Source organism: Triplophysa dalaica, chromosome 11 (genome assembly GCF_015846415.1).
Source record: "Triplophysa dalaica isolate WHDGS20190420 chromosome 11, ASM1584641v1, whole genome shotgun sequence".
Classification (NCBI taxonomy): domain Eukaryota; kingdom Metazoa; phylum Chordata; class Actinopteri; order Cypriniformes; family Nemacheilidae; genus Triplophysa; species Triplophysa dalaica.
Window position 1 is genome coordinate 7,564,857 of NC_079552.1, and position 72,089 is coordinate 7,636,945.

The 72,089-nt window shown below is 38.4% G+C and overlaps 3 protein-coding genes and 1 long non-coding RNA gene across 7 annotated transcripts; all 4 read right to left on the minus strand.

The window, feature by feature from the left end:
- Positions 1–10,665: 10,665 nt before the first annotated feature.
- LOC130432071 (uncharacterized) lies at positions 10,666–12,549 on the minus strand. The gene is made up of 3 exons (XR_008908403.1): positions 12,406–12,549; positions 11,571–11,657; positions 10,666–11,449 (listed from the first exon to the last, which is right to left on the minus strand). It is a non-coding gene; the product is annotated as an uncharacterized LOC130432071 (long non-coding RNA).
- A 15,831-nt stretch (positions 12,550–28,380) lies between these two features.
- Positions 28,381–30,696, minus strand: rdh14a (retinol dehydrogenase 14a). The gene is made up of 2 exons (XM_056760283.1): positions 30,340–30,696; positions 28,381–29,472 (listed from the first exon to the last, which is right to left on the minus strand). The coding sequence occupies exons 1-2, from the start codon at positions 30,580–30,582 to the stop codon at positions 28,855–28,857; spliced, it is 861 nt and encodes a 286-aa protein (XP_056616261.1). The 5' UTR covers positions 30,583–30,696; the 3' UTR covers positions 28,381–28,854.
- Positions 30,697–30,919: 223 nt separating this feature from the next.
- On the minus strand, positions 30,920–36,126 carry nt5c1ba (5'-nucleotidase, cytosolic IB a). Of its 2 annotated transcripts, none has more exons than XM_056760282.1 (6): positions 33,692–36,126; positions 33,386–33,553; positions 32,849–32,978; positions 32,522–32,644; positions 32,244–32,428; positions 30,920–32,123 (listed from the first exon to the last, which is right to left on the minus strand). In XM_056760282.1, exons 1-6 carry the CDS (start codon positions 33,812–33,814, stop codon positions 31,758–31,760), a joined length of 1,095 nt encoding a protein of 364 aa, XP_056616260.1. In that variant the 5' UTR covers positions 33,815–36,126; the 3' UTR covers positions 30,920–31,757. The 2 variants fall into 2 exon arrangements, with proteins under 2 accessions (XP_056616260.1, XP_056616259.1); XM_056760281.1 differs by having other exon boundaries at positions 32,828–32,978.
- Positions 36,127–36,249: 123 nt separating this feature from the next.
- On the minus strand, positions 36,250–46,199 carry LOC130431323 (cytosolic 5'-nucleotidase 1A-like). 3 transcript variants are annotated; one of them, XM_056760286.1, is made up of 6 exons: positions 41,221–46,199; positions 38,648–38,737; positions 37,903–38,002; positions 37,594–37,719; positions 37,083–37,264; positions 36,250–36,991 (listed from the first exon to the last, which is right to left on the minus strand). In XM_056760286.1, the coding sequence occupies exons 2-6, from the start codon at positions 38,735–38,737 to the stop codon at positions 36,683–36,685; spliced, it is 807 nt and encodes a 268-aa protein (XP_056616264.1). In that variant the 5' UTR covers positions 41,221–46,199; the 3' UTR covers positions 36,250–36,682. The 3 variants fall into 3 exon arrangements, with proteins under 3 accessions (XP_056616264.1, XP_056616263.1, XP_056616262.1); XM_056760285.1 differs by having other exon boundaries at positions 41,234–46,196; XM_056760284.1 differs by lacking the exon at positions 41,221–46,199 and adding an exon at positions 39,210–41,212.
- Between the last annotated feature and the right edge of the window lie 25,890 nt (positions 46,200–72,089).

Sequence of the window (72,089 nt, forward strand, 5' to 3'; positions counted from 1 at the left end):
GCATCTTTGCAAAGAGATGTTATAATGCAAATAGGGTGGAATCTGCAAAGATTTAGAAACATTTGAAATCGCAACTTTATTCCCTTCGCTCTTTAATTTAGCCAAATCAAAGCCGCATAATAAATCATTATTTTCTTATATCGCAGTTGTTTCATCCAGCTAGCCAACACTTTTCAAATTATTTTGCCCTTGGTTGAATTGAATGTTTAATGAGTTGAGAATGGGAGCATATGGCCAACTTTAATGTGTAGATGAAATAATTTCTGCTGATGTAGAAACAATGACCTCAAATTGCACTTATGCACAGGTTATGTTAGGGCTTTCTTTGGTAACACATGTCCTTTATTACTAGGACACCTTACTTAAGCTGATACAAATTTTGACTAGCTGCTGTTCACACACGGAAGGGTTCAGAACACAAGCATTTAATTACAAAACTTTAGAAATAGAAATAAGTATGAGTAAATGAGTAAAATATTCAATTACAAACTTATTAGATAGGCCTCACTTTTGCTCTTTTGTTATGTGTTTTAGTGTGTAAGGACACGTTACTGTAAAATGTACAGTATACAAAACATTTACATGTGATTACATGATGTTTGAAACACGATTTTCAGTTCTTCTGATTTTCTCCTGTAAAGCTGCTTTGAAACATTGAAAAAAGCGCTATATAAATAAATTGATAAGTGACTTTTTAAGCATACATAAAGTTCTAACTCTTCTTTTTATCTTCACAACATTTTGATAAAATATTTCACGTTCTAAAATTGTTCAGATTGAAAAAAAAAAATTAGTTTAAGACTTTTGGAACTTGTGGTATCCTGCATGCACAGTAAAAGCAACATGCCTCTTTAAAGAAATTGGCCTTTAAAGTGTTTGTGTTAAACATTAAAGGCTGAGGTGTGTCTTGAAAGCAATTATTTTCCTGATGCATTTACAACAGTATATTGAGATCCTTTAAAGAAATGAAAGCCCGAGGCTGTGGCTTTGGACAAATGGGGAGTGGATTAGAGTGGATGCAGAGGTCCATAATACTAGTACAAAGCATTGTACTGTAAATTGACCTAGAATAAAAGCACTTTGCACGGAGTGCACTGTCTGCAAACATCATTTTGATAACATGTTTAAATTTAGAGTTACTCTTAAATTATAAGAGACAGTGAATTGTTTCACATTGAAATGCAAAGGTCTGTTAAAGTGCCATCACAGCTTGAATGTAAATTGGGATTAAAATAATTTTTTCTTTATCAGAGATGATAATAAAGGTCTGTTTAATCAATGTCACGGATGTGATTTATCAGATTTATTATCACCAAAACAAACACTAATTAGTTAGATTAATTCACCATTGCTAAGGTTCTGTCTGTCACATAGGCACTGAGGGGACCAGATTTGTGTTTCAGTTGGATTCGCTCCATACATTCTCATTATTTTCTAAATATATGTTTATAGCATTTGAAAGATAATGCAGGAAATTGGCTGCTGTAGCATATGAAAGGGTATCCCAAACAAATATTCCTGATATTAATACAAAGAGACTCAATAAATTGAATTGTTATTTCTTAGAGTGAAATTTGCAAAAATGGTTCAATCAATTAATACTGTGTAAGTTATTAGCAGTTATGTAAAATCTGTATTGGCATTGGCCTATTTTGAGATGATAGTATTTACATTTAGTCATTTAGCAGACGCTTTTATCCAAAGCGACTTACAAAGAGTTTAGGGAGCAATAAGCAATATTCAATACAGGAGCGATAATACAATAGGTGCCAATACAAAGTTACTGGTTTCAACAAAAGCTAGACCACTACCTGTTGAGAGAAAGAGAGAGGGTTAGTGTTTTTTTATTTTATAGCAGAACGTGTTTTTGGAAGGTCCATTGTGACAACTTGTGAGACTGTTGCTCTTTTGCATACAATATTTTTGATTAATGTATGTTATATATGAGAGTGATGCTCCGATGGATATTTAATAATCTGAGTTAAAGTATTTCCCTTCCTGATACATAGGATCATTACTCTGACTTAATATGTTAATTCAGGAGCAGCAGATTGGATAGTCATTCTTTTCCTTCAGGAAATATGAATCACAAATTTAGATAGTGAGTGATACAGCACCAAATCATGTCCTAGAATTTTCCTGCTGCATTCATAACTCAAAGTAAACAGCACCAAAATTGAAAAAGTACAGCGTCTTATTCATTATTCAGTAGAAGCCTCTCTTCTGCAAATGATGATGAATATGATGACGGAATCAGAGTAATTCACACGCACATCCTGTATTGAGTTACTTAAACTCTTACTTGATTTTACAGTGGAATGATCATTTTAAAAATAGAAATATGCTTGATTCAGGTCTTTTACTGTGTGTTCATGAGCGAGCATTTGTAAGTGACACTGCTGTTTCTGTAACAAAACTTTATATTGTAATTAGTTTTTATAGGCATTTGCGCGAAAGCAGCAGAAATATAAAAACCCTTTTCTGCCTCACTGACCGCAGCCAATTAGCAAGAGATTGAAATGGATTAGAAATTAATTGTACTGATTAATCTTACACAGATGTGAATGCGGACTACAGTGAAAGATTGTTTGCAATTAAGATGAAGGTTCTTATTAGTGTCATAAAAAAGTCTGCATGTGTGTGCAAGAGAAGTTTTTCGCAGTCACTGCTAAATGAGGTAATAAACCTAAGAGTAATGCGGTCTTGGCTTTTGTGTCATGTTCTAACTTTCTAAAGACTTTGTAATGCAGGTAATGTTGTTTAGAGAATGGCTGGAACTGCCTGTGTGTTTTCAGACTACAGATGCAATAAGCACACATTTGATCATCAGTCAGTGGAGCTTATTCTGGCCAACACATTTAAAAAATCTGAAATCAATGATAATTAAATATAATGCCGACATGCAACAAAGCGGTACTGTAGCTTATTCAAATAATAGTGCAGTGATCTCAGCGAATCTGAATGTTTTACTACTAACAACATTGTAGATAATAATGAATGTGTGTGGACTTAGTGGTCAGATGATTTTTCGTCTCTCAAAACGTATTAAATACAATCAATGCAAAAGGACCACAATTACTTTTGTTTTTGTCAAATTAAATAGTTGTGGTTGAGAGTTTTTCATAGAAGTCAGTGAACATGTACATATTTATGTACTTGGCAGTGCACATACTGTTTGAAAGAAGAAAGCTTTATCAGCATTTTATAAAGAGAAATTGACCTTATTTGATTGCTTTAGATAATACCTTAAGTCCAGCAATCAAGTAGCTGACTGAAATATCAACCTTCTGGCTGTAAACCTGAGAACTGTAAGCTGAGTGGGATGTCAGGATGAGACTGCATCTTTACTGGAAATCATGTTGAGCAAAGGAGAACGAGGCATTCATACACATTTACATTGGCTTTGATGGAAACGGGAAGCCTCTGGCTTGCTGCCTCACTAGTTAGTCAAGGACTCAGCAGACATGCATGAAGACTGCTAAGGAAAGACTGCATTCTTTCTTTCTTTGTTTCCTCTTTTCAATTTAAGAATATATATATATATACATATTTTATAATATTAGCTCTCTTAATCCTCCTCTTTCTTGCTCTCTCTCTACTTAAAGTCAGTTGTTGGGCTGCTCTGTTCTTCAGTGCATTCCAGGTCAGGTCCCTAGTGTACAAGGTATCGACCAGTCAAAAGCCTGTCAAAGCTTCCATGGATTTTTAAAGATAACCTCATCTGACACCTGATGGCTAAATATCATGATTCCAGTCTAAAAGTGTTCCAACTTTTCTCTCTGTGGATGTAGTCTTTTTATCTTCAATTTTCTGATCTATAGAATAGCAGCTGCGCCGGGCGGCTGGCTGGCTGAATAGCAAAACTTCATAGACACAAAATGGTTAAATGTGCTGGGCATTGTATTAATGGATGGGCTGGTTAAACGATGTCCAGTACGGTGAGCGGAGGGTCTCATCCTCCAAAAGTTTCATACAGGCTATTTAAACAGCCGTTTATGAGCACTGCTTAGTCATATCCCACATTTTTCCACATTCTCCAGGCTCAATTTTCTACAACAGTGTTTTCGTGATTCATAGAAATAATTCACTGACAGACAACCTGGGATGTTGTCTAAACTAAGTTAATTTTACAGCACACCAAAAGTGTTTTTGCTTATTAGCATTTTTGTTGTTTGTGTTTGGCATCTAATAGAGCGGTTGGACAGAGAAGTGATGGTGTGTGACATCAGACTTAACAAGCACATAATGGAATAGTTTTGCTCTTTGATCGGTTGATTGTTTTAGGAATTTATAGCTTTAATCTTGCTCCTGTTTTTTCCCAGGGAGAGTTTAATCTATTAAAACAAATAAGTCTTGGGAAAATGAAAGGCATCACTACAAATAGGTATTTCTTTATACAAATATATGCAAATGATTTATATATGTCTCTTTGACTTTCTGTCTTTGACTTACTGTTGTTTAAAATCACCATGACATTCATTTTACTTTCAGTGTGTAAATGAAATACTTTTCCTCCTTGTTTTATCTAAAGACCTGAATGAAGTGCTTTGACAGGATATAATTTTTTTCTAATAAACTAACAGCTGTGTAGGTCACATTGTTTTAGGGTGCATGCTCTTGCCCAGAGCATAGTGACGTTCTAACAGTGTTGTACAGTGACAAAGTTTTACAAGAAAAGTGCTGAGTTCTTGTAATCGATGACAGATCAGTTCTCCCGACTAAAATGTCAGGCTTAATTGGTCATTTGTCTTTGTGGACATGTTCTTTTGTTCTATTATATGCCTCATTAGTTAAACACTCTTTTCAATATCTGCTGTGGGACAACCAAAATTTTAAATCGGAGAAGGAAACGTCTTACCTTTGATACAACAGCAAAAGAATAAACTTGATTCATCTGAATGTTATATAGAAATCAGTTAAACATAAATCACTAAATCCGTCGTGTTTATTATATTAGTTTGTTATTGTATTCTCTATATCTGATTTGTATCATGTGAAATCTATTATTTATCCACTAGCATTGTGGCTTTTCTCTATAATCTTTCCAATTTCATGCCTTTCGGTTCTCATTCTTTAGAATATTATATGATATTCTAATCATATAACCCTCTCTCCCTTTTTTCGGTATACCTTCCTCCTCTTTCTCTCTCGGTGCTCATCTGTCTCTCTTTCTATTTGTCTCTCTCTATCTGTGTGTGTGATGAAGTGTGAGCAGTAAGACTTATGAGGTGGATTTAATGGCAGGTGAATTAGATGAGTGAAGGTCGTTGCTTTGAAAGAGGTTTCAGCCCTTGCATATTGATACAAGTCAAGCTCCATCTTCAGGCCCTTACACACACACACTAACATTTTGCCCTAACTGCTCTTTTGCGCAGTGCCAACGCAGCCTCTTCTGCATTCACTCGCACACATGATAGACCATCTTTGCAATGACAGAAGCCATAAACAGAATGTAATGGACCCAATGGACCAGAATGAGACAGAAAATTCTTGTTTTACTGCGCCGCTTTGACTCCGGGACCATTTCGGATGCGAAATCAAAGCTTGAATAATATGTGCTATTCCTGTGGGGGGTAAAGGGGCATTAATATGCCATCTACAACTTTTCCATCCTGTCATTATTGGAAAGGGTGGTCTTGGAAATTCCCTCTTAGCCTATTAAACTTTACGTCTGTATCAAAGTATATTGCAGCTAGTGCAGTACACAATGCCTCCACCTCTCCATCTGCACACATTAGAATTTAAAAATAGAGTACAATCACCTGCAACAGACTCTAAATTCAATTACGCTCACTTGCACAGTCATAATGTCTCTTTGTGTTTCAGAAATATTCGTCAGTGATGAAAAGGAGCTGTTGTGTGCTTTGAATTCACTACATCATAAAAATCTCCCCGGTGATTTCTAAAATGCACTTTGCGAATGTCAGCACGTTTGTTTTTATGCGATTCGGGTGTTTGGGTAGAAGTTTCTTTTTTGAGTAATGAGTTTCTTTTTTAACTAAAGTTCCCTTTCTGTCGGTCTCTCGACGTTGTGTCGAGAACGACAGATGGGGTTCGCCCTTGAGAACCAATCAACTCTGACTACTATAGAAAAGGCAAATGAAATTTTGCGAATGAAATTTGCAGCATTCCTTTACCTTTTGTTCTTCAGAGCCTTCGCTCATGACTACGAACAAAACGAATTCAACAAATTCTTCTTCTACATTGCCGGATCTACGACGTAGAGACCTTCCCCTGGGCGTCTCGGCGGTTCCGGAGGTAGTGGTCCAGGAGAGACACCCCCGGCTGAACCTTGCGCAGATGTCCGCTTTCTTGATACACCCATCTCGCAGGGTGGGTTGTTGGTAACACCGTCGACCCCTTTGACATCGGTTCCGGTTCCGGTTCCTGTGCCCCATATTAAAAGCCGACCATGATGAGGACAACAACACAGAGCCCTTCTCCAGTCCTTACAGGTTCATCTCATTTCTCTGAGCCTCGCATCCAGAGTCAGTGCACTGTATCGCAAGAACGGGAGAGAAGTCTCTTAAAGAGGCCACACATGTTTGTAACATACTGCAGCCCTTGGCAACATTAGTATTTTTATAAAGTTACATGTACTTTATTTTGATGCAGTTAGGCTTCCTAAAAATAACCAGTTGAGCTGCAGAATCACTACCTGTGTCACTACGAACACAGTTATTTTCAAAACAAAAAAAAAGCTGTTCGTCCACACCCGGTCAATGAAATTGAACTTCTTTGTGAACTCCCTGCTAGGATGAAGATTTTTAGAAACTCCAGTTTCAGTGTTATCATGAAGATTGTGAATCGGAGATTTGTCGTATGACTTTATCCTTTGGTTGACGTCAGATTCTAAGCTTCTGATTGGCTAACAAAGCTTTATGGTTAGAGTTGTATCACCACCTGTTGGTTTGGCATGCTCTTTACAGTGCTTCGTAGCGTTTTTGCGTTTTCGTGTGGACGCAATTTTTTTAAGCGAAGATGGAAAAACACTCAGTTTATAATTGGCCTTACATCTTAAAACCCTCTGCAGGTGTGGCCACGCTCTGCCTTTGTTTGTTCTATTACCTCAGAGGGAAAACTAAACTTGCACCTCATTTTGTATTTATTCCCAACCAAGCATTATAGCTCTGCATTTATCTTCAGGGGAAATTGTCTATGCAGTGCGCAAACAGCCGTGGGTTATTTGGATTGCCTTTTTATCAGGTTTGGAGGGTAATTTGGGTCAGAAAGAAAATTTAAAGATGCAATTACAGAACAAACCCTTTAGGTTTTTGTTTGGTTGTGGCCATAATTAACACAGATTTTTATGTAGTTCTGTCTGAATAGAGAAGCATTTTCTACCAACTCAACAACGAGACATTAAGGATCAGGTACAGTCTGTGGCTTTGTAACTTTTTTGTAGAATTCTGGCTAAATGGCTTTAAGTGATGAATGTGCTCGACAGCATAAAAATACATTTTCTTCACAAAATCTTTCTGTACTGTACACTATGAAGATACGAGGCTGTCAGTCACATTGCATTTGGGAATAAGTCTCTGTCAGCATTAAGCAAAATGTTTATCTCCATTCAAGCTGAACAACCTCTCATTTGTACAAAAAGGCCAGATGTAGACGAAGAACTGATGGTAATTGCCCGATAGTCTGATATAAAAACTACTAACATTGGGATTTGAACACTTTCAGCTGGTTGTTTACAAAAAGAAAAAAGAAATATCTTAAAAAAACCTCTAGCTGTGACATTTATTCAAACATGATGCCTTCTTTTAGTGACAGGGCATAGCATATGACAGTAATTGATATGCTTGTAGTTTGCAAGCATTTAAAGCACAAGTTGAGTCCATTTTTGAGAATATAATTTCTTTAGGTCTAATTGTTGTCTAGACTCTATATACTGTTTTATAGATTATGCCCATTTTGGTTTAGACTCGTCCATGATTCCTTATGCAGTATGATCTAACACACATCTTTAATTTTACTCACATACTTCTTTTTTATTATTAATTCATAATATTTATTCTTATCAATTAATTAGTCATTAGTATTTTTTGAAGTTAAAAAGTTGAAAGTCCAATTCATTTAACTATTTTTCAGGATTTAGGACATGCCAGGCAGAGACGAAAGGGCTCTATTAAACAAGATCTGATTTAAACAGAGGCCATTTTTCTCACAGAACTTCTTTGATTTTAACAAACCTCTTTTAATGATCCTCTTTTAAAGCTTTTCCCTATAGTGATTTAAATCAAGTCCAAAAACAAAACTGTAGCGTCACCTTTGAATGGCCATTGACTAACAAAGCAAGTTCATTAAAAGACTTTCATTCATTACACAAATGTGGTCCACCATAGATAAAGTACAAAGAGCTTCACATAAATAACATTAAGCCATTCATATTGTGATATGGTAAGCTACATTTTTGAGGATCAAACAATAAATTTTGTTATAAGTTGTTCAATGTCATTGCAAAGCAGCATACAGAGTTTGCCACGGATAGAGTTCTGATTTGAGATTTAACGTCACTGAGAAGCTTGGACATTTCGCACTGCTAAACTGCCTGCAAAGTACAGTATATTAAACCTGATTAAGTCATTAACCCAAGTACAGATGCGTTCTGAGACCCTCTTCGTCTCTAAAATCCCATAACCAGAAAAGTTTTATAAATCCATTGACCCTACAAAGTGTAGCATGTGATGGGTTTTAGATCAGATTTAACAGATTTCATTTCTAAGCTCTGCAATGTCAATTAGAGTGGCTTTTAGTGGCATAAGTGAACATTAGAAATAGTAAATGTGACACAAATGGCGCCTCTGTGCTACACAATGTGTGTGAGAGTGAGAGAAGGAGTGAGAAAGAAGGTTCAGTATTTTTTAACCTTATTAAGATTAGAGAGGTAATACGTGGCCAGAGGAGATAAATGGATTTAAACATAAAGTCAAAGTCCCCGTATTTCAAAAGTTCATTAAACCATCCATTAATAGTCCTAATTAACTTTGTAAAGACTGTGAGTTTTAGTAAGACATCACTTAACACTGTTATGTATTGGAGGTTTGATAATATTTAAAAAACATACATAATGTTCTCATATGTGACCCTGGATCACAAAACCAGTCTTAAGCACCGAAACATTTTTAGTAAAAGACAAAAATACAGTTTATTGGTCAGAATTATAGATTTTTCTTTTATGCCAAAAAGCATAAGGATATTAAGTAAAGATCATCTTCCATGAAGATATTTTTTAATTTCCTACATTAAATATATAAAACTTTATTTTTGTGAATGGATGGACTGCAGCAGTGGCCCTGATTAACAACTTCAAACGCATTTGTCTCAATATTTTGATATCTTTGCATTCTCAGATTCTTGAGTTTTAAACGGTTGTATTTCTGCCAGATATTGTCCTATTTTAACAACTCATAAATCAATAGAAACCTTATTTTTTCAGGTTTCAGATTATGTAATGATCTCAATCTCGAAAAATTGACCCAAGATTGGTTTTGTTGTCCAGGGTCACATATCTAATTTGTTTTCTCCAACAAAGTTGTTCTTACTAGAAAATCTACTTGAAACTGTTGTTTATAATGATCCATTCTTTATCGCTGTTGTCCTTCTGAAAAATTGTATTCTAAATATTTCGTGATTTTAATTTTTTCTCATAATTTATTATTATTAGGCACCCTTTATGTTTGTCACTGGGGTTTGCTAATATTTGACCCTTTAAAAGTTTCAAAAAGGGCTTGTCAACCCAATTAAAAAGTATGGTGTGTTTTCCATTTCCTGATAAAAATATTTGGAGATTCAAAGTTTTGGAATGACAGCAACATTATGAATGCCTTCATTGAATTAAGATATTTATGTCCCTTTTATAAAATTATATTACTGGTGTGCATCTCAAGATAAAAGACAGATCACACATTCATTTTTGTCTGGGACTACACTAAAACCTTGTCTGTGAAACAGGGCGTTAGTGTAGTAACTTCCCTTTTGCATTAAGAATTCATTTGAAAACTTTGTTGTTAACATTTGAATTAATGTGTAACCTTTCTTTGGAGCAACATTTTGATCTGTTTGTGCATCAAGCTTACACAAGGATCTGCTGAATAAGCTGTGACAGCCTGTGTGTGGAGTATCTGATGCAGGGCCTCTACAGTTACAGATTTGCTCAAGAGAAGCTTGAGTTGAGAACAGCGGGACGGATTGATTAGCCCTGCACTGCTTCTAATGAAACATTATAGATTTTCAATAGTTGGCTTGAAAAGTGTTTCAAGAACAATGGTTAAAATTAAGAGCCTGTCTTATTCTGTGGCTAAGTATCCATCATGTCTAAAGCACTGATGGATATATACACTTTATTGTGATGTCAGGTGACAACTCTTTTATATTTTGTATCTTCTGTTGCATGTTGAATTGCATGACTGAGTGTATGTAGACACCTGAACACCATGTTGGAACAAGACTGCAGGGATTGATTTTGGTTCAAGTTCTGGCTTTGAGGCAAGTCGAGGCCATTCAAGTTGCTTTACACTAGAATCACTAAACCATTTCATGATGGAGCGGAAAATGTATGCAGAGTTCTATTCAAGTATAGATATTACTCTCAATTTCGGAGATTACAGTCATATACACTCTAAAAAAAGGCTGGGTTAAAACAACCCAATTTGGGTTATTTTGGTAACCCAACATTGGGTCAAATATGGACAAACCCAGCGTTGGGTTATTTTAACCCAGCCAGTTGGGTTAAATCTTTGACCCAACATGCTGGGTTGTTTTATTTAAATCAACTTTTGCTTAAAAATTACATTGATGGTTTAAAACAAACCCGAAATGTTTAAAAATAATAATAACAAAATCACAGAGAAATACTCGAGGCATCAGTAAGAATCAATAGTTTTATTAAGGATCAAAATGCAAGACAAAAGGAATTCATAAAAACATGCAATATGTTATGCTCAATGAACAATAAAATGGCATATAAAACACTTTGATGAAATGTATGTTTATACATATTTAAAGAAAATTAATTTCAATAAATTACATTAGTTTAGATTTTAACATATACATTTAACAAGGTTATTAAAGTGGCACAAGTAAATATAAATAGTTAGACAACTTAACACTTCAAAACACTATAAAAAGTATTTTACTAAACCCTTGTTAATAGAACCGCATTTATATGTTAAAATATAAGTCTATGCACAAGTTTTCTATAAAAAAAGAAATAAACAAGCGTTATGGATGTGAAAAAGGGACACCGTAACTTTCCTCTTCATATAAACTCACAAAACATATTAAATAGTGTTAGTTCTTTCGGTTTCAGCACTGCTTAACCTAAAATATCCACGGAGCAGTCTTACTGAAGAGGATTCTTTTCCTGGGAGTTGTAGACAACAGTGTGGTGTGCACTTTTGGAAGTGGATGTCCAGCAGGAGGGTTTCTTTATCAATTTTTTCATCTATAAAGAGACAAGAAAAGAGACAAGAGAAGAATGTAAGGAAACTGGCCAACCCAGAGCACAATGGATTATAATAAGCATATAAAGAAGTACATTAACATTTTACCTAAATAATGTTTACCTTTAAGTCTGTTATGAAAACATCCAAGTTCCAGTTGACATTCTCTTGAATAGAATGATCCATTAATATTAGCTGTTATTCTGCAACCTGTCAGTGGGGGAAAAAAGAAGAGTGGGATATAGTACAGAAAGCGAAATACAGTCTGAAAAAATAATATTATAAACGTTAAAACAACCCTTCACTAATTCGACACACTCGGGAATAAGTATAAGTCTAAAAAGAGCAACAAATGTTCGTCTCATATACCCAAAATTAACTATATCGCATTGTTAACCACTAACGTTATAAGAGCCAGCGGCTATTCCCGAAGCAATGGCCGAGATAGAGCTGCTCTCCACGGAGACACGACCGCTGACAGCCTGAAGCTCACACCTCCGACAGCGTCTTAACAAAATCTCAAAGAGGCGTTATGTTTATATATAATTCACGTATTTGATTTCTTAACAACAAAATTCTCGTCTAAAAGACTCTTAAATCTAAGTTCCGTCACCGAACATTAGCGGTATTTATAAAAAAAAATGAGCTGGATGTTTGCTTTTGCCACGACGCTCTCGTGTCGACCTTAAACTAATATCAAGTTGCGTAAATTACTGAACTAAATTCCTCACACAAGTCACACATTTCAGAGGAAATGTTCACCAAAAAGGAAGTTTAAATGATTAAAAAGCTGTAAATTAGAACAACGTGGGCATAACGTTACAGACTAGCTATCCAAAGCTAACGAAGCTAGATTGTAACGTTACTTTCAAACCTAATGCGAACAGCCGAATTTTGCATACTTTTGCATTTTTTTGTACAGTTATAGTTTTATACATTAAAAACTCGTAAAACATACCTTTTATTCTCCGAATAACAACTTTCCGAGATGAAGTGGATCAAAATGCCCGCGAAGGTAAAGTTTGTCTGATGCGTAGAGGAGTGGGAGGGGTTTACTCTCTCAACTGTCACTCAATTGGACCAGACTGGTAACCCAGCGTTTGGGTTACTTAAAAAATGACCCAACACTAAGAAAATAACCCAACAAAATGACCCAACAGGCTCAACCCAGCTGTTGGGTTAAACAAATAACCCAGCATTTTTTAGAGTGTACGAATGAATTTGTATTTTGGTCATGAAATGCTCATTATGGATGATTCATTTTGGACACAATTCTTTAATGAAATTTGAAAAATATATATTTATTCATTTGTTCATTTATTGTGGTTTGTTATACGGTTTATAGATCCATTGAGGTTGGAACACTTAAGCCTATAGTCTGCACATCTGCCAAAATCAGCTGCTTCTTTCTTAACATCATTTGGTCACCAGGGTAACAAAACATGTGCAAATGGCCCCAATTTTTTATTTAAAAGGGCTGCCAGAACTTCAAGTACTCGAACAAGTACACATTCAACTCTTCTTCCTGTAAACAGCATCCTTTTACCACAGCGTATGATTTGGCCTTTTTAAAGAAATTTTATTATGAGTGAAGTTTCTAGTTTCATTAATCTCATGCAAAAAAGACTGTATGTTCAGACTGTTAAATCAAAACTTTGTCCTTCTGATGTCCCCTTTCTCCTGTTCCACTCTCTGTGTTTAAGAAAAGCAAAACCGTGTACAGTCTTGGTACAAGCCATCAACTCTGGCTTGGTCGATTTTGTTGTGAACGAGGAAGGAAGGACAGTTGGGTTGACCTGCTAATGAACCGAATTGACAGAGTGCTTTTACAAAAATGTTTTATAGGAAATTATTCTAAAAAACCCAAAAAGTTTTGCAGTCTTGCACATATTCTCAAGTGATAAATAGAAGAATAGGGTTTAAATCAAAGCTTAAATCCACGTTGAAGTTTATCAGATGCAAAGAGGTACTAAAACACGAAATATTTGACAACAATTTACCATTTGTTCAGCATTTTTTGAAAACGGTCACGATTAAACCTAATCCTTAAGATTTAGTTGGGTGTTCAGGTTATATCTGCGACTTGGAAAGTCTTATTGGGCCAGAATGAAACATGATTGTATTGATCTACTCCATGTCAAAGAATTCACCTTTGGTCAGGCTGCGTTACCGTCCCTCAGAGGTGTTCACCTCATGAGAATTGTCTGTTATCTCTGTGGAATGGCTGAGAATTATAGTTTGTTAGAAACACACTAAACAGCATCTGTTTTACTTTTTGCACAAGTCTGAATTCTTATTGAATTCTTAAGTGCCTGAGGAGATGACATTAAGATTTTCCTTGAAGATTTTTGTATGGCTGGATGATATTCTTGTGGACTGGCCAATTATCTTATCACCTGTAGGGCACTCACCTGTTAATCGTGTAATGAGTAATGATTTTAGTGGTGTAAAGAAATTTAAACTGTTATAATATGGAACCCTTAGGTAGGAGAGGAGTTTTAAATCATGATTTACGCCCAAATGCGATTTGATAAATCAATGATGAATTGAAGAAAGGGTCTGTCTTTTATAAACATATGTCGTCCTAAAACTGTCTAATCCATCCACATCCATCACTTCAATCCATCAGAATGCCAGTTTTTAAGCTTTAGTATTCTGTGATAGCACCAGCCTCCTGTCTGAGCCATGCCCACACTAAATCAGTTCTCAACCAGAGGATGTGGCACATAGGGGACCTCAAACAACTTTTAAGGTTTTAAACTTTTTAAAAAAAAATGTACTCAGCCTTGAGGTTAATAAAATGATTATTTACAATTGGTCGAATCTCTATTTCTTCCCTTTTTTTGATATTTGTCACCTTGAGATTGCAGTTACAGTAATGACCAGAGGGAGACAGATGTGATGAGTTGATACATCCTTGCAGATCTCAGCAAAAAGTCGCTGAGATTGTCGATATCTCAAAATAATGGCGGTGCATTATTCATGTGGAAACCTGCACGGTCATCAAAACACACGCGCGCTGTTTATTTTGCCTCCAATAAAAAAGACATTCACTGTCCCCTGCTCTTTTATCTCCTCCATCCCATCCTCGCTCTCCACTCCTTTGCCAAATTGAGAAGATGTAAAGATGATCGACTGCTGTTAATTTCATCGCGCGCAGGTCACGCGCAACTGCGCGCAGTAAATCTACTCGCGGACGTCCGGGAAATACAGCGCGCGATGTGCTCAGAAGTCGCTCAGATCGTTCCGGCTCGTGCTCAATCGGCAATGACGATCGGTGTCATGACTCAATCGACCTCTCCGCTGAAACGGGGCCCCGCCTGTCGCATGCGTTTAACGCACTTGACAGCAGTTACAACGCAGTTTGTCTAAAGTGTCGCTGCGTATTTCATCATCTTAATAACAGAAAGGACCTCTACCTTAAATTTATATCTAAATCAAGGCAGTTATGTTATGTCAGTTGGAAGAGATTACATTTTAATCATAAATTCGGAGGGACACATTTTTTAATGGTGTTCATGTTATGTCTACATCATACCAGTGTGTTTATTCTGATTATAATAATGCCCCACTTATTCTGGTGCAATAGATGACTAATTGAGATTAGAAAGGTGTCCTCTGTGTGATTATGCCATGACAGTATATTAAAATTGAAATGTAATATCACGATGGTGGGCGTCATGGACAATGACACACAAAGACATTGTAATACAGAAAATGGGTGACATTAAAGGTGTATGTGGGATGGTTTTCTTTGATTGATCTGTGAGTGTGTGTGTGTGTCACTGACCTTCACATCCAGAAGAGACTATAAGTATGTGTTTGTGTTTGCAGGACACGGTATAATGCACATTACTGCTGCACTCTAAAGATAAAAATTGCCCTTCTGCCCTGTTTGCATCACACTCTATGATTATCTGTCAGGTACGGGTGTGTTTTACATTGATCGAGGCTGACAGACCTTCCTTAATGGCCATTAGCTGTCATTACAGTGTACCCGGAACAGAGACTGGACTAGATTATGCTTTAATTCTGTGCTAAATGTAATATAAAAAACAACTAGTACCTTTAGCTATCCTGTTGCTTTGTGGTTAGAGCATGGTGATAGCTACACCAAGGTCATGGGTTCGATCCCAGGGATTGCACAGATACAAATGTATAACCAAATGCAATGTAAGTCGCTTTAGATAAAACGTCTGCCAAATGTAAATGTAATGTCAATGGATATTGTAGTTATTGGGACCTCTATAAAAGGTTAAAAGTAGTGATGAAATGTTCGGTGTGACTTTTAATGGATGCATAATTAAAGGAGAGGAATGAAGAAAAATTTTAGGGGAAAAAATGGAATAAAGAGAGTTAAATGAGGGAAATTGAGAAGAAGAGAGGTGAAGGACAGAAATGGAGGAGGTGAAAGGTGAATGGATCAGCTAAAGAGAAAGAATAGATAAAGGAGAGAACTGTTCATATGATGACTCTTTGAAGAAACAAAAAATCCAGATACTATATTTCTTTCTCCATTACTTAAAAAAAGAAAACCGCAAGGGATGAACATACACACTCAGCATTTGGAAAGACTATTGTGTCTCAGTGTATCTGTAATGTAATCATTAAATTGCATTTGATTATCCTGAACAGCATTGTTAGTCTCCTGCGAGTACACCATTTGAGTGTAATATATTCATGCTGTAGCATGAGCCCCAGAGCTACTTTAGGATGAGTTGATCTCTGTGGTGTGTTTTAGTTCTGAAAGGATTAACAGACATGCTGAGTCTACACTTTATGATATAGTGCAGGTGAATTACTCTGGCAGGCCGAATAGAGGCGTTTAACTTACTAAATCACAGAAAAAAACAAGAGAAAAGACTAGGGAAGGATGAACCACAATGGAAACCGATATTGGTGAATAATTCAGTGGAAGAAAGAAGGAAAAGTGGAGAGATGAAAAAGAGTAAAGTTAAAGAACAAAACTGCTTGGTAAGCCTTTTAAGGGAAAGTAAAAAACAGAAAAAAAAGTGTGTCATGGTCAACTTTTTTGTAATTTAAAAATGTAGGTATTGTAATGTAGTTTGCAATAATAAAACAACACAAAGCGTGCACGCGTGTGTGTGTGGAGAGAGGAACACACTGCAGTTATCAAGTTGCAAGATCAAATTGCAAGATGTGTTTTTGCTGATAGTGATAAATCAATTCTGTAGGGGACAAAAAACTGCACAGCGGAGTTCAGATTTATGTTCACAATTGTTCATTTTTCCTGCTTTATTAACAGGAAAGCTCATGTGGCAGCAGATCTGAATTCTGATAACCAGTAAATGTCAAATGTGATAATCCTTTAATATAGTTTAACTGAATCATCAATCTCACATGTATTCTCTTTGCCCTTCTGCCTTATGAGTGCACAGAAGAGTTTACGGGCTGGTTGTTGGTTTTGTATTAATGAATAACATGCATATTTATTTTTCCCACTGGGGTTGATTTCTGTATAGAAATTGACTAAAACTTTTAATTCAGTACAAAATGTTTAATATCAACGACACACTAAAAACACTATAGTTAATTCTGTTGGTTTTAAACAAGGATCACATTTTATATACTTTAAATGTCCCATACAGCTGCAGCAGGTCTCTTCGGTATCAGTGTCTGTGAGGGGTGATGGAATGATAGAATGAACTCATGAGCCCTTCTAGAAAATGCTGATTTGATAGAAATGGCTTCATCCATCTTGCATTAGGGATCACCATTTCTGGATTAAGAATGAGTGGGCAATGTGCCATGCTGAACTTAATAACTCTTGAGTGCTTGGCAAGGCAGAAGAAAGCATTGTTTTTGCTCCAATAAGAGTGTGGTGTGATCTGAGAACCATGGGGGGAAACATTGATAGTTGCAAATGAGGAAAAGCAAGATTAGGCATGTTTGTGGTCATCGAAAACATGAGAAGCGTAAATTCAGTCAAGTGTAATGAAAAGAGTGTCGTGTTTAACAAAAAATTAGGATAGATTTACGTCTTTTTGAAAATGTTTGTGTCAGAAGCTGTTCTTAATTATAAATTATAGGCCACATGCAAGCATATGCAGAATGTTCCTTCGAACATGGATATGAATAAAGTTGACATACTGTATGACCAAAGTATCATAAATGTCCACTAGATGACAGTAAAGTGCTTTTAAACAGGACAGAGGAGACACATCAGAAGTCTGCATCACTCAGAAAGCAACATTATCGATGTTCTCATCATTGTACTGTTATCCTGCAGTGAGGAACAAAATGTATTAGACCTATACCATTTGGCTCATAATGAGATTATATAAAGAAAATTGCTAAAATGTGTTACAAAACTCTTTTCTGACTTTGTCTGATAATGCAGACTTTCCATCGAATCCTACAAAGATTGTGCTAAAATACACCACTCTGTCTGATAATGGATTTCTCAGACAGGCTCAGAACATCTCCAGTTTTAAAATGACAGAAATATAGAAAAATATTTAAATATATCATAGTGGCAAAAACTACGCAAAGTGGTTATTCCACATGCATAGCAAGGATTCATGAAATAAAGTAAATATAGTGATATTTAGGCTATATAATGCGGTCAGCCGTTTTTATATGGGGGTATTTTATAAAGGCTTAGAACTCTGCTCAACCAAACAGATCATAGGAACAGAACTGACCTTTTTTTAATTACTATTATATTATATATTACTATATTTATACAGTAGGCCTGTGAGTGTGTTTGTGTGTGTATGTGTATTGTACAGTAATGGGAAGAGTTCTATTTAGCTCCATGTGTTGTGAATTTAAATGTTTGGCAGTGAAAAAGTGTAGCAAACGATTGTCCAAATTTTCAAGCTTAGAAATGGAAAATAAATCAGACACGAAAAGGGAGGAAGAAAGATGGAGACTGATAGACAATCAGCTGGTGTGAACTTATTTTTTTAAACTGATAATAACAAAATAAACACAGCATTTGGCCAACAGGGAACATACTGAAAATGTATTAGTGATGTATTTGCATGAATGGGAGCGCTTACTTAAAAAATAACACTTTGGCTGAACTTGATTCAATCATTGAGAATGGTTCCACACGTTTAAATCAAATTCTTTACGTAAAATGTACATGTAAATTCTTCTGAAATGAATCTAAATTAATTGACCAATCTAAAAAAATGTCTAAACTGATTTGATCTGTGGTTAACTATCTAGCAACTTTACACACAAACCAAGCATACTATACATAACTTTTATGAAACAGCTGATAGAACCATTTGAATGTACAGTAATGCCTTCTGACCAAAATAACGTATAAGATTTTGATGAGCCTGTTCTCACAGAGAAATGCTTTAGAGTCCTTTACTCTCATTATCCAGTCCTGAAGTATGCAATGCATTCTAGAATCACTTAGCCCAAACTCCATCATAACTTGACTGAACATGTTGAGTCAAAGTTGAAAATTAAATTTGACGTCTGTTGGGTATACACTACAGTAATTGTATGTGTATGTACATAGACATACATATAGCATGTGTTTTCAACTTGTTGTGCGTGTTCTTTCCTATTGCAAGACAGAACCAGACAACACCATTAAACCAAGTTTGTCAAAGAAGTGTCAGAATGTGTTTAGATTCGGTGTGTTTACATTAATTAAATGTAAGTGTGTGTATTTTTCAGTTCACTTTTGCAGGTGCACTGGTCCAAATCCAGGTCATTAGACTAGTCTGTTCTTTTACAGCCACTTTAATGCTAATACTCTTGGCTCTGTGCCCATTTCGACTTGTTTAGATAGACAGGAATCATGTTTATACTGGTGCAGGAACACATCCTCTTGATGTAATGTGAATATTTACCATGACATCAGAGACTGTTAAACTGATGTCAAACCATTAGACATGGCATTACGGCCAAGTCCAAATTCAGACTCATTCTGTTCTTTATTAGACCACATATTTACTCGACAACACGCCAAGACCCTTTTTTTGGTCTTGTTCTTGTCATAAACAAATAATCAGAATTCTCTGGCACGTCTTTGAGTGATGATTACATGGAAAAAATGAGCTGTTTCTTTCCATCTGCACGATCTGATTTTCATTCCTCGGGCAGAAACAAGTTTTTTCCCTATAATCCCCCAGGCTTCACTTAAGAGGTGTTCTGTGTTTTTACTGTCAGCTGTGTGTGCATGAATTGTGTTATCTGTTTTAATAGGTCTTGGTTATAAACAGGCCCAGACATCTTTTTTTTACTTTGAATTTTTATGTGTCGATTTTCGGTGTTGATAAAATGTGTTAGCTATAATTTCACTTCAGTTGGTGTCCAAAACATTGTCATAATAAATGCATGTCCCATAAATGTTTATTGTTTTAAGACATTAAGGATCCTTCTTGATGTTCTTTTTCATAATTGTTTCTCATCATCTGATTTTGATTCTGATGCACAACATATTATCAAAGCATATTTATTTTATTTTCTCCACCTGTTCTTCCCACATTCATTATCTTATCTTATTTATTTCAAACCTAAATCATAAATGCCACACCCTCCCCTATACCCTTTTCCTCTCATATTCGTTTTACCATTCAGCTGTAATTTTTTTCTTACCTTTAGAGGGCGCCCCATGCCTAGCTATAATGAGAGTCAAAGCATGTATGTGCTATACATTTGCTCTCAAGAAATCAAATAGGCCTCAGCTGCTCCCTTCTGCTTCTACCGTAATCACAACGCCACAGTCTGTCACGCTGCTTGCACAGAGGTCAGGTCATCAGGTGTCCCGGCTCTCTCCGAGAGCTGCGAGGGGCAAAGGTCAGAGTCGCAGGTGGGAGGTCAGCCTGCTGCCCGACACTGTGCCCACCCTCTGCTATGTAAACTGGAAACATCTGCAGGAGACAACAGAGGAGCGTTACAGGGAGAGAAGGAAAAAGAACATGACATAAATCTTTAAAGATAAGCAAACCAGAGGAGAGGTACCTCTAGTCTCTCCACTCGTTTTCTAAGTGGTTTGTGACCTCATTGACTTCGGCTGCAGTGGGATCCATTGTGTTTTTATAGGAAAGGTGCTTGCCTTGAACTCAGGTGTCTGTGATTTAGGATACACAGTTGTCAATAAGAATGATTTTGAGGATTAAACACAGTGATTGCAGGTAAAAAATAACTTAAGACCGATAACAGTGTATTTATTCAGATGTTGACGGATTGTATCAATAAATTACTTTTGGTCTGTAGTATCTTGTAGCTTTACAGGATAATTAAGGTTATGTTCAGCGTAGATTTATTCAAGATTTCAGGTGGTTCGCATTTGAGTTTGGATTCATTGTTCAGTGCCATGACTCTTCTATGTTTACTTTGTTATTTCAAGATTTGTGTGTATATTTATATGCATGGAATGAATAGAAAGTGAGTCCCCAGGAACTTTAAACCTGTTTTAAACGCATCATATAAACTTAATTCCAATACTATTACAACACATGCTTTTTAGTTATAATACTTTGTTACGCGCTATACTGTTAAAAGAAGTAATATGAAGAATGAGAAAGTGTGTTCTGACTTACATAAACCACAAGGACAAAGAAAAAACTATTAGTTAAACGTTTAAAGCGATCACCCCTCCCACCCTACATGTCTGGCTCCTGTGATGTATGGAGTCCTGGCTCCTTTGTGGAGTGTTCTGGGGACAGAGACACTAAGCAGGCTGCTCTGGTTTAGTGAAGTCAGGCCCCCTGACAGACTCAATCTGACTGCGAATAACAATAAATAGCATTTCGATGATGCTCAGTGTGACAGAGAGGATGAAACTATTATTGATAAATAAGCAGCGAGTGCATCTCTGTTTGAAACAGCGAGACCTGCAGCTAACAGCTGTGTCCTGCTCCCTGAGAGGCAGCAGAACCTAATTATCCTGTGGTTTTAGTGTACAGCAGATACAGACAGACAGTATTCCAGCGCTTGTTTCTGCTGATGTCAGGGATCAAAGACATCCCCCCCAAACACACACACACATTCCCCCATCCTGCTGTTCTCAGAACCTCTGCGTCCCATCATAAGTGACTCTGATGGCATCTGGTCTGTTGTTCTGTTCCCAGAGGGCTCTTGTGTGTTTTCTGCTTTCTGTTTGCTTCAGCTGATTAATTCCAGTGATCATTGAAGGAGACTCGTTCTCTCTTCTGGGGTTCCTTAGAACATTAGACTATCAGAACACATCAGAACGGTGAGAGGACCCTACAGCAGGCAGATGAAGATTAATGAGTGTTGATGTTTCTGGAGAGTGCAGAAGACACAGCATATGATGTTTTTCAGAATGCACGCATGCACATATATGTTCTTTTAAAGAAAAATAGAAGTAGTGAATGAATGGGGAAGAATGATTTATCGAAAAGTAACAAGTTTTATAAAAAGCACTGAACACACATGACTCAACAGATTTCCATGTCGGTTAGGTATTGATCATAATATTAGCATAAATTTACAAAGCACAAAAATACAAATTTAAAGATATACAAGTATTTTAATTTATATATTTAACTAAATTATAAGCAGTTTTTGATAGTTTATTTTGCTTTTGAGAGCCATGATGGATTTCTTTGACTGTGCTCGTCTCAGTGCATTCTGGGATTGAGTTCGTTTTTTTAGGTTTCATGTTAATATTTTAGCATTTTCATATGTGCTTAGGTAATTTTAGTATTTATAAAAAAATATGTTGCCGTATAATAAAAAAAAACATCCGTTTCAGTTTTAGTTTATTTATATTTTTTATTCATTTATTTAAGTGTCTCAACTTGTCCCAAACTTATTTCAGTTTATTAGTGAGGCATCATTTCATTTTTTTGGTTTAAAGCAATAGTTCATCCTAGAATTCAAATTTGTTGTTTATTTACTCAGGCCATCCAAGATGTAGGTGACATTTTAGAGTAGAACAATATAGAAGATTTTTTATAAATCCGCAGACCTCTCTGCATCATGTAATGGATGTGAATGGGGTCCATGAGTTCTACAAGCACATATATTCAACAGAAGCATGATCCCAGCGATTCCTGATCAAATATTTTGAATCGAAATGATGTTATTTGCAACAAACTGGATGTCATTTATAAAATTATAAGGAGTTTTCAACAGCTTCTGCCGAACCTCCTGATCGCACTTCATGTCGCATGATTGACGTATGCACAATCTCAAAAAGTGAATGGACACCTGTTTGTTTACAACGTAGAGGGTGGACAAGTACAGATCTTAAAAGTCATCATTAAGGCGACATGAAGCGATCAGGACGTTTGATATCGCATTAAGGTTTTCATATGATATTTGGGTTATATTTAATTGAATTACAATGAACAGAAATGCTTAAACTTTTATTTTTAAAGTTATATTTTAGAGTTTTAGAGTACTTTTAAAGTTCCCGTGAACCGGAAGTTGCAATCATTTTCACTTCCTTAAAACAGAATTTCGAATCAGAAAAGTGCTTGCGTGCATCCCCGTGTGACAAGTGTGTGTGTTTGGGGCAGAAAGCGCACATGTGAATTTGTTTCTGCGTGCATCTGTAGGATGGGAAGCTGATCTGAGCTTTAGCGCTCCTATCACTCAGCAAGAGGTCCACTTTAACCCTCCCTGTTATTAATGGCCACCCAACACTGAGCTGCAATAAGCACATGAGAAACGGCAGAGAGAAGTAATTTGTTGCGAACAAGGCCAAAGGTTGAGGAGTTCAGACGGGAGAATCTTCTGGGCGCTCCGGAGAGAGATGGTGGACAAGAGGAGGACAGGGGGCCAAACCAAACATGCTTGGCTGTCTCTCTCTCTCGCTCTGCTCGTGGTGGATCTGGCATACGGCCAGTCAACATTAAGTGAGATGATGACAGACAGAGATAAATAACCCGCATATTAATCATAAAGAGAAACAGAGAGAGGCCAAATGAGTGAGTAGAGAAAGAGTGGTAAAGCAAGGAAAGGTGTGAATGACGGAAATGGGAGAGATTCTTCTGGAATAACGAAGATCTGGTCCATCTAGGAAAACAGAAGCTGGAATAATCATAACAAATGACCCCTGTTTACAAAAACACCTGAGTTTGGTTCACAATGCAGCATTGGAACTCAACGAAGAAGCCGAGACCACCCACAGTTGCACAATTGCTGGTATTTGGGAGCATTTCCTCAAACCTGCTACCAATTTTGCTCCTAATCTGCGGCTCTGGCCACCTCTGGCTTTTCTGATGGGGTAATTCATGATTTCAGTGGAACGTGGATTCTGTCTGGCAGTATGCAACAGCTCACAGTATGTTGAACCGCAAGCAGGGAGTTGCTTTTAGATATTGCTCCTTTTCAGAGATTCTGCGGTTTTCAAAGGAGACTGTTGGTCTATGAGTCTATTATTGAACAGTTATTTTGAGATGCTGAATTTCAATATTGGTACAATTCTGGTTCCAAAATATATAAAAATATATATTAATAAATTAGGGGATTCCTGGCTGCATCGATCTGAAAATCCCCCAACCCACCTGGATATGTTGCCTGCCCTTCATGCGCCTTCACTGTATTGTACTGGATGTTGAAAGTGTAAATATATTTTAATAACAAGTATAAATTAGTGAAACCGCCAACAACCAACAAATTTATTTTTAAAATATGAATTCAATGCAATGGCAGTACATTATGCCTGAAAATATGCTTTTTGGGGCTGCTCTACAATATATCTTGATTTTGATACCCGGCCCACATGTTGACCGGGCCACCGGAAAAGTCTTGGTGCTCTCTACAGCCAGTCCATCTCTTCTGTTATCTGTTCTTCAATCGTGGTCATGCACTCAACCAAAACCACGTACAAAACCCTAAATTAATTCTTTCTTCCTCATGGCCTGCTAAGCACATCTCAGACTTAGATTTAAAACTAAAGTTGTGCTTGTATTGGAGGCGTTGTGTGTTTTTGCTCTTAGACGAGCACTTGGACAAGAACCATCCCATCATTTCTATCTACACCAATGATGAGGATTTGTAAATCATGATAAAATGATTTACAAAATGAGAGTTTTTATTAATGGCTTTCATCTCACTTAAAACACTTTGTAGTAGAGTAGGCGGGGCGAGACCGTGGTTCCTTTTATTGAGTCTTATTACATTGGTGCCGAATCCCGGGAGGAAGGAGAGACATGCTGTCGGAGAGCCCTCGTTGCTGAGGGGCATCGCGGTGCTGAGGAGTTCGTGCAGTGTGGACGAAGGCCGTCCGCCAGTGGCTGCCCGAGGCGGTGGTTCTGGAGCGAGGATTCGGCTAGGACGGAGAGCTCGCTGCCATGCTTCTGGGCCAAGGTGGGGTGGCGGCCGTCCAAGAGGGATCGGAGGAGTCAGCGCCGTTGGCCGTGAGCCGGAATCCTGCTGCCAACAGCCATGTTGGTGAGGAGCAGGAAACGGCGGACTGACTCGCTGCCGATGCCCTCACACAGAGGAGCCATCGCCAACCGCCAGGAGGCGGAGAAGGATCGGGCCGTCCACCGGACGTCCAGCACCACCGCATAGCACCGCGAGGAAGAGCCTCTCGGCTGGTTGAGGAACGAGCGGCAGCATGTCGGGGAACCAGACTATTTTTTTTCCTCTCTCCCCTCTCTCTTTCCGGTCGCTCCGAGGGCTCCCGTCTCCGTAGTCTCGTCTCGTCGCTGCATACCCCCCACCCCACCCCCCCCCCCCAAGGGAGGGGGAGGGAGCTTGCACAGTCGCGGGGGTACCCCCCGGCCTGTGAGGGGTGATGGGGGTATGTAGTAGAGTAGGCGGGGCGAGACCGTGGTTCGAGTAATTATGATTTAGCACCAGCTGTGCGCACACCGGGCTCGAATCACGTAGGAGATAGGGAGCATATAAAAGGAACGAGCGACCGGACCGTCGAAGAGAGAGGACCGGGCCCGAACTTGTGTTATGTTTGTATTTATATTTATGTTCATGTTTTGTTCGCCGGCGGTCGTCCGTGAGGGGCCGCCGGCTGTTATATTACTTTATTAAATGTTTTGAATGTTTGCCGGTTCCCGACTCTTCCTTCCTTTTAATGAATTGTTCTACACACTTGATAGATCGTTTTAAAGATTTTACTGTAAAATGATTTGATCTACACCATTCCCTCACACATGCTCTCAGATTAGAAGTCATACATATCAACATATCTTCTTTTGCGTTCTGCAGAAGAAAGTCGTGCATGTTTGAAACGTCAAAAAAGATTTTGAGTTTTGGGGTGAACTATCCGTTTAAAGGGCTATTCAAAGTTACCTAAAGAGTTAAGAAGGGCACAAAAATAATGATTGAGTAAACTATCCATTTGTGTGTCTAGGACAATAGTAAAGCAATAAATCAAGTCTTTTCAACTTTTATGTAGTAGATTCATTTGAGTGTGTTTATGTTTTTGATCAACATTTTAGGCGAAGGACCATTCATATACATTAAAGTATTCAACAAAACTGAAGTATCAGAATTCTGCGATCTTCGAATCTGTTGCATGACAATATATCAGCAGGCTAAAGCCAAACAGTTCACCTTGTTCAGGAGCTGCCTTTAAAATAATGTTGTTGAAACTCAGCTGCCTCCTAAGGGACCATTTGACCCTTACATTGTTCTTATGTTGAGCAACTCTTGGATTTACCAGTCTGGTTAACATGTAGATAAATACACACTCAGGTCCCAGGAAACCGTCCAGAACGCGCTGCCAGCACAATCTGTGATTTGTCTATGAAAGTCTTCGGTTATCAGCTTAAATTTGGCAACATTCATTTTCATACTTCGGGAAATCTACACATTTCCCATGAAGAGATTTACACCTCAAGAATCATTTCCATGTGTGAATGTGATGGAATAATGCAGAAAAATGCTGAAATGTTTTCCTTATCCTGCTACAGACCAAAATATTTCTTCAAACCCGAAGAAAACTCGTTTTGTTTTGAAGAGTGTGTCAAAACAGAGAGCTCCACCTCAGGGGAAAGACTTCACCGTAGCCCTGTACACACACAACCCACGGCCGGGTCACTACTCCAGAAGACCAAGCAATCAATCAAATTACCTGCTAAAATAAAGAATAATAAATAAATTGAAAAGATGTTTTTGTTTCGTGCACACGCAGCTTCTGTGCCAGCAGATCTCTGTTTGTTCTCCTGAAAGTGATTTCGCTAAAGTTTTGAAACCTCTTGTTAAAGTTCACCCCAAAATAAAGATTATATCGTCATTTACTCACCCTCTAGTCGTTTCAAACCTGTATGACTTTTTTCAGCACACGAAAGAAGATATTTAGAAGAATGTTAACTGGCCCCCATTCACTTGCACTGGTTTTGTGTCTATACAATAGAAGTGAATGGGTACAAGTGTGGTTCGGTTACAAACTTTCTTCAAAACATCTTCCTTTGTGTTCTGGAAAAGAAAGAAGGTCATGAAGGTTTGATAATGACAAGAGGGCGAGTAAATGATGGCAAGATTTATATTTTTGAGTGAACTATCACTTTAAGTGTCTCTGAAACTTCTCTGAGAACGTTTCAGGCTGGCCTGAAAAACAAAGGTTACAGGTTTGATCTGAGATTGGGGTTAACCTGACAGGGTAATAACCATAATAATTTATTTTTTTAATTATCATCGCACCCCAGGTAAGGTCTTATTCCCAGGTTTCCAAGCAGTCAGTATTGTTGGCATTATAGTTTCTTAGGATGCCTTTTAGCCACATTCTTCATCCATTGTTTGAAATAGATCACATTTAGCATCGTCATTCATTTTATATACAGTATATATATATATATTGTTCATATCAGATTAAAATAAGTTTTCATTTGAGATATGCTGTGTGAACAGGTGAGAACTGGACAAAAGAAATTCCACATGATAGTTTGAAAATGATAATCTAGAGGTTCTGATGCCTCATCATGCACAGAATCAATCAGTAAAACATCTTTTTACTATGAGAAATTAACGTGTACATATCTCCCCTGTCACAGAAAACAAACACGAAGGATAATAAACGAGAGGGGAGTTCTGTGTTTGACTTGGATGTGATGTCTAGCAAAAATGGTGGGAAATGATGCTGGTTGCTGGTTTGCACTCACAACTGAGGTGAGGTGAGCAAAGCCACACAACAGGAAAAATGCTTCACATCATGCCAAACCACAAGATAAGATACAAGGGGCTTTACGGTGCATTCCAAAACCTATACGGCTCTTCTCCCTGATGTAGGAAAAAATAGGATGAAATAGAAAAAACATGATTATAATCAAAGCTTCACTTGTTTGGCAGCTTGGCACACTGTTGCTGATGTGGCACCGTTTCTAAACGCGTCATTAAAGCCATTAACTTTAGTAATTTCCCCAATTTTCTTTATTTCAAATACAAACAGTCTCCAGTTTCTACGGCCAAGCGCTCAGAGACCTCCCGTTTCACGGGGAGCTATCAGATGAATCTCATGGGCTTTTTGGCCAATCGGAACATTCTCTAAATGATCCCGAAAAAGTCCTAATGGCAAACACAGGTGGGAAAAGCATTAGGAGCCCGTCAAGACTGCAACCATTCTCACAGAGACAGCTAAGGAAAAACATTCAATGCAATCATGAGAGACAAGTTGTGAGGGAAGTGTGTACTTTCTTTGTATGTGGGTCTTCTAGATGGCAAGTAGTTGAATTAAAGTGTAACAACTCCTAGAACGGTTAATTAGACGGTAAGTGAACTGAAAGCAGAGCGGGTTATTGCTCTAATTCCAAAATTATTTTGCTAATGAGCCCCTCAGTAACAACCATCAGACTATTTTTCAATTATATAACCGGTGCTTTGCTCTAGTTAAACTATGTATTTATAGGACCAAGAAGGCTCCTAAAAGCATTTCTGTTTTCCCAGAAAAACAAACAAATCTAAAAGGTACAGAGCAGATTACGGTGATTACAAGAATTAACAATGTTTAACAGGAAAGCAGATGGAGCTCGAAATAATACTGTCAAATACGACACAAAGGTTTGGTATTCAATTTTTTATTTTGTCATGGGTAAACTGTTAACTGTGCACACAACAACAACAAATTTAGGTTATAAGCTTTTTGAGTGAAAGTAACTCAATTAAATTGAGCTATTACTCTAAAGATAAAAAGCAAAGCAAAAAGACTTAAATATTTGAAATGTATACTGTAACTTTGCTACAGTGCTTTAAGGCATCTTAAGGAACAAATGCAAATCACACTGTACTATTATTATTTAAAAAGTGTATTATTATGGCAAAAACAAGCTCCCTCTTGTGGTTGTTAGGTTAAGTACATGTTGCTTGTGTTGAATAGACCACTCTTCCCAAAACACTTGATGGCAAAATGTAAAAAAGGCTATTTTATTATTTTGTATTTTGATAGCACTATCAACAATGCGAAATAGTTGTAGTTCTTTAAGATGGAGAGGAGTAGCGTCCATTAGTAAGTGACTACCGTTAGACTAATGCTTAAATCCTTTCAGTCTGCGAGACCCACCATCACTTCACTAATGTCCCACAGTTTCTTGGCCACCTCCTCATCTTTGGCCTTCTCCATCAGTTGCTCCTCCTGGCAGTTAGCAAAGCACTTCCCTTTAACACCCTCCACGTCTGGTGAGCAGGCCAGGTAGACAGAAGTCTCCGCTCCCTGCTCTGGGGACTTGAAGAAAGCCCAGGAAAGCAGATTAAACAGAGGCTTCACCAGCAGAGGGATGTAGGCATGCCTGCCGAGGTTAGTTCTCACAATCCCAGGGGTCAGAGCGTTTACAGTCACCCCTGTTTCTTCTAGTTTGTGGGAGAGCTCCAGCGTGAAGAGGAGATTGGCTAGCTTACTCCGCGAATAAGCGAAAGCTTTGTCGTAGCTCTGCTCACTGTTAAGGTCATCAAAGTTAATATCACTATATTTGTAGAGCTTTGAGGACACCACTATGATGCGGCTTGGGGCGGAGCGTTTGAGGAGGTCCAACAGGAGGTTAGTGAGCAAGAAGTGGCCGAGATGATTGACACCAAACTGCATCTCATAACCATCTTCTGTTTTGGTGTAAGGGCACTGGTAGATTCCAGCATTGTTGATCAGGACATCAAGTCTGTGCTCTTCCTGTTTGAGAAATAACAGAAGTGTAATGATTAATATTACAGAGAAAGATAGAAAGAGTTTTTTTCATGTGCACTGTGCAGCAATATCAGTGGAATGATAAGATTAAACAACGTTGCCCTAAGTATCTCTGAAACGGCATACAGTGTTAATTTAATTATTAAATGATAAAAAATATTTGGAAGATTTGTTATTTTTTAAACAACATTGGTCATCTGAGGAAGAACTACCGACGGACATTAATCATGGTTTTACTATGGTAACAATAACTATATCATTTTTTTGTAAAACCACGGTAACCACGAATTCACCCTATTTAACGTGACATTTGTTGTAAAATTATGTTAATACACATGGCAATTAATTCATAGTTACTTATTTTACTATAATTAAACCACTGTGATTTGTATAACAAAACTAAGCATCAGTGCATGGCTGTAGGCCTTACATGGTTTTTAGTTACAAACTTTATATAAGCACGTTATTTGCATTTTTTTTACTACTTTAGGCGTATGATGACAATGATTTTGATGAAAGAATTTGTTGGGAATATAATATATTCAGTCTCCTGGTATGTACATTTAAAGCTAGTAGCACAAAGCTTTGTTTCCCCGCACCGTAGTTCAGTTATTTCCATGCCTCTCTTCCCACACCTATCACCAGCATTTAATGAAGTTCGAGAGAGCGCACATTCAGGTAATGTTGGACCTAGTGGCTTTCTCCCACCCTTCATTGATGTTCATCTGACCTCTAGTTGTAAACAGGTAACGTTACCTCGTACTATAAAACGTGTAATCTATTACATTGGTTTAGTTGTCTAATATGATCAACTGAGCACTGGTTGGATGTAGCAGCCCCACAGTAAAATACCTTGATAATCTCTTCGCAAAAGCTACGAACAGATTTAAGCGATGCCAGGTCCAAGAGTTTGATCACGAGCTCCCCGCGGTCAGGCCCGGCCTCCTGCTGGATCTCCTGGGCTGCTTTCTCTGCGCGATCTCGGTCTCTACATGCCATGATCACCCGGCCCTGACGTCGCAGCAGCTCCGTGGCCGTGGCTTTGCCAATGCCACAGTTTGCCCCCGTGACGATAATAGTCTTGCCAAGCAACATGTCGACGCTTTTGTCAAACTGTATGTGAAAGGGAATGCTTCACTACCGAGTCCATCTACAACGAGTTCGCGAACAGGTTTGTAGTTGTAAACATTCGTCAGTGTGGAGGTGATTAAAAACTACACTACCCATAGGCGCATTGCGGCGATTTAAACGCATGCGCACTGAGCTTTGTGGTCGCAAACGTTTCTTTTTCCTTTTTTCTGTGTATATTATTTTGTTATGTGTATTGCATTGATACATATAAATCGATATCTTCATTAAAGAGCCCTGGTCGCAAATCAAACAATGAATCAAATGTAGACACGAAATATAAATAATAAATCATTAGGCAAGGTTTATTGTCAAGAATCAATCTAGTGTTTATTGCAAGACATTTGAAAGTTGTGCAGACGAAACAAATGTGAAAATACTGAAGCAATATTTCACAGCATAAGGTCAATTAAACGTTTTTGTCTAAAATGTCTTAGAAGTTATACATGCTATGTAATTCTTTACATTTATCACTATTTCAGCATTTACACAGGGGTCATGTTGCAAGGTCTGTGGGGAAGTCTGGTAGGCCACACAAGGGTCACAAATTCAGCAGTGCACATGCTACAAACAAAATAAGTGCATTGAGCAGTGAAGTCTTAAACTATACAATAAAATAATTTATTATAGCTATATATAACAATAATAAGATTTATAAAAACTATATAATTATACAGCATATACACAAAACTGTTCTTTACCTGAGTTAATTAATAGATTTAAATAAGTATTGTACAGCAAACTTGATTAAAGAAGTTAAAAATATCTCAATTTCTTAAAAACGAAGGCTGCATGTAGTTTAATAACCTCACAGTTCTGAAAGATTAGTATTGTTCATAATCTGGCTAATCCACCTGGTATGTGAATTAAATGCATATTATGGGTTCCTGATACATTATGATAATGTTAAGGATTAAAACGCAATCTAGGAAGACACATTTAACCGTCTCTAAAGGTTTAAAATACAATTAAAAGGTAAAAATAAAATGTACTTTCTAGGATCTCAAATTAATTATTAATAAAAGTCAACATTTATAGGTATATTTGAGGTATTTTAGATATAAGATAAACAACTGACTCTGAATGTTTAGATATATACTGTAAAGAGATGAGATGTAAACTTTTGCCATCAAATCTTTTCCTTATTTTTCTACATCACTTATGTCTATGCGTTTTCCTTTATGGTATTTTTGTCCAATCCCATAAGGCACATGGGCGGCGATGGTCCCAAGCTCCTGGGCTCCCTCAATATGAAACATCTGATCGTCAAAGAAGATGTGAGGCCTGATCTTTATAAGGAGAGGTCCCTTAGGAGCACCAGCCAGAAAGAGGGCCTCATCTACCTCCAAGCCCCAGCTCCGTAAAGTCTTCAGAACACGGACTCCAGCACTTGCAGCGCTTCGAGCTGTGACCAGGTAAGTGCGGACTGGGCAGTTAATACGCTGGTTTTTCGCATAGAACTTGCGCTGAAGTTTACCCAGTGCCTCCAGGAAGCATTTCAGTGGACCCTAGGGGACAATAACATAAACGCTTATTAAGCAACACCAACAAGTATTGAGTCAATTTCATTTACTCTGCATAATTAGTTAACATAAGTATCTGTTTTTATATTTTCAGACTTAGTCTACCTGAGCGAGCGGTTTGTTCTCGAACTCTTTCTCATGCTCAAAAAAAGTGTCCAATCCATGTTCCTTCACAATTATCTCAGACTCATCTGAAAACAGAACAGCATCTCCATCGAAGGCAACACGTAATTGTGTGTCACTGAGCTCGTTCTCATTGTCACAGGTGAACATTGTAGCGGCTGCTATTCCTGTGATAATGTAAGGAGGATTTAGCTTCATTTACAGAATGTAAAGATTCTGGCATGAAAATGTAGAATGCATGCCGTGCGCATGTAAAATACCTTGTTCGATGGCTTCTTGCACCTTTTTTGAATCTTTAGACAGGTAGAGATTGGTCATGTAGGCCTTTAGGTAACCAATTGGACTCTCCCCACCCGTCATGCAAAATCTCTCAATAGTTAAATCTATGGAGGGAATTTAAATATTTTTTGTTAACGTAATATACAAATTTTGATGATGACTGTGTTTCTGTTAAGCCAGAGTATAAATGATGTTTATAGGTTAAATTATAGTGAATGATATCAGTCTCAACTGGATAGGGATTGTAGCTCTGAGTCACCGTGAACAGAATTCCATATTGTATGGACCTTGATGTTGTCTGTCAATACCGTAGTAATTGATGCTGTTGATGAGGCGAACTCCGACCTGGGCGTGGTTATTAGTCACAAGAACAATATCAAACAACTCCTCGCTGTCTGGGTAAAGTTCCCGCAAGCGAGCGTTTACATTCATCAGTGCCTGTCAATGAGAAACAAACATTTCATAGAAGATAAATTACAATGGTCTGAGTTTGAGACCTGCCCTACAGTGGAATGCCTTCACAGTCCCTGTATGAAAACTAGTGGTGGCACAAATTTATTTTTCATCACAATGTTTAACAGATATTCAATCAGTTCTAAAGGAGATACATTTACTGTATATTGCCTAGCAATGCGTTGACCTTGAAACTATGTTATGTCAACAACTGTACATGCACACACTTGAGTATTTGTAGCAGGGATTGTAAACCGAGCTGTACCGTGTAGTATTGAGTTACAAAATAGCATCAGGTTCCTAACAGGTGGTGACGGTGGTAGTGGTTTAAGATCAGGCAGTTTTGTGAACGTTGAAGTTGAACATCGTTTTATAAAAGCTAAATCTGTTACCTTTACGAAAGGGAAAGCGACCCCCGGTGTGAAAGGCTGATCCTCGAGCTCCAGCTGATGCATAACGTACCTTTCCAGCCCCTCATCTTCAAACACCTTCCTCTCCTTCACCATGTTAAACAGCGTACGAGAGGACACCGCAATCGTTACTGCGTTGCTGGGTTTGGGCTGTGAATTAAAAGGCAAATATTCACCACATCAGTAAAGGAAAAACAAGGCGATTTGTGCTTTTCTTTACTGGGGGCGCTGTCATTCCCACACGGAAGATCGTACAGTTTGTTTCAGTATCCGGAAAACATCGCTTACCGGACGGGGCTTCTTGGTTGTTTTCAAATCGTCATATAATGCTTTGACAGCTGCCCAGTCTTTTTCATCGCTGTTGTCGGAGTTTGGCTGTCCTCCTTTTTGAACCCGTTCATGTCTGCTCATATTTTTATTATGGTTAAGCGCTGAATGAGTGTCTTTGCTTCCCTGAGCGAGCTGAACTAACGCCCGTTTCACACCGCACGCATAAGCTGTGCGTAGGGGGAGCAGCGCGAAGGGGAAAAAAACTCTTTGAGATGTCCTTTGTGCTATTTTTGCCACAAGCTTATCAAACCGACAAGAGACTCTGTAGTCCGACGTCTGGCTAAAATCCCATTGTATTCAGGCGTCAGAGGTAAGATAGACGTTACGGTCACCTGTCGGAGCCGCGTACGATGTGCGTGGCGGTGTTGGCGCGGCTTTGAAAGGATTTTTTTACTTAGCGTCTGGATAACTTACGTTCGGATAAATGTCTGGATAATCGTACGCGTGGATAAGCGCCTGGTTGTGCATTAAACATTATGGTGTACAAAGAGTGCAAATCATTATATAAAAAATATATATTAACGCCAAAATATTTACTCCCTGGAAGAAGAGATTTTGTATCTCAATGGGACTATCCTGGTAAAATAAAGATAATTTTAAAATAACCGTAACCAACAGCTTCCATGACTTTAACATCAGCTGTAAAAGCTGTTCTGTTTAATAGGCTACACTGATATTGTGTGTATGTGTGTGCATACCTCTAAAACACTCCTACGCAATGTCCTTTAGTAATAATAATCATTCAATACTTTTATTTAGCGCTTTTCTGGGTACTCAAAGCGCTACGGCAGCCATGATGTGCCAGAACGCCCACCACACCAGCTTATTGGTGGAGAGGAGACAGAGTTACGAAGCCGATTAGTACATATGGGGATGAATAGGTGCCCATGATGTATAGAGGCGAATGGGCGAATTTGGCCAGGATGGCGGGGTAACACCCCTACTCTTGTTCATTTACATTAAATGTATACATTTGGTAGACGCTTTTATCCAAAGCGACTTACATTGCAGTAACCTATACATTTATACTTGGGTATGTGCAATCCCCTGGGATCGATCCCAGTACCCAATATCGCTGATATTGTATGGGTGGGACATCTTCACATACACACACACACACACACACACACACACAAACACACACAAGGAAGGAGGGACTTTATATATACCGGAAGTAATCCAGTCGGTTTGTTAGAAGAGGGACAGCGGAACAATAGAAACATGAACATCCATTGTTAAACACCCAAAAAACATAATCAAAGCCTCAAAAATAGCTAAATAATTCCCCCTTTAAGCAATACTGTCTTTCTGCATTCCAGTATTAGAGTCCTACTATGAAAGCAAACATATCGGTTATTTTTTGTGGTAACAGGCAGAAAGTTACTTGAGACCACACAGCTCAGACGTCACTGTTAACTTCTGCGCCGAATAAAAAAAATATGCGCTGCCTACGCGTGCAGTGTGAAACCGGCGTAACCCCTCAGCATCAGCACGAAACACGGACGTCACCAGCCTCGTTTCCGCGCGTTGCAAGGATTTGATTCACATATAGCTTCCCATTTCATCACCTAAAAGATAGTTTAATATGCATATTCATGTAAAATAAGAATTATTGAAACAAGCTGTTGCTTAGATTTATGGTTATAATTATAATACAGTTGTGCTCAAAATTATTCATACCCGGCCTAGGGAATGATCAAGGAACGCTTTGTAAATAAATCCACTTTGTTAACCAAAAATGTAACCTTACATTAGAGAATAAGAATTTTATATGGGGGATGTCGTTATGAAATAATACTTTTTTCTCTAATGCACATTGCTCCTTTTATTTAATATCTTTTGAAACTTTCTTTTGCCAAGGTAACAGCTATTATTCATGATGGCCATGACAGAAGCTTCATCAACCCTAAACTATAAAATTAGCTTTTAAAAGATAGGTTTGGCACACACAGAGATAAAAAGTACCCCATGTGTAAAATTAAGTATAGCATACTGCTTTATCTTAAATATTTTGGTCCTAATTTTCTGCTAGAGATCCATATTATTTATATAGAATGAATCATAGATTGTAGCAAATATCAACAGTTAAAAATGAAAATCAAAACCTGACTCTCTCTCTCTTAGAAGTCATGTAATGCAGGGGCCAAGGTTGGATCTTGCATAGGACCCACCCACATTTTATGTGCTTCTGATGCTCGGAGGGTGTGGAGAGAATATATATAAAGGAATTGTCTCGATATCCTGTCAAGTGCTCTCCAAACTCAGAGCTGTTATCTTTTTTAAAAGAAGGTTCAATTAATTATGAACAGTGAGAATTCCCCCAATTTTTATTGTCAGATTAAAGGTTACTTTAAAAAAAATAGATCAAGAGGATTAACAATGCAGATTTATATTCACAGCCTTGATCACATTTACCTTTAGGGGATAATTTTGAGAAAAATAATCATCATATATAAGTGTAGCTATTTATTTCCTTTTGTGCATATTCAGAATTACCAACATCTGGACACGTGGAATAGCAAGCATCATGTTTATTATGAGAAAACAAAAAGGTACAGAGCGTAATTAAGGTAAAATACTAAAACATTTATAAAACTTTATGATCAATTTATTGTTTTATTTGACCATTTATATATTGTTGCTGTCAAGCATAACACTTTTATATCCATATTTCATGATTTTCACTTTTTCATAAATAATTAATATTGATCATCTATATCTGTGGGTTTTGCAAATATTAAACCAAAATACGTTTTTTGCTCCATTTCCTGAAATGTTGAAGTTTTGGCGGTATGAGGTTTGAGCCTGACAGAGACAACATGCCAACTATTTTTTTGCCTTCGTTTCTTGCACTTATAAAGCCATAAAACACAACAGTGAAATGATTACCAAAGTATCTTCCCTCATTATAGAAATCACACCAGCAGAACCAGTCATCATGCTTAATTCTTAATTACTGCATACCCCAAAAGGTACATAAGCACCAACAACACCATGTTCTAGGGCTCCATCAACATGTGATTGTTGGTCATCAAAGAAGATGTGAGGTTTAATAGCTTTTAGTATGGGCCCTTTATGAGCACCACCGAGAAAGAATGCCTCATCTATGCCCAATCCATGCTCCTGTAGAGTCTTGAAGCCTCTTATTGCAGGACTGCCTGCGTTGCGAGATGTTACTAAGTAGGTACGGACTGGACAGATGTTTGTAAATCTCTTTTGAATGAAGAGTAATGCTTTAGCAAACTCTCCTAGAGGGCCCTGCAAAATAATTCCACACACAAACATTCATTTTTAAAGATAATATTTACCAACCAAAATACTAATGCAATATTTTAGACTAACAGCCTACCACTCTCAGAACTTTGTCTTCTAAATCCTCCTCGTTTTGCAAGAAAGCATCTAGACCTCTCTCTTTGTAGACTCTCTCCGATTCATCTGAAAACAGGACTCCATCACCATCAAAGGCCACACGTAACTTGTCATCACTGAGCTCAGTGTAATCGGTCTGGAACATGATGGCTGCTCCATATCCTGAAAAAATTCGGCATTTTTAACAATTTTTTGTTGTTGTTGTTTTATTATGCTGGTAGACTTCATTGACACATTCTAAGTGCAGTATTGGATTGATGTTATCCTGTAGCTCCCATTTTGCAATTTTGTTGGTTCGGGTTAACGCCTGTAAAAAATTATTGCAGCTAATTCTTAAAATCTGTTTATAGGAAATACACAGAAGCAGTTTGACAAGGACCCTCTTTGATATGGATTGAGGTAACTCAATGACACAGCTTTGTGACATAAATGTAATTTACTTTAATATATCTTTTTTTTTTATTTAATTGCAAAATCATTTAATCTCTCACCTGCTTTGATGGCCTCTCTTACACTATCTGAGTCCGTCGATAGGTAGAGAACAGGCTTCAGGTCATTAAGATACTCAAGTAGTGTTTTCTTTGCAGTAATCTGACGGATATGGTCAATTTTCAGACCTGCACAAACACCATTACAACAGTATAACAGTATTGGAAATGTATTGATATCAATGATCATCTTTCAGAATTAACGTGTTATAGTAAATAGATGAAAAACTTAGTCGGTTTTCATTTTGGTTAACTATTTCTTGATGCCATTAAAAGAAAAAAAAATCACACAAAGACTTTTCTAGTCCTTACCATAAACATTTTCCTGACAGCTCTTAGTTATTAACACAATTTTAAACCGCCCTTCATTGACTTCTTCCTGATCCATATGTTGATTCACCATATTTATAGCCTAGAATGACCATAATATTGTTAGAAATGCATTAGATAACAACAGATAAACAATGCTGGTCCAGAGGCACTTCCTTTTATGATTTGTATTATGATTATTTTTTAAAATATTTAATTTAAACTTAAAGATTATCGTTTAAGCTTGTAGATTTAAAGGGATACTTCTCTCAAAAATGAAAATTCTGTCATCATTTACTCATCTTCGAGTTGTTCCAAATCCATCATCATTCCCAAGGAGAGTAAATGATCACAGAATTTTCATTATTGGGTGAAGTATCCCTTTAATTCTGGTTGACCTTTTAACAATATGCAATACAAACTTATTTCTATAGCAAAATAAAAACATCAGAGATGGCCAAAGTGTTTTTGCAGCTACAAAAAGCAACACAATTATTGAAAAACCATCAACATCATCTGAAATTAAGCCACAAACCTAATTTTTTTTCAATTGTAGCTAAATGGACAGGTAGTCATAGGCGAGATAAATGTACATCCAACTGTTTATTATTGGAAAATAAACCCTTCAGTCTGATACCAAACTCTTCCGCTTTGTGTTAAACCCTGTCAAAGTTCTGCGATATTAACCAGTTTTACTGTACATTACCTATACTTCTTATTTATAACATTATAATTTAAATTCTGTTACCTTGACAAATGGAAAAGCTACTCCTTTAATATCTGTTCTCTCCTGGTTAAATAATGCACATGATGTCACAGCAATGGTGAATGATGTCATCTAAAAAGTAAAGATGGTTAAAGAAGGGCTAGAACTTAACTTAATTGACTGATAAGTCCAAATGTAGTTTTTAGGTAACAATATAACAACAATGTTTGACTAATGTTTTCTCTGTTAATAGACATGTCCTCACCTTGGAATTAAGTTATATCTGCATTTTGAGCAGTTTTGAGGGATCTTTAAAGTTTTTGCATCCTTTTTGACCATGCAGTTAAAACAAAAAACTAAGTTTTGTTTTCTAAAACAAATATACAAAATGTTCACAACATAACGGAAAAAAACATCACATAGGCTAATGTAAATAAATTGTAAGAGAATAAAAATATGTGAATAACTATATTTGGACAAAAATGTCAGATAGAACCTTATTATTCCAAAGCGACGATTTTGCACATTTTTCGATTATGCGGCACACCACAGTAGTGAAAGTGCACGGTTTAGTGGAATTTATGATGAATATGCATGAACTTACCTTTGAAAGTTTGAAATTACACCGCGTACATGCTGCGTCATTGAGTGTCATGCGCACACCGATGTAAACAGTGTCACGTGTAAGTGGAGAATGGCGGAAGGAGTGGCGCTGCCGACTTAAGATGTGTCTTATGAAGGCACTTTTATCTTAACGTGTTAATAAATACCATTTAGGAACAAACAGCGAACTAAGATTGCAAAACAGCATGGATGATTGCCATATGCATTCCACGCAGTATAAGTGTTAACTAACTTAGAAGTCCGCTAGCGACGCTTAAGTTTGCGTCTCGTAATTTAACAACTAAACAAAATCGCATTGCAACACATTGCTGTTTTCAAATGTCTATTTAAGTCAGCTATATTAGCTATCCGGCACCCATCCGGAAAAACACTGACATTTAATTATTTATAATAAAGTGATGTCAGTAATATTGACCATTTCAATATCAAGCCATAAAGCTAAAACTACATGTGTGTTTGGCTATATATCTTGATTACAATAGAGCAAATGTGAAGTAGGCTTTAGTACAATCACACATACTTGTGTTCCCTTACTATAATCTACAATGGAATGAAAAATGTATTTATTGATCACAGTTAATCAAACAAACATACGCTTTGCTTTCCTTTTGTTTCCTTAAACTTTACTTTTCAGTGAAAAGGTAATTCAACTTGTTATTGAGACTATAACAATAACACTGATTTTTGTTTATCTTTTCAACCTGTGTTGAGTCTGTACTAATGAAAATTTCAATAGCATCTGGCTGTAGAATTGCACCTGCACTCTCAGATAGCTTCACTTCCTGTGGCGTCACTTGCAGTCGACACCTACCCGTGACGTCACATGCAATCGACACAAATAAACCGAGAAGGGTCTGGCTGCAGCCTATTAACTTGCACTCTCAGACTTGCACGGTCAGACACCTAAGCTTCCTGTGCATGGCGTTAGTTTAATGACAAATGTCGCGAGCACATTATTACAAAGCGAGAGCGAATTTATGCAATACGAGCGCGCGAACCTCCGCTCTCACGCCGATTTCCTTTGATCATGCACACAACTGAACGCGCGCTCCCAATTATACGCTGCTCTGCTGTCGCTCAGTGTGTGTTTGCGTAGTCAAAATGCCTGCCGTGCGTTCACGCATCCTTTGGTTGTCCTGCTCTCGAGAGTTCCACTTGTGTTTTCTGGGATTGTAAACTGTCAAAAGTAGTCAACCAATCAGGTATAGGGTTCCGTGGCGGGCCAATGAAAATGCGACCTCTAACATGGCATCTTATTTGTTGAAAGTGACTCGACGTACTCGTACTACCAGGTAAAAGTTTTGATCTATTTGATGCATAATTATTAATCAAATGTATATTAGAAATGAAGGGGGAGTTAGGGCGCTTTATAGGCTACATATGTAGGCTAAAATAATCAAAAATCGTCACTTTGATCATGTAAGAGTGTGAAGCTGACCTCTTACCCTATGTTGCGCTGCCATCTTGGGAGATTCGTACTCCACTGCTATTATTGTTCTGATATGTACCGTAACTTGTAATAAATATCATGTTAGAATAAAGCAATCTTAAGACACCAATCTAAATTTTTCTGTTATCAATTTAGTACTATTTTGACAATACTATTTTTAGTGTACGAGATGCAAGAGGACCACATGAACTGACTAGGATGTTTATATGTAGCCTACAAAGCATCAAAACGCCCCCTTCATTTCTATGCATTTGATTAATAATGTTGCATCAAATATATTAAAACTTTATACAATACACCACAACTTGATTTATAAAAAGGAGCTCTGACGTTAACAGAGACATACATTTACTTTAGATAAGTTCACTGTTGTCTTAGTGTCTGTATTGACAACAAAGGATTGGTCAAAAAATACTCAACGTGGCAAGCTTTTAGGATGGTCAGGATATTTTAAATAGTTGTTACAACAGCAAAATTTGAGCAGTTTCAGTTACTTTATAATGATGTTTTGAATATATGAGAAAGATATGAGAAAGCTCACCTCTGAACCTCACCTCAAACGTGTTCCTTTAAGTCTTTGTGTTCAATGGCAGCAAACAATGGTTCACAATTGGTTTTGAATTTGTTTAAATTATTTGCATTCGGGAATGGAGTGAAAGCTTTTCATATCCTACCTTTAAACGAATGGCATTTATTTATTTGTTTGTTGAGACTAAACCAACAAGATATTCCACATATGTACTGTAATAGGGCCGTGACTGTCACGTGCTGCGGGTGCGGTGAGTTGCATGAAACTCCAGAGCAGTATTCAAAAGAGTTGCTTTAATAAATCCACGAACATAAAATCCAAATAGGAGCAAGACAGGAACAAACCAAGACGTTACTAAAACAAAACCAGACAATGAACTAAAGAAACAGACAAGCATAAATACTCTTGTAAAGAGTAAAAGTGAGCGACTTATTAACAACTAAGGACATCAGAAACAGAAGACAAAAACACAACAAAACAGAATATTACAGTGACGGTGCCCATGACAAATGCACCACAGCGGTGGTAAAGTCCCATGACGGTGGTGAACTGCCACCGGAGTAACGAACGCTCAACTGTCTCCGACCACGCCCTCCGCACCTGCGCTCTTCCCCAACGTTACCTGTTCACTTTAACCGGACTATTGACCCCTTGGACTTCATTTCCCATCATGCATCACACCTCGGCAGCCATCTTTGATTGTACCCTCATCTGTCACCCATTACACGGACACTATTTATATGCACACCAATCTTGTAGTCTTTGTCAGGTGTAGTTGTTACTTTGTGTTTCTAGTTCCGACCCCCTTGTTACGTGGATGTTTTTGCCTTGTTAGATTCTCATGGATTATCTTTTGTTACGTGGATGTTTGTTGGAGTTTTTCCCTGTGGATTTAATTCAATTCAATATATTTATATAGCGCTTTTTACAATGTGCATTGTTACAAAGCAGTTTTACAGGAGAAAATAAGAAAAACACAGAAAGATGAAACACAGCACAGTGCATGGTGTTTATAGAACAAGCAAGATCATTCTAATAAATAATATCTAATAAAAAATAGATTGTGGATGTTTTTATTTAAAATATTTTACATTAACAACACACAAATTATTGGCATACTTTACCGTTGGTTCGAGCGTTGGTCTTGCTTAGATCTTGCACACAGATGCCTTATATCTGTGTTTAATACCTTACCAACCAGAAAAAAACAATGCAACACACATTTCTATAGCACGTTTTGCAGGTAAAGGTGTGTATTTTTCGTTTATGAAGTGTTAATAAGCCATGCAAGAAAGTCTGGTTATTATCTTCATAACATGTAAATAGACTGCTTTGCATCATTGGTTTTTGTGATCGTGTACATGTCTGTATGTGTGTGTGAATAGAGGGAATTCAAGCTTTACTCCGATAAAAATGAGAGAATGCTTTGACTCAGATAGATGGTGTAATTACCCATAATCCTAAGGGGCAGCTCTCACTTCACACACACAAGCACACAGAGGCACACCTGGGGTTCTCTTACATGTGAATGGGGGCAGATATCTGTCATCAGTCCTGATTCTCTTTCCCGCTACATAACACCCTCTGTGCCGCAGCCAGCAACTGCTGTTTATTTAACTTGTGACTAAGGCCAAAGAAATGAAGGTTTCTTCTAGTAGATGCAGAGAGAGAAAAGCTGTTCTTCAAATTGCTCTTACCTACTGTAAAAATGAGGCTGAGAAAAGTCTTTGTTTTTGTAAAGAGGGAACATGATTTTCACAGAGTATGGCAGGTGGAGTGGTGTTTTAATATTTACTTTGTAGGATGGTTGTGAGCCTAAAACTATGGAACATGTCGTTCTTTCTCTCTGAATGTTTTTTTTATTTAACTTTTTATTTAAAGTCCAGAGCAAAGTGTGGTTGATAGAAAGTTCATGCAAAATTCAAACTCGGACCTTCTCAGAATGAGTATAATTCAAAACACGTATCAACCAAATGAGCCATAGAAGTTGTTGTTATTTGCCAAAAAAATCTTTATTTTTGCAGTGTTTAGGATGGTCAGATTTCTAAATCTCATCCAAATCCCTGTGAGATCATATTCCGAGCACGTAGCTGGACTGCATCAGAATTTATGAAAAAAAGCTATGTAATGTCTTCCACCTCAATTTATTAGAACAAACACATTGATTATTTATTCAGCATTAAAATTCAACTAAACTGATCATTTAAAATCTGCATAATTCCCACGATCCCCTAATCTTCTCCCATGAGTGTGAAGAACGTTAAAAAATTCTAAACAGTTAGAAGTCGGTTTGTCACGTAGCTAATAAAAAGCAGCTTTAGTGGAGCTAACAAATGCCTTGCCTGACTGAAACGGTCATGGACTGTCAGTGACTCTGGCCGGAGCTGAGCTGTGATTAATGATGGTGTTTGGTGGTTTGCTAACCCTCTCCTCACTTCTGCTCACAGTTTTGTGCTTCTATGTAACTTCTCATGTTGAAGAATGCTGGTCTGGTATCAGAGCTTTTCAGTTTACGTCCTGACAAATATAATCATATAGACAACTGGGAGCTGATTTCAGTCCAGAGGGATCGCTTGACAGGTGTAAGCTCAGTACAGATGACGAACAACAGTGACCCTGTTAACATTCCATCCTCATGTCTTTCATGTCCACTGAGACTGTAAAACTGCTATTGAATGTTTTTATACTAGAATGCTCAAATGTGAGCTGCCGAAATGCAGCCTAGTAAAATCTGTAGCTATATATACTACATACTAGCTAGATTTGGAGTATTGAGTGTTTCATGGGACACACGCCCGGCCTGATGATAACTTCCAGTCTGTATTTGGTTATCGGTCTGGCTATGGTGACTATAATATTCCATTCCATTTTCTACCGCTTATCCGAACTACCTCGGGTCACGGGGGTGACTATAATATAACAATTCATTTTATATTTAATTTATATTAACATTAATTTATATTCATGTTTAATTGTATAATAATTGTACTAAATTGAATTAAAACTACTCAACAGTCTTTGCCGAGGTCTAGCGGAATTTAAGTGTGGGCCATGTAATGTTTGTTTATGTTGTTGCCGCTGAAACCGTACTTATTTCCACCCCCCTTTTTATCACAGAAGCCTGTGATTGATGTAAAGAACTACTGTGTCAGAAGTAACCCCGCTGAAAAGACAAGATTTGGTGATTAACAGATGTTGTGTTGTTGGTGTTGGTCCCCAGCATGGAATGTTCCCGTCAGACCTTTTATCTAGCAAGACTTTGATGGTCAAGCAGTTTTACTAGATAGGCTAACACCAAAACAATGTATATTGTAAACTACCCTGAAACAGCAGATGAATTCTTAAAATCTCACAGATTAGATCAATTATCTTTTTTATTATATAAATCAGTTATACAATTAATGTTAGAACAGTGTAATTGGTCAGTATATTTCCTAAACTGCCAACTGTTGCATTCTATAGTAAAAAGCGAAAGGATTGCAATGTTTAATCATCAGATGCGGAGAAATTGCTTTGTGCTTATGTGGATTTAACTAGAAGACTGTGAAAAAAATGTGAACGAGTAATATTTAGAAAAAAAACTCTTCTCTATCACATGTCTGCTTTCCTCATTTTTCTTTATCTCTGACATAATGCTACACCTGCACACTCAGCTTTCTCTCTCGCTCGTTCTCTCTCTCTTTCCAACATCAACATCCCTTTATTTTCCCAGCTTTAGTTGGTTTGATAGATGATCCAAGCAGAGTAGCGCTGAGGTATTTTATGCAGCAGCTATGATTCTTGCTCATCTTATTTCAGTCCAAACAGTCCAGAATTCATCTGTTTATTTCTACTCTCTGGCTGCAGGGCTTGAGGTAACAAGTGTGGTGTGCTTTACTCTAATTGTTTGTGTTGAATAATGACACAGAGACAGAGCGGATGAATTTAACAAGGCTTGATGTAGCCAACATTTTGCCATCCCATGATCCCATACTGTACAAGTCGCAGCCAAAACAGTGATGTAAGTGATCGGAGTAGCTGCGCAAGTAAGAGGGGAAACATTCATGCCCCTCACGACCCTGTAAAACAACGCTTGCTGGCAAATCATGGAACTATAACTAAAGTATAGACCTGTGCTTATTCTCAGATTTTGTTGGAAAATGTTGTATTTTTATACTGGCTGGATTGTGCCAATAAACATTGATTTAACAAGCAGGTCTATTCTTATCAAACTCTATTAGAAAAGCCATTATTATCAGTGTCAGTTGTACTTGAACTATGTAAGCTGCTAATTCATACCTTTAGCCACAGGAGGACGACAAACTCTACATTTGTTCTAGTGTGGCAAATGCTGTATGATGAGAAAAGATCTGAGGACACAGATTTTGAATTTCAGTGATGGTTTAGACCGTTTTATGTTAGTTAGTGCTGGTTAGTACTAGTTTTAGTGGTAAAGCAGCAAATCTATGGGGTTTATCAGGGAAAATAATTATATAATACTTTAAACTAGACATTAGAGATTTTGCTATCTCTAATGTCTGTAATAAGTGCACTGTAAGTCGCTTTGGATAAAAGCGTCTGCCAAATGACTAAATGTAAATGTAAATGCTATGCAGTTACTAACATAGCCTTAATATTTCTCTACTTTATATTCACGTGTTTTTTCAGAACTAAATGTTCAAGTTAATAGCTAATCTTAGTTAATTTGCACAGTTTTACAGTGCATTCCTATACATTTTATCAGTGTTCCCTGAGAATTGAACCCAAGGTTGGTGAGATAGAGGAAAACTACAAATATTGAGGATCACTTGACACAATCTTTTAACCTGATATTGTATGTTTCAATGTTTGAAATTACTTTTGTAGACAAATATAATTATGCCAACATATTAAAGGGATAGTTTACCCCAAAATGAAAATTCTGTCATAATCACCCTCTAGTCATTTTATACCCGTATGACTTTCTTATGCAGAACACAAAATATTTGGAAGAATGTTGGTAACCAAACAACGGTGGTACCCATTCACATCTAAAGTACACGGACACAAAACCAATGCAAGACAGTGGGTACAGCCATTGTTCGGATACCAAAATTCTTCAGAATATCTTTTGTGTTCTGCAGAAGAATGAAAGTCATACAGGTTTAAAATGACAAGCCGGTGAGTAAATGTTAATATAATTTTTTATTTTTAGGATATATTTATTAAAAATATTATTGAAAAGGATTACTTGGATGAAATAATGATAAGAAAGCCGCCAATAAGAGTCCAGCATGGAAATCCCTTTAATACTGTTTAAGAAGCTTGATGATAAAATGCCAACTGTACGATTTTGCAAATTCTTAGAAAAAAGGGTGACTACTTTGAAGGGTTTTACTTTGAAGATGCTTAAATAAAACAGCCTTTATTGATTGTGAATGCTTTTAGTCGCAACATAATTCCCACATTTACAATTGTGTTTTTCAAAGGTTTTGAAGGGCTTACAATTACAAAAATATTAATAAACGCTAATTATTCTCTTTATTCTCTTTCCGCCTCTGCCTCGGGATGCCCATCCCGAGGTAGGAAGAAGTTCCACCATGTCCAGACGACCGACAGATGCCCATCCCGAGGTAGGAAGAAGTTCCACCATGTCCAGACGACCGACAGATGCCCATCCCCAATTTGAGATTACACCAGATACAGCTGCAGACTGACTGACCATCCCAGCTCCATCTAAGGCAATTCCACCAGCTGCCAAGAGAAATATGACCATCGGACCATCCCAGCTCAGACCACTACATCCCCAACCAAGAGCAAAGACGGACTATTTGTCTTATTAATGCTGAAGTTACAATATTTGGTATTAAATGCTAAACTAAAATCACATGTCACCAGTCTGAGTGCAGCTATGACACGTCAGAGGGGATCTGGCCCTCCCGGTTGAGCCTGGTTTCTCCCGAGGTTTTTTTCTCCATTAATCAATCATTGGAGTTTGGGTTCCTCGCCACAGCAGGGCAGTGTTGGCCTGCTCACCGGGAGACTGCATTCATTCATTTATTTATTTAGAAATTAGATGTTATTTATTAGAATGAACTTACTCGTTGTATAAATACCATGCACTGTGCTGTGTTTTAACTTTTCTGTTTTTCTTGTTTGCCCCTGTAAAGCTGCTTTGAAACAATACACATTGTGAAAAGCGCTATATAAATAAACTTGAATTGAATAAAGATTAAGCAAGTGATCCTAAACTTTTGACCGGTAGTGCATGCTGAGGATCAGAAATGCTGATTGGAACTGTTTAGAAACCAACACTTATTAAACATAAGTGTTTAATTGAAGTCTAGGAATCTGGGTTTTGTAAGATGTCTGGGAGTTGTTAGAAGGCATATCAACTTCAGAACATCATTTCCTCTGTAAGCACTTGCTCTGAGCCCTGTTGATCAAGATTAACCTGTACGTCATCACAATGCTATTTGGTTATGGAGTGAGATGAATTATTGCTTTTATTATTTTGCGAGTGTGTGTAAAGATACATGTGTGTGTTGAGAGATCACAGATCTGCTGAGGTCAGAAGCTCAATTGAGTACAGGAGTGTTATAATAGAGATTCACGTCACTACGGTACGGCTGAAGTTTAGAGGTCAGAGGTAAGAAATAAGACATTGTTTTACACCATCTGTCTCTCGACAGACACTTCACAGTTTATGCCTTCTGATTGGTCTTCAGCAGACACACACAAAAAAAACTCTGATGTTGTCTTCATCTTCATTAGTTCTCTCCGTTTTATCTTGCCCTCTCGTCTCTTCCCTCTTTCCAGCTCTCCTCTCATAATAAACACTAAAATGTTTTATCTTAAAGCTCCCACCCCCTGTCCCATCTGCAGCTGTGTGTGTGTGTGTAAGCAGACAGAAACATGGGAGGTGGTAATGTTGGTGAATGAGTGCAGGGTGTTGTGCTCTCCTGCTCTGGCACGGCACCTGGCTTATATTTGAGACAGGAAACACTGAAGTAGATGTTTCGAGGATGTGTACGAACCAAACTAAACATTCAGTCATACAGAAGACACGTGGAGACCTTGTCAGCCCACAAACCCAAACCACAGCACGCTCGCAACAGAAATGACATACATACCTCAAATGTTTAAAAACACGCTACTTTCATCCTTCATAGAGGATTAGGGGTGGGGGGCATTGATAGTTCAAAGGATTGTGTGGTTTTACCTCATAATACTTCGGGCTAGGGACTTATATTTTTTCTTGCGTTTTTTGAGTATTTTTAAGAGAAAAAGAACTGAGTCTTGGAACCCCAGAACAAGTTACCGATAGATATACAGAATAAAAAATAAATTGGTGATTTTAACCGTAGGCTTGTTTTACAAACAGTGACTATCTCCCGTTTACGTTTGCAAATTCTAGTGCCATTATTACTGTGCGTTTTTCAAACATATAGCTTTCATTTGGGTATACAGTCAACCAACATATACAAATATCATACTGGCAGAAAGATCTTTCATAACAACGAGCAAAGTCGGACAAACAGAAGTAACCCTTTTCCCCCCTAACGCAGTTTAATGTTCGGTGAGTCATCTGTCAGGTACAGCTGCCACGCACCAGCATTTCCTGTTTAAGATGACCCCTTCTCACACAGCGCTCACCCTGTCAGCTTCATAAAACTGCAGCTGAAACATTACAAATACAGCTAAAGCTTAACTGTATATATTTATCCCTCCAGCAAACACAGTGTGCTCAGTTACTAAGTTCCGTAAAAGCACCTTAGCATTACATTGATTGAAAATGTGCCGCTACATCTGCAAGAGCTTCACTCGAAGCGCGAGGGTGGGGGTAATACGGGCGGTCGGGCGCAGGAATCTCTAGTAATGTGTCAGATTAGCAAATGGAAATTCCAGTGGAAAGTGTGAGATAGAGTAGAAGAGAGAGAATTGACAAGTTCAGTTGATGAAAGCGCAAGACGAGCCAAATGGTAACCAAACCTTCCATAATCATGTCCTTGTGCTGGCAGGCCGTGAGACTTGGGGTTTTCCTATTGGGTTTTGCTTCTCTTAACCCCGCGGCCTTTGACAGGCCCAGAGCACCTATCATAGGCTTTTATGAGATCTAATTGATTAAACGTGACCACACCATTTATTTTTATGTCTGACGTCTGACCAATGTGTCACTTTTTCAGAGAAAACGGTGGAATGGAGCAAATGCAACGTTGGTGGTGGTTTCTGTGGTTGAATTATGTAATTGACAGGATGATGTAGTGCAGTGCAGTTTACCTCAGATTTTCATTAAAGGATTTTCCTTTGGATGCCCCGGATCAAATCCATGCCATTGGCTTGGTTGGGTTATGTCGTATTTGCATACGGGCTCGGTTGCGGTATTAGGGAAAACCATTTACATGAATTGATAGTAGTCTTTATGTTTCATGTTTGGTCAAGAATAACTAAACAATAAAGCAAATGTTTGTATTAGGTAACACATTTAAACCCCTGTGATGGGGTCATTTTGGAGCCCTGCCGTGCCCAAACCTGGTGCAGTGTGCCATGTGATCCTTGGTTAGATGCCCAGGCTCAGCGGATTTGTGGGGTGAAATATGCAGACAGATTTTTCCCCTTCTATAATGCTGTGAGTAGATTCACCTTGCCGTGCATTTGTTTTACTTGGAGCCGGACCCGTTCGTTTGACCCAGACAAATGCTCATTCACGTTCCATGTCATTCCGCTTGCCAAACCTTTAGAGGAATGAAGTACATGATTTAATGGCTCTGAGTCTAAAACGACCAGATTCTGGGACCCTGGGTTAAGACTGTGCTTATGTGTTGGTCAAGTGAAGATACAGAAACAGAGTTTAACCACATAGCTTGTTTAGCAGATACAATTTTTGTAAATCCATCTATTCATCTGTTCATCCATCATCTATCAGGAAATTGTTGTTCAGAATACCTCATATTCTGGCAGATCCACAGTAGGAAACCATTTGTGAACTGTGTGATCAAAGACCTGAGCTCTGTATTGTTTTTTGCAGGGTGATTATAAATCTGGTATCTGTTCATTGCTCAAATTACAGCATGGGAGAATTTAGCTCACCCTCCTGTTTTTCTCTCTTTCCCCTCATCTGCTGGACAGAATGGCGAGAGATGGAGGACATGGCCTGTGGTATCCTGTTTTCTTGTCTGTTCTTTCTTCAAAAGCTCTTTAAAGGTTATAGGATTAATAGGAAAAGAATGGAACGGAAGCCTACAGCAAGAAAACTACAATGAAACTTTACAGTACTGCCCCCTAGAGGAGAATGTGTCAATTATACATAATAAGGCATTCTGTGACTTGTGTGGGGTCTCCCTGTAGCCATCAACTCAAAACTCATGAATTTCACAATTATTCCTGCATTGGGTGGTTGGTGAACCATACCTTTAATCTAAACTGGATAAAAATGTACCATAACCGCTCTGGCGTCTGCTGTTTCCTCATAACCAGATTTCGAGTTATTGCTGCTGCAGTTTCGAGACATTTTATGATTAGTCATGGTTTCGTGCTTGCTTGTTCCCAATGAAAGGAAATCCCACCCGGCAGTGTGCAAAATTCACGGCGAAAAGCCGTGGACAGATCTCTATCTGCTCGCTCTTGTTGTTGCCACCCTGAAATTATCAGGCCCGATCTCAGTTTCCATAGTTTCTCTCGGCCCTGTGTAATGGAAAGTTAATTAAACCGAAAAACTTACCGTTGAGAGTAAAAAATGTGTTTATACAACCTTATTCAGTTACCTCTTCTGCATTACCTTGAAATTTATGGGTGTGTGTGGCAGCATGACTTTGAAAAACAAGTTAGCAGGTCGTCCGTAAAATGCTGCGTATGCCCAAATACAGAATTGTGAGGAAGTCATTGTTTGATAAAGCCGGACATTACGCAGCACCGTCCAGTGAAGCATACCCGTCTTAATCAAAGCGTCTCGCTCGTGAAAGTGTGCTGTAAACGGTCGAAACGCAGACCGTCCACCCGCACACCTGTTTAGGAGAATCTAAATCTTCTAAACCTCAGACTGCAGGATTCGTTTACCGCTCCGGTCCATCTTTTCCGGTGTCCGTACAAACACGCTTTTTGTCATCCAATCCGCATTGCACGCATGCATCGAGGGTTTTTAAAAACGCTCGCGTCTGTCTGGTGGTTGGTGTGTTTGTATGCCAGGTTTAGAGGCCGAGCGGAGAAGAACACACAGGATCTGGCTTTGATCTGATGCAGATGGTTCTTCTGGCCCACTGCAGAGGGGTTTTACTGCCCAGACATCTCGCACACATTCACTGTTTCCTTCCTGCATTTCCGGAGGTGTTGCTTTTTTTAAATGATGAGCGAAGATGTGACACGGTATGGCCACCATCGCCAAGACAACCAAGGCATCCACAAGACCACCGGGTTTAAAATGGAAACGTTTAACATGATAAATCACACTTGTTTTAGCAACGACGGGATCAATTTGGACGGTGCGCCTTTCTATGCGGGGGCCCCGGGTTTCTGGAAAGTTCTTCAGAAGCAGTCAGATTTTCTGTGCACAGGGCAGTACAACTCAGCAAAATGGCATTCGAACAAACCCAGCGTATAATGTATTTTCCTTTTTCCCACCTAAATAGCTTAAGAACCTGTAAAGATGTTTGCTCTGAAAACACAGAGGTGGAATGCGCAGTTAAAACAACAGCATTCACAAGCCACTGCGTCAGATTTCTTATTTGGTTTTCAGTGTAACATGTCAAAGTGTTGTTATCGGGTCTCTAAATCCCTTTGAAATATGTTTAAGAGTCGTGGGGTCCTGTAGGAGCACTAAACACCATACACACACAGACAGCGGGGGCCACTGCCAAATAATCATTGCTACCTTCATGCTGGGCCTGTTAATATATTGGTTACTTTCTTAAATGCGACTTTTGAAAATAATAAATCATAGCTCCGAAACATTGAGGTGAAAGACACAGTTAATTTCTGTTTCTTGCACAAAACTAAAATATAACTTCAAAAGTACTCATCTGGGACACGTCTACTGCTGTTTTTTGTGTTTATTAAAAATATACACATTTTAATTCAACAGAAGCAAGCCGAAGAGAGTTGAAATTCCATGTGGGTAAATAATAGCAAACTTTAATTTTGGGAGTCCCATTTCTTAGTAAGAATGATACAGAGAGAGCTTTGTTATTAAAGTGATAGTTCACCCAAACATCATCATTTACTCCCCCTCTTGTCGTTTAAACTTGTATGACTTTCTTTCTTCTGCAGAACACCAAAGAAGACATTTTGTTGCTAACTTAACAGCACTGGACCCCATATACTTCTATTGTATGGACACAAAACCAATGCAGCATTCTTCAAAAATCTTCTTTTGAATTCTACGGAAGAAAGAAAGTCATTCACGTTTAAGATGAGAAGAGGTTGAGTAAATGACAACCAAATTTTATTTTTGGGTGCACTTCTAAAGCCGCAGAATTGAGCAAATGTTCTCCGTGATGAAAATAAACCACATTCCATTCTTTTACAAACCCATCGGCCTATTTGAACTGTTTCACACAATTACGGACATATTAGGGATGTTTCTGAGCAGAAAGTCGTGTAATAGTTTTCCCTGTGGTTATGATTAAAGGTAAAGGGGCCAGGCAGAGGTCGGCCATTTTGAGACGGTAATGTGGGGTTGAAAGTTGACCTTTAACACCGATGGCGTAGTTTATGTTCATGTGTCTGATTGAGACCCAGTTCAGACAGAGTGCACCACTTTTTGTTGTTGTAGCTTGTTTGATGAACGATAACAAGAGAGAGAGGAAAGAGGAGAAAATATTTAAAGTTGAAAGAGAAAGCATGGATAGATAGGGAAGCAAGGATGAAAATGTTTTCATCTCGTGATGTCATGTTCAGTTTCCAGCAGGACAATGATGTCTTGAGAAACAACTACACACACTTTCTGGCATGTGAAGGCCATTTCAGGTATTTCGTTTTTGACTTAAATGTATTATTATTCTGCATTCCATTGGATTGTTGTCTAGATATCTAATAATTTTAAGGAGTTATTTAAAATGGCATATGTATTTGGCTCTGGACAAAACTATTAAAAGAAGCATACAAGGATTTTTTTGTTCCTTCAGATTTTTTTACTGTAGGGATAAGGGATGGACAGCTATTTTCATATATGACCGGACTTCATTTGTAGAATTTTTATTTCGTATTTTTGGTCGTATTTTCTTTAATCAGCTTTATTGGTTTGGTTTCAAACTTTATATCGCCTTTTCACTTTTTTTTGCCATTTCTCATTTTCTATTTTTTGTTTGGTATCATTTGCATTCTTAGATTCTGAATTCCATTATTTACTACAGCAAGTGTAATTTTTCAGCCAAAGAACTGAGAGTAAAGAAATTAAATAACAGGAATGTGCTGCACACACACACACACACACACACACACACAGCTGTGTTGCGCCTCGATGCTGAGTTGTTTGATTCCTTCCGCCTCCCTGATGCGGAGACTGGGAGGTCACCAGCTGCAGACCACACCAAGGTGCGTTTGCACTGACGGCATTGCCTTTGAGTTACTGCCTCAAACAAGTGTCACTATAGCAAAAACCAAACAGTAAGAGCGATCCAACCCTCCGAGGGTCAAAACTCTAATAAGAGACGCTATTTCCTCCTATTAACGCACAGACAAAAAAACGGGACCTAACAGATTACATCTGTATCAAACACACATGGTCTCCTTTCCTCCATATTTGTTCCGTCTTTTCTTTTGCCAATTGGACAAGTTTTGAGCGTAAAGAAAGCCTTCAGTTATTCGAGTTGCTTGTGAGGGGTTTCCAAATCCTAAAGCTGGAGCTGTAAGTACCCATCTGTCCCATGAGACGCTCATCAGCTGGAGCGCCTCGCACAAGATGTAACTGCGTTCTTGTCTTTTTTAATTATATTTTGCTTTTACCAAATTAATTGATGGAGTCACTTTGGGATAATGAAAGAGAGTAATATTTGGTTTAATATCTAAATTAAACTTACCAGCAAGGAGAGGTTCATATCAGACCTTTCTGTTCTCCCTTCAAATTTAATTGTGAGGCTTCTTTTGTACTTTGAGTTTGGCATCTGTGCTAGGGCAGATGCCATTAAGCTATTTAAGGGTTCTAATCAAAGAACTGTTGCTAATAGCAAACACTTGTTCCTGAAACTGAGATTTATTCACCCCTCCCACCCGAATGTGTTAAACTTAATATAGGCGGTGTAAATCAAACTAGATTATCAGCACAGTATCAGCTTGCCAATAAAAGTCTTTTTTGTTAAGCTAAGCACCAGAATCGCAAGCTTTTTGTGTAGACACAATATGATAAATCATATTTGAACCTTTCCATATACGGTCCAGGCTACAATTTTTTTCACCTCTAATGCAGTTTTATATATATATATATATATATATAAATCTATGTACTTTTTTCTGGTTATCTAAAAGTATGCTTTTTGTCAGGACTTGCATGATTACTCAGCTAGTTTTGGCGCTATATGTTGGGTCCACTTGTCATGGATCACATGACTGTACTCAAAATATTTTGCGTTTGTATGCGGATATATTTGGAATTATGTGCAACTAAAAATTAAGTAGCTCATAACTCAACTTTATGAGCGAATCATGCTTTATTGAGCCAGAGGCTTACCAAAAACTATAAGTGAGTGCGGCACGACTATTTTTGCACTGTTTGACAATGCAGACCGCATGAATCTGTCAATGTGTGCGCTTATTTCTCACCCAGATCTTCACAGCTGCTTGGATGTTCTCCTTATTCACACACTAGAAGTCAAGGACCGCATATAATGCCCTACATAGTTTTCATAAAGTCTCATACTATCTTGCTTAATTGTTATAAGGATTTCAATTAGTGAAGAAATATTTTTGGCTGAACAGTTCCATTAAAAAGCCTTTAACATCAGAAGAATCGTTCTGTTTCACAAAAGGTTCTCAGTAGTGGAAAAACAACTTTAGACTATAAATAAATGAAAGAATCTTTTGTAGCACCCTACAAATCAGTAGTGTACTCTAAAAGAATATTTGTTCGAGCCAACTTTGTATTGTGTTTTTATTTATCATATATTAAATGTATGCTAAAATGACCTCAAAATTACTTAGAAAACATGTTTTTGTACAGTGCAACGCCTGAAAATGTTCTAATCTCTTTAGAACTTGATTTACGATAAGCTAACAAGTCCATAGAAAAAATGACTACTGTGTTGTTTATTAGTTTGTTGACCTTACAGCTGCTTTATATCTGCTTATTTGTACAGACAATCGAATCAAAACGAGTTATAATTTGCAGGAAAACTGTCTTTGGACTATATTTTTTCAAGGTTGTTTCATTCCCTACAGTTTACAGGGTAGAAGCAACCGTGTAGATGTTCTTTTCCACGACAAACATTTTAAAATAGAGGTTTGAATCACATCATTTCAAGTTCATTTAGGAGACTTTATGGAAAAAAAGGTATTTTATGTGCATCGTGGCATCCGCCATTTTGTTTATGGTTAGTTTTGGCCCGGTGGAGGAACAGAAAAGGAAAGCTAAAGCGAACGATCCATCCATGGCACTCTGGGTGAACTCATCACAAGCGTTTTTGAAACAGATCTGACAGCCCGTGGCTCAGCTCTCAGAGTCTTCTTTTCCATCTTCCCATCACGACAGCCAAGCAGGGAGGCCCTGCGTTTGTCTCCCTCACACAGTGACTCATTCTAACCTTGATACTCTGGGCCAATTCCCCACAATCTGGGCTTTCCCAGGACAGGACGAACCTGCGGTGTGATCAGCGCCAGAACGTTGAAGATCCGTGCGGTTACATAAGAGAGTCTCGAAATGCCCAAAACAACTGACTCACCTCTAGCACTCTCATCTCAAAGCTCTTTAAAATGGCAGATCTCTCTAGCCCCACAGATCCATCACGTTACAACAAGAATCTCGCCTAAACATAAATAAAGCGCTCTCACCCTGAACTCTGAACCGAAGAGTTGAATGTAACTCCTCTCTCTCCACAAAAAAATATACAGAGCGTTTGAAGTGCCTAGCGGGAAACTTGATAAGAGGTTGGCGTAAGGAGTGTGTGGGAGTGTGTGAAAGCACATCGAGGCTAAATGCATCCACTTCAGACCAAACGACTACTACTAGCCATTAGCTCCGAGACGTCTGAAGTGTGAGGGAGAATCTCGACTGCTGGTCATCCATCCAGAGGTGTACGACAGACAGAGGCCATCTGGTTCATAACTCGGGCTACCCATCCCTATAATAATGTCCTCTGTGTTTAGATGAATGAATGTGAGACGGAGTGCTCCGTATACATTAACTGCTGACACAAACTATCTGTTCTCAGTAAAAATGAGGGGGGGTTTGCATAAGCATGGCGGACCTTGTTTTGGTTTGACGTACATTTTGTGTAAGGATGCGTGCCGTGTACTGTTTGTACCTTCCCTTTAGTTTGATTGGCAAAGAAGTATTCAAAAGGTGCTGTGTGTAATATTTAGGAGGATCTGCTGACAGAAATGCAATATAATATACATAACTAGGTCTTCAGAAGTGTATAAAGACCTTACATCATGAAGCATTATATTTGTTTTACCTTACAAGGAGCTATTTCTATCTACATACGCCTTGCATGGAATTCGCCATGTTTTTTCAACAGTAGCCCTAAATTGCTCTACAGAGAGTAAATATGTTATCTCCTTTGGCAAAGAAGTAAAAACGCAATGTCATCTTTGTACTGTGAGAGCCGCCATAGTGCTTTGAAAGGGTGGGGTGGAGCGAGCTGTTGGTTGCAATTCGCAACACCACCGCTAGATGCCGCTGAAACCTCCACATTGCTCCTTCGATATTAACTTAATAATATTAAGTATCACGGCTCTCCTGTTTTTGCCAAGTGGTTGACATCCTTAGGAAAACATCACGTTGACCCTGGGACAGCATTTAAATCAATCAATCAGATTTCTTGAAATACATTTTCAGGTTATTTTAAGTTTATCTTCCAACCAGGACTAGGTGCGTCTAGACCATTGTTTTTCACTTATCATTTCCCTCAGATTTTGGGTGTAAATTATGGTTAGGGTTGGGGTTTGCTATATCTGACCATCTCGAATCACCTTCAGACAAATCACAGTTTACTACATTAACACACTGAGTGTGATATAGTATTTTTTAAAACTCAGTTTCAGGTTAACTCACGCATATATACAGATGGAACAAATGGATGGCATTAGTCTGTGTACAGTGGCATTGTCCATTCACTCAGTTACAGCTTTGCAACACTGGAATGCAATTTGGTTTAAATAAAAACAGAAAGTCTAAAAGATGACAAGATCTCGCACAGATGTGAGCACACAGTTAGAGCACTGTAAATGCTTTAAATCATAGACTTAGTCACTTTGGGCCAAAAGAGACATAAATCATATGTTACACAAGGAGCGAGTTTAGCAGGCACACCAAAGACAAGGTTTACCAAGCTCCGAGTGGAAAGAACATTAGAAAGAGTGATGTTGTTTATGTACACTGCGAGCTGGTGTGTTAATGAATTGAGATGCTGTCGCCGCAAATTTTCTCATCTGACCAGATTGTTGCTGTTTTCATTTCAATAAAACATCGTGTGAGGGAGAACGTATGCATGTAAATGAATCGGTTAAGATGGATATTTGGCCTCGCTGTACCACTGGACTTCTCTAGCATTATGTTTCTGTCCTCTTCTAAGCACAAATGTTCCCCATTTTCTTGGCAGCGAGCAAGGAAACAATGTGCTTCACTGCGTGAAGGGGGAGGAATGAAAAGAAAATGCTGCGACCGTTGTGGTGTTGTTCTAGGTAATTGCAATTTCGCGGCTTTAGAAAAATACAATCACTGTAATTGCAAAATAAAAAACAGCCATATTTTAATTGTTTGCAGGCCGGTTGGAGATGGAGTGATATTTCAGATGCATCTGTCTGTACATGTGTACATGTGTTGTAATCCTGCCACCTACTGTAACTTGACTTGAGTTTATCCTAAATTCAACCATCCCTGGCAGGTTGCATTGATGGAAAACACTGTTTCGCATGGCTGATTGCATATTTTGTGAGGTTTTATGTTCGAGAAATTTGCTTTTAGCTCTTATCGGATCCTTAGGTGGAGGCGTGAAATGCATTTTTTAGATTGCATGGACAAAGATATGAGACAGTCAGTCTGGATGTAAGACTTTAGTTTTGGGCTATAATGCTGAGCTGTTTGCTAATGTTTCAGAACAACGATTAACTGATATACAGTATAACCAGACTGGGGATCAACCAAATGTTAAAATAATATTTCACCCAAAAAGGAAAGTTCTGTTGTTGTTTATTGACCCTTTTGTTGTTTCAATGCCATTTGTTGCTATTTTGTTAGTGGAACATGAAAAAAATCACATTTGTTAAGCATAAGGACTTGCCATTCAACAACAATTTCCAAGAAGAATCAAAAGCTCCTTAAAAGTATCATATAAATGTACTTTAAAGTATATGGTATACAGCCGTGGACTTTTTGTTTAATTATTTAGCATTTCTAGATGTATTGTTGCCGTTCCAGCCTGTTGAAAAAAACTGCATATGCTGGTTAGGTAGGTTTTGAATCATGGTAGCTGGTTTGTGCTGGTTTAAGCTGGTTATTGCTGATTTAAGCTGGTCATGTGCTCATTTATGACCATCTTTTATCACATAATTATTTGTACAAATATTACTGTCTTGTTGTTTGACAGAGTATATGAACTTGTTTCTTTGTAGTATTTGAGGTCAGAAAAAATCCAGAGCATTTTCTCAGTTTTTTACCCTTTTCTCCAGTTTTCATTTTCTGCAAATAAATGCAAATTAGGTTGAAATTTGGTAGAAATATTGTTATTTGTTTCTTATTTTCTCTGTCCTTTTATTCACTGATTCTCTAGACCTCCACACTACAAAACATGTATGGGTTAGGAACCAAACAAAGGCCAATGAATAATGACAGAACTTTCACTTTTATGTGAACTGTTCCTTGAACCAATATTGAAAAATTGTACTTAATTTATGACTAAAGTATCAGATTGAAGCCGAGGAAAAGTGAGATACTGAAGTATAACGTTGCCTGGCTACTGTTCAGGAGAAGTCCACTGCAACAGCTTGAACATGTAATAACATGCGTCAACGATATTAAAAACAACGACCGGCTACTGCTGCTGATGACTTCTCTCATCCTTAGCGTGTTTACATCAGCCAGACTGTTCCCGCTCATTTCGGGTTTACGATTCATGAGAGGAACCGCCTCATTTTTCACTGCGTCCTCTGAGTTCATGTAAACGCTGTGGGTGTTTGGAGAGGGGTGGTGGATGAGGTCTTCCCCAGATCCTTCAATACTTGCAGCTGACATTGTGGAATGTCACACTTTATATGTTGAACGTTAGTCTCTGAAAGCAGTTAGGAGTTTTTGTGTAATCCTCTGTTTGTATGAGGAGATACGGACCAAACTCAGGCCTGTAAACGTCTATGATTTAGCATAATACCACAGCATGCAATAATTCCTTTATAATGGTATGTTGCTATGCTGGGATATTCTTAAAAGCATAAAAACATTACTTTGTTTTTTACTTTATACATAATAGGTCAAATTACCCATTTCAATTACACAGAGTTGTATTTAAAGTCCAGTTTATGAAATTTAACGGCATCTAGTGGTGAGGATACGAATTGCAACCAACGGCTCACTCCACTCCTCCCTTTAGAACTACTACAGTGGCTGATACAGGACCACATTTACATTTACATTTAATCATTTACTCAATGAGTTTTTAATGAGTTTGATTCAATTACAGTTGATGCCGTTGCTTCTTTGCTCAAAAGAGCATGAATACATTATCTCCTTCGGCAGTTTGTCCGTTTGGGGCTATGTAGATAGAAATTGCTAAAATCATAAAAATTTACATCTCTGAAGACATAGTTATGTAATATTGCATTTTTGTCAATAGATCCTCCAAATTACACACAGCATCTTTAATACTTGATTTTTTAAGACCCTTCAGTCTTGAATTCAAAGTTTATTTATAATTAATACCTCTCCTGTTGCAGAGCATTCTGGGATGGTGCTATACATGTAAAATTAAGAATTGAAGTGCACCTTTCTGTGGAGGCTTCGTGGTGGGAAAGCACCCTTTGATGCGTTGGAACAGAGCTTAAGTTTCAGTCTGGGCTTGTTAATATTTCTTAGGGCCATATTTCTGTATCTTTTATTTCTGTCAGCACTAATGCTCTCATTAAGTTATAAGTTAAACTGTTGCCCATTTAAATATTAGTAAAAAGAAAAAATACATGACAAACAAAAGCAGAGGAAGCCTTTGGCTTTTCCAGCAGATGTAAAGAGGATTTATATCTCTGCTAAACTGCAGACAGAAAGCATAGAGCCAAGTCAGACTGTTGTGAGTAGTCTTAAGACCCAACTGACATGCCCCATCAAAGTCTCCAAAAACGGAACATAATACCGGGGGCTAAGACTGTCAGAACAAAATCTGCCTTCCTCTGTAAACCAGAGAGAGTGACACTGACGGACTCCGATGGAGGCCGATGCACATCTGAAACGCATTTAGCACATCTGAGATCCTATAAAACTGTAAGAGTTCGGCTAGTGAGCCATCACTCCTTAACACGGTGCTCGATGGAACCGTATCTTTCCTACCAGGCAAACCTGAGAGACAGTAGCCATCCCAAAATAACCAATCATTACAGCTTCTGTTTGCTAGCCCAGTTTCTTGCTGTAAAACATGGCAAGTAAGGAAATAAATTACCCATCCGCATATAAAGAAAATTCATGGCCGATCTAGTACATTTGCCTATATTTATACTGTCATTGAATCAAACTCATCAAAAACTCATTGAGTTGAAAAACACGTCTGTTTAATTTTCTGGGGTTTGATTGAAACGGAGCAATCATGGCATGAGTCTGCAGAGATTTCTTAATTACGTACTGTAGCTTTTTAACCGGGGTACTATATTTTGACCAAAGGAGTTCAGTCGAATCATGGATATTAAAGTGATGTGACAGTCGAGTTTAAAGAAAACGATCCGTCTTCAGGTCAAGCCAAGTTGCCCTGTGGTTTGGGAGGCCTGTATTAGTTTCTAATGTGTATGTTAGCATCTGATGAGCGTCTGTCTCACGGTTCAGTGCCCATGTCAAACTCATTCTTCTGATCCAAGGTGCATGTGTCTTGGCTAGTCTCCTTCAGATTCTGGTCTGTCCTTTTTACTTTCCGTGTGCGAACATGATCCTTAATTAGAAGCAGCAGGCGTTAAACTGATGTTCAGATGCTAGCGAAAACATGGCTAATCTTAGCCTGGAACATTATATGTTAAGTACTCCGGGCTTGGAACGCGATGGCGTTTTTTATCTTTCGTTGGTCGTTCTTCGCACATCATGTCGGTGTAAACTGTTCTCGAGAATGAGGTAAATAATGCATGGGCTTCATAATTCAAGGACGTTAAATCGGAACAATTCCCTTCAAAGTAAAACCCCAAATAAATAAATGGCTCACAGTAATGATTGCTTGCCTTGCCGAGGAATTGCTTCTGTAAATACAAGGATTTTGGAAAACCCCTTTGCTCAGCAGAGAGGCTGACAGCTTGCCACCAGAACCGCAGGTCCATGTACTGTATGTTAGCATAGATAGACAGAGTAGATGGATAGATAGATAGATAGATAGATAGATAGATAGATAGATAGATAGAATATGTTTACTTAGGAGGGTACTTTGATGTGTTTTGTTAAGGCCTCTGAGAGACCTTGACAGTCTCGAACCATCTTTTCTGCCATAACTCAAACTGAAGTAAACTGGTGCTGGTGTTTTTGTAAGGCCTTTATTCCACCTGTTCACCATTTCGCAACTGAGAACAATCAGAGAATACGAGCTCAGCGAACACATGCAGCCAGGCAGAAAACGAGACTTCCAAAAACAAAATGGTCTCCTTTACAAGAAGTTATATTTACTCAGAAAGCAAAAAGCCAACAAACATTTTGGTGGAGGGCGAACTAGCAGGGCCGCTCTCGAAACGCTGAACAAATTATGATCAACTGGAAACAGCTGGTTGCCACGACATCTACACAGAACCAGCCACATCCAGATATTTCCGTTCATTTCTCCTGCACACAACACACTGCAGGCAATTAAAAGGCCCGATCTGAGTGAGGAAAATACGAATACGCTGTGAAAACAACACATCCATCATCTTTAACAGAGCTCATTAGACAGACCAAAAGACCTGCTCAAAAGCAAAAAAACGTGTCATGTATTTCACATATATATTGGGAAATTATAACACATTCTGTTTGATCGGGGATCTCCTGGGCATTTTCAAGACACAAGCAGTAGCGGGTGTTAAGTAGAATAATATGTGTTGAGATGGACAGGCCCATGCGTGATGCTCTGTATTTTCAATAATAGCTGCTATCTGTACTTGAGGTTTCAATATGAAAACAAATAATCAGACTGAGATTCTGGAGACATCTAACTATAAACATACTGCCTTTCCACAGCTTATTCGAGAAAGTTCTTAACTCAGCATTTATCTGCTGTAAAAGCGAAGAGAATCACATCCAGGTTTTGTACTCGGGCCCAGCGTCCGCATGTAAAACGGCTCTGTTGTGAATTTTCTAAAATGTGATGACGGCTCCTGATTCAGTTTTGTTGATTAAAGCGAATAGCTCCATTTCGAATCCGACTGCGGCGCGTCTGGGGGCCACATGCCGGGAGCGCGTAACTTTTTTTGACTCGTCACTGTCTTTTGTGTTTTTCCTCTGTGTTTCCCTCTCTTTTCCTAAAGCTACCCGTCGGCAAGTACTCGCTCTACTTCAAAGATCTTCTGTGTATGTTTTCTTAATCCTTGCTCTCCATGGAACCGTTGTTTTCTCTGCCGCTCCGGCCGGGGGTGTTCGGGGTGTTGGTATGGGCTCTGGCAGCTGTGGGCCTCTTAGAGTGCCACTCTGCCTCAGGCACCATGTGGCCCTCTGCCACGCCAGCTTCACGTGGGCCCGATCCAATAAAGGGAAGCTGAACAAACACAAACTCTATGTTTTAAGAGTTGGCTTTGCTGTTTTAGGTCAAAAATGGCCATCACGTAGCAGAAGCAGAAGCAGGTGAATAAATGAACTTGGACAAAATGACTTCCTGCTCCCAAAGGGAAGTGACACGGGGCACAGAGGTCAACAGGGTCAGCTCTGTGTTTGTGGATATTATCTTCTAGGAGACCTCGGTGCGTGCCGGTTACTTGCAGCCATTTGTGAACGTGAACTTGAACTAAAATGTACCTAATCTGAAGTGCTTTCTCTTTATGAAATCCCTGATTGATAGTCTAGAATTTACCCCCGGTGAGAATGGCTAATAGCCTGACTTCAGCATTGAAGCCCCAGGGAAGCATTTTTCATGCATGATGTTTGAGTTTGACAGCTGGTTAGCTAAGATCATCAAGTAACTTGGATCATAATTAATGAGTTAGCACAGGTGTGTTTTAACGGGTGCTTTGCCATGTTCCCAGAACATCATGCTTGCTGAACTGTGCCCTGCTTATTTCAGCCCTTCATTCGTTAGGTATTTTGATTCTGAGTTTTCTACAGGGCATTCCGCTGTAAAGGAATAGTTCACCCACAACTCAAAGTTTCTGTCATCATTTACAGTACTCACTGGAGCTTGTTCTTGTCATTTTAGTGCTTGACAGCCCCAGTCCCTATTCACTTCCATTATATGGAAGTACTTTCCCCCCCAAAATGATGTGGCCTGTATATTCTTGTGTTCTATAGGATAGAATATAGAATATTCGGATTAACTTTTAAGTCAGAGGTTTTTGTTATCATTTACAGTATTCGCTGGTGCTTATTTTGTTGTTGTAGAACTTGACAGCCCCAGTCTCTTTGCACTTCCATTTTAGCGATTTTTCCCCCCAAAAGGATGAGCCTGTGTTAGGAGTTAAAAGAATAATTGGATAAACTTTTCAAGTAATACATTTTTGTCATCATTTATAGTACTGGTGCTTCCTTTGACATTTTAGAGCTTGGCATCCCCAATCTCTATTCACTTCCATTCTAGGGAATTCTTTTTTTTATATTTTCTTGAGGTCTATAGGAGTAAAAGCATATTTGGAAAACTTTTTTGTCATCATTTATAGTGCTGGTGCATCTTTTGTCTTTAGAGCTTGACAGCCCCAGTCCCTTTACACTTTAGTTATACAGAATATTTTTTAAGTCATACGTTTCTGTCATCACTGGTTATTTTTCATTTTAGACCTTGACAGCCCAAGTCCCCATTCACTTCCATTATATAGAACAGTGGCCTGTTTGCATACTATAAAAAAATACGATTTAGATGAAGTTTCCCTTTAATGTTACAGTCTGTTAATTTCTGTTCCACTATCAGTAGAGGTAAAGGTAAAAAATGACAGAATTTTCATGTTTGGTTGAGCTGTTCCTTTTAATGATCGATGTTTGCAATTTCACCCAAATATGAAAATATGTTAACATTAATTTACCATATTTTCTTTCTTCCACAGAACAGCGCAAAACTCAGCCCATCAAGAATCGATTATGATGAATCCAATCATGTGACACTTGCTTAGAACCCCCCCACCGTGCCATCCTTGAATGGATAAAAAGTAAGCAAATAAAAAACCATTCTCCCATCTGCTGTTCCGAGTCGGCTGCGTCCTCTGAAGTCTCAGTAGGTGGAATCCTTGTGATCAGCAAGTAAACCGCACAAACAATGTAGCGGTCTGGGGTTGTGTGGCAGCTGAATCCTGTCCCCTGGGAATCGGTGGAAACACACACATACACACGCCACATGTGTCTGTCCTCTTAGGCAGCTGTGTTTTCAAAAGCTGTGGCCCCCGATGGGCATATGAAGTGTCCCCGGTTCAACAGGGGTTTCAGCACTGTGTTTCACACATTGCTTAAAAAGTCAAGTAGAAGATGAGAAGCATGTCAGTGAAATTGTCTGATTTGCTGTCCGTATTCTGTACATTTTAATGCAGATTAAAATGCCTATTTGGCACGTTAATGACCCAAACTCAAATTTATATTTCATGTTCTCAGATGCTTGGCTGTGAAAATATTTTGAAATGAACAATTTTTGAACAAAATTGATCTAACAATTTTCACCAAAGCAGCTCATCTGAGATCCAAATGCAAACAGTATCGCCTCCCCTTACCTAAACAATTACGACACCCCAACACATTTGCTGTCTGGCATGAACCCCAGCGCCTGGTACCCACCAAACAGAAGCACGCGCCACATACTGAATGAGATGTTTTATTCCCTCTTTCAATCTCACTCGTTCTTTCCATCTTTCTTCCCCTCTCCCTTTCACTGGTATTTCAGGCTTCTGGTTGTGGGGCTAATGCTTCTTTAATGAGTATCTCTTTTTAATGTATTCCCCTGCACCAATGGCTCAGTGGAGGCTTGCGGCCGTACCCGTGTGAATGAGCATGTTAATGTAGCATGTAATGGATCCCGAGAGAGCCTGGTATCAACCGGAGGAATGTTGGGATGGGAAGCGATCCCAAGGCCGTGGACAAAAGCGATGGGAACCTGTCGTTCAGGTGGCACATGACCGATGGACATGGCCGCATTAACAATAGGGCTAGGCGGGGCTAAAGCCCCGGGGCCCGAGCAAGGAGGGGGCCCGTGATTGGCTGTGGAGCAGATTGATTACTACTAGCCATCTGATTGCCAAAGCCTTACCACGCCCCCCAAAAATTAGCCCTGTTATTTAGTAGCGCTTTGCCGTATATTCCATGCATTATCATGGAATCATTCTCATTAATATTATTAACAAAATTGCGCATTCGCGTTATGATTGGTCAGGTCGCATGTCAATCAAACCCCCGTGGGCAGCAGGGCACGGTGAATTGAAACGTCACGTTTGAATTTGATATACCAAATCAAATGCATTTATTTTATATACAACAATTCAGCTTAGGCCTATCAGGCGATGGCTGTCTGCGCCTTATTAGAATATAGCCTACGCATCAACCAATCAATCGCCTCCACTCTTCACTTCATTCTAGACTATTCTTAAAATTGCCACGCAAAAAACAGTCTTCGACAGCTAAAAAGGTCATCTTTAAAAAATAAATGTGCGAGTGGGGCTCAAAAAATGAATTTTTTAAAAGCTAAACAGCAGAGGAAACATGAGCTACTCAGTAAAATCCCAAAACTATCGGGTTATTTTACTAAAGCTGATGATCACGGAGTGGTGGATGTTTGAGCTGATGATAAAGACACAGCGTCATCATCGACCCCACCAATTTCAGGTAACGTTAACTGTTAAGTTTGATTATTAACTTGATGGTTGTATGATATTGCTTTTTGTGTTTGATCAAACTATTCGCCTAATGGGCTGGCAGTGGCGATAGTGCTAATGTGTCCGGTAGAAATATGTCAATTGTGCTGCGCCATCATCATGATGTAAGTTTATAATTTAAACACGTATTTAAGCATTGTGGTATAGATACAAATTATTTTAAACTGCTCAGGCACAATAAGCAGCAGGAGAGGATTAATTTTGTAAATGCTCGTTTTGATACCATGGTGAACTTGAGACGGTTTTGCACAGCGATTGGTCTTAAAGTGACAGAAGCTGATAACAGAAGCACAGCTCTTCGTATTTTCTTGACTTTGCCTGTGACTAACGCCAGTGGAGAGCGTTCTTTTTCCAACTGTCTTTGGTCAAAACCGTCTTCGTTCATGCATGTTACAAGGGAGACTGAACCATCTTACTTTGATGTCCCTGGAAAATGACATTCTCCGATCCCTTGACTTCAGTGACATTATCAAGGACTTCTCTTTCCGCAAAAGCAGGAAACATTTTTTTTAAGGTAAGCTATTTTCTTAATTGTATATTGTAAAGGAATTGACAACAGTTATTCTGTATGATTCTAGATTATATTTATGTAAAACAAGTTCAGCAGTGTTTTAGAAAAAAACAGTTTTTTTCTCTTTCTCTGTAGTTGGTGACCTAAAGTGGTGGGGGGGGGCCTGCAGTAACTCATAGCCCCGGGGCCCAGTGAGCTCTTAATGCGGCCCTGCCGATGGAGGCTGGCACAGAATGCCATGCTCCACACCGACCACACTCATTCTGAATGGCCCGGGTGTCCTGGCTCGATAAGTTTGGCCTTCTCACTGTTTTTACATGAGGAGATCAAAGTTTTCACAGGAGTTCTTTTCATGCGAAGCTGAGTGGGATTTCGGCACGTACTTCACCTTCAAACCTTTGGAATTCCCAAGTATCTATAGAGAAAATCGGGCTGCCAACAGTTATTTATCCATAGAGAAAGCTGGATGAGTAGAGTCCCCTGCACCCTGTTAGTCAAGCTCAAGTACGTAGTGGTGCATTTACAATGGTATAACATCTATCACCTCTATAAATCTGCTCGATGTCATTTTGTGTCATTATCATCAATCAAATGTCTGCACAGAATGTATAGTCAAGCTTTTCAGCCCAGCCTTGCCTTTTTTGTTTTGTGGAAAGCTTTAAAATGTTACTGATGATGTTGATGTAAGAGCAATGTGGGCCGATGTGCTCCAGGGAAAAGCACTTGTCCGTTTCAGCCACCAGTTGAGGGCATCCTTTCCCATAGTTACAGAAATAATTTGAGAATTACAGAAAATGACTGTATCCTCTGGGAACAAGCTTCTCTCATGGTGTAAGGAGAAATACAGATAGTGATAATGTTGATTCGTGTTGTATTCAACAAGTTTTTTGAAAGCATCTTTCAAAGCTAATTGCTGTTTTTATGTATAGAATAATGAAGTGCACGAATTGTTGTTAAAAGATTAAATAGAGACAGAACATCGCTTAAACCTTATCTTTGTCACTAGCATGGTGCCATGTCGCAACCCCTTAGTGATTTTCACTAGAAGCTGTGATGCCGCCATCCCAAACCACACTTGAGTTTACCTAAAAAAGTTTGAAGTTGAAACTGCAGATATTGACAGATATGAAATATATTATACATAACTATGTGTTCAGATGTGTATAAAGACCTTACATAATAAAGCGTTGTGTTTTTATTACCTTAGAATGAGCTTTTTTTATCTACATACACATTGGGTTCCCTGTTTCTACGGTGGCCCTAAACGGACAAACTGCTCTACAGAGCACATTTCATAAATACGTTATCTCCTTCGGCAAAGTAGATAAAACTTGAAGACATAGTTCTTTGTCAGCTGCCGTAGTGCTTCGAAAGGAAGGGATTGAGTGAGCCGCTGGTTGCAATTGGCAACCTCACCACTAGATGCCACTAAAATTTCCACATTGCTCCGGTAAATATGGCAAAGAAAGCTAGTCCATATTCTTAAACAGTACAATACTAATGTTTTTACATGTATTTTAGTATCCGTTCAAAATGAATATACTTAATGATTTTTTTCACAAGGAATAACCACAAAACTGCTGATTAAAGATAAAAACTATTTTTTTTTGTTAAACGTTTTTGTAAACAAAATATGTAAACAGCAGTTTTTTACACAAACATTTGTTGGTCCTGATGGTTGACCTTGTTATTGTGGCAGGACTTGACAGCCGAGTTTAATCTCTCCTAAATGACTGTGTTTGTCTCATTGTAAGTCCTCATAGTGTTGAAAGACAGCGTCAGAAAATTGCCATGGCTTGTTGAGGCCTCCAGGTTAAATAAGAATAGAAAACGCGTGTGTCTTCCCCTTTTTCCTCCTCCCCCTCACTCTATCGCTCTGGAGAGATGAGCAGGGCAGCATGTGATCATGTTACCTGAGAGAGACGGATGAGGTGATGAGAGAGAGAAGGGAGTCGGCAGAGAAAGAGGAGTAGAGACGACCTCCCAGGAGAGAGACTGATGGAGAGATTCGGACCGAAAGATAGTGGCGGAGGAAGGAGCCAGTTACACCTCTCTAAGTGCGGTGATTACGTTAAAACAGTCAGGTTGTCTAAAGCTTCACATCAACAGCTTGACAAGATCAGAGAAATTTGAAGGGCGGCATGCTCATCTGTCAGTGACCAAATGTTTTCAAGAGAGTGCACACTCCCACTGTACCGCAAAGACGCACCTTTATTTTCCTCAGTCATAAATGATAAATGAAGAAAATATTTCCTGTTAACCCATGATTAAATGGTGCAGGACTTGGATCTCTCATCATGTACGCTGCTTTTTCTTAAATTGTGGAAATAAGTCTCTTGTTCCCTCTATTTTTGTCGAGGATTTTAAGAATTGTGCGCTTGATTATTTAGTCATTTATCTTAATTTCTTCTTGTCAGTGAAGTGCTGTTAGTCTTGCCTTCCAGGGAAGGTTTTTGGAGCCTTCCGCCCGCTCTTCTGCTCATCATCAACGGATGATCGGTTCATTATGACTTTGGATGTGATGAAGAACAAACTACTTTTGTTCTTTTGGATTCACCATATTTAAAAAAAAATGTCTCTTGAGATGTTATGATCAGATTGCTGCCAAATCCTTTGATTCCTTCTGTGTTTGCGTGGAAAACTGAACAAGAGGCACTTCCCACCAATTCAATTTAGTGAGTTTAGTGACTTTTTTGCGAAGCATAAATTCTGAGATGTTAATCTTAGAGAAACTTACGTCTAGCATAAAATAGGCATAAAAATAAAACAAACAAACAAAACATGTACCCCAATGCTGAGCTCATTTCAACCATTTTTCATTTTCTAAAACCCTTAGCAGAAATCCAAATGTATCATATAATAGTGTTTGACGTTTTGACGTCTGCTTTCACTGAACATTTTGTTAAAAAACGAAAAAACTTTGAGGGCCCTGTGTTGCATTCTTTGTGTTGAAAGTGTCAAGGAATGACTAAACCTCCTGATTGTAAATTAGTTAGAACAGATACTGTAGGGTGGAAAAGATTACTTCTGTCAGTTCGGTGTTTTTCTTTCACGATAGATTTATTCACGTTTATAGTAGAAATACAACAACCTTGGCGGTTGCTGTGTTTTCATGTGTGTCTTGTGATTTTAATTGGTCTCATTTTCAAGTTCTGGTTTCCATATTCTTGTTTTGTTTCTTTCCCGTGATTGTACTCAAGTGTTTCTTGTTTGTTAATTACTCCATGTGTGTATGCACTGTATGGCCCTCTTGTGTGCGCCGCTGAAGCGTTTGGTGACTCATTGTTTTTGTTTCTCAAATTTCTAGTTTTAAAATGCTGAGTTTAAATCCTCAGTTTTAACCAAGGTTAGTGCATGCCACAGTATAAACTTAACGGTGAAAAGAAGTAAACGTTAAGTAGTCAGGCATGGTCAGGGTACCACAAGGGTGGGCCTGCCTCATGTGCAATGACCAAATCCTACAGTCGGCCTCGCACGTGTTCATGTTTGCCACCAGCTCAGCTTTAACGTCAGCTACTTTTTGATTTAACATTACAAAAAACAGTTGACAGCATTGTAACTATCGTTTATACATTTCTTATTTGTTTATCAATCACCCTTTTTGGCAGGACAGATTGTGGCATTGCCTGCTCTGCATGTGTTGATGTTGAGTCCTGGGGTCTGACGTGTTGATGGATGCTCTGAGGAGAACAGTTTCTTCAGAACCAGGCAACTGGACTGTAAACACGGAACACCAGGCCAAGCAACAGAGACCACTAACTCAACACTTGAAAAAGTCTTTCAGCAGCATCATATGCAGCAATAGCAAACATCTGTCCACCCCACTTTACCGAGGCCAAATAAATCCTTGATCAACCAATACTGTAGCTGTGGCCTCTGGGTTAGGCTTAGGTTAGTTTTCTGGGTACAAGGACTTGATCTGAAGGACTATTTGTGGCCATTGTCTGTGTGAGGAGCCAACAGAAGTGCTGTATATTTATCTGAACACTTTGTTTAGTCTGTTCATCTTCCATTAGAGCTTTTTTCTTACCGTTAATGATGCTCTTGTTTACGTATGACGGTCATTTGCCTCTTTGGCAGACGGAGGGTTTGTGTTAAAGACTACTGTAGTAAAGTCAATTTTACTGGAAATAAGAGGCTTTCTGAAAGATATGTTATGGAGTGGCATTAGATGGCTTCTGTAGATCAGATCGTGAAGATACAAAGTTATTAAGGGATGTTTATGAAGGAAAAAACACACATCAACAAGTCTGCATACATTTGGACTCTTTTAATACTGTTTAAACAATGCCCAGTGTGTGCGGTAATATAAACAAAGGCTGGCTAAAAAAATGTTATATCAACATGGATAGATTATTTTTTATGTACGCGACATGTTTTTCTATTTCAAACCTATTTGTGTTAATTTTTAGAACAGAAAAGAGAAAAAGTTGACAAATGTATGGCAGTACCCATTTACTTGCGTTGCTTTTGTGTCACAATAGAAGTGAATGGGTACCTGAATGAGCACCTGGTCTGTTGTTGAGCTACCAACATTTTTCTAAATATCTTCTTTTGTGATCTGCAGAAGAAAATCATACGAGTTTGAAATGATGACAGAATTTTTATTTTTGGGTGAACTATCACTTTAATATGCATGCTAAGCCTGTTAAATCTAGTTATTTATGTTCCAAAGTGAACAAAGTTCTCTCAGATCCTAAAGATGTTTCAAAATGTCCAACAAGCTTGTGAAAGCTGTCGCTCACCTGCTTTGACAACAAGCTGTCCTCAACAGTTTGCATTGTCCTTCTGTGAGAACACAGAGCAAAGCATGGAAAAGGAAGAAAGAGTAGATCATAACAGAAACCAGAGCTAAATTCTCTTTGTTCTTTGCTCTTTTTTCTCATTCAAGATGAGTGCGGGTGGGTTCTCGAGTGTTTACGAGTCTTTGTTGTCAAGGACGACGAGGCCAGTGGCCGACAGATTTCACTGACAGTAACCCAGGCAGAAATGCCAGCCATAAAGACTCCAAACATAACAAACCAAGCAGAAACAGCTGCACCGCACTCTCACAGTCTCTTTACTTCAG

Bases quoted from the DNA above. Each gene is read 5' to 3' on its own strand.
- rdh14a (XM_056760283.1), bottom strand. From the start codon at position 30,582: ATGTTGCTTGGCAAGACTATTATCGTCACGGGGGCAAACTGTGGCATT. The intron at 29,473-30,339 runs GTATTTTACTGT...TTTCTCAAACAG, and splicing joins TTTGCGAAGAGATTATCAAG to GAAGAGCACAGACTTGATGT.
- nt5c1ba (XM_056760281.1), bottom strand. From the start codon at position 33,814: ATGAGCAGACATGAACGGGTTCAAAAAGGAGGACAGCCAAACTCCGAC. The intron at 33,554-33,691 runs GTAAGCGATGTT...TTTAATTCACAG, and splicing joins CAACCAAGAAGCCCCGTCCG to CCCAAACCCAGCAACGCAGT. The intron at 32,645-32,827 runs GTCCATACAATA...TTCCCTCCATAG, and splicing joins TATTGACAGACAACATCAAG to ATTTAACTATTGAGAGATTT.
- LOC130431323 (XM_056760284.1), bottom strand. From the start codon at position 39,260: ATGACACTCAATGACGCAGCATGTACGCGGTGTAATTTCAAACTTTCA. The intron at 38,003-38,647 runs GTAACAGAATTT...TGGTCATTCTAG, and splicing joins TAGCTTTTCCATTTGTCAAG to GCTATAAATATGGTGAATCA. The intron at 37,720-37,902 runs GTAAGGACTAGA...GTGTTTGTGCAG, and splicing joins CTGTCAGGAAAATGTTTATG to GTCTGAAAATTGACCATATC.